This window comes from Scomber japonicus, chromosome 5 (genome assembly GCF_027409825.1).
Source record: "Scomber japonicus isolate fScoJap1 chromosome 5, fScoJap1.pri, whole genome shotgun sequence".
Classification (NCBI taxonomy): domain Eukaryota; kingdom Metazoa; phylum Chordata; class Actinopteri; order Scombriformes; family Scombridae; genus Scomber; species Scomber japonicus.
Window position 1 is genome coordinate 33,639,009 of NC_070582.1, and position 72,089 is coordinate 33,711,097.

A 72,089-nucleotide genomic window follows, 5' to 3' on the forward strand; every position below is an offset into this window, starting at 1 on the left:
TCAGTCCTCCTTCATCCATTGCATGATCAACTCTGCAGGCAATGCAAACATCCAGCTGTAGGAAGTGGAAGTGGTGGTGGGGGGGGGGGGGGGGGGGGGGGGTTTGGGAGTGTGCCGGGTAGAAATGTGTCCGCAGCTGGAGCAGGATCTTGCAGCAGCTCCAGCAGCTCCAGCAATCGCTGCCTCCTTTTCCCCCGCCTCCTCTTCCTACTCTTCCTCCTCCTCCTCGTCACGGATTCCTTAACGGAGCTCTAACGCGTCTATAAAAAGCGTGTTGGAGGAGACAGCGGTGATTCGGGGACCACCGTCCTGTTGACAGGTCTGTAATGTGAGTGAACGGGAGGAGAGAGAGCAGAGAGAGAGCACCGCCTCTGTGTCTGTGTCTGTCTGCTGCTGGCCGTCCTTCCATACGGATCATCCAGTCCAGCCTTAAAGGGACCGTCTCACTGCCAGGACCTCCAGCTACTGTAATTCACTATTCTACCCCCCCCCCCCCCCCCCCCCCCCCTCCCCCCAGCAGTCCTCTGGGGCATATTGTAGGACAAGACTATAAAGTATCATACCTGTGCTTTTATGTGTTCTACTACATTTCCTACACATCATTGTCACTGTGCACTGAACACCACGATTTTGCAAAGCATGCATTTTATCTACTATAACTGCCACAAGCACAATGTATAAGCTGCAACTGATAACTATAATGACTCTGTTGGTTCTATTTTTGATTCATTGAATAATCATTTTTAACTATAATTTTCAAGCGCTCAAATGTCAATAGTCTAAATAGATTCAGTTTGCTATAATATGATAAAGACAGGAAATCTTCACGTTTTAGAAGCTGCATCTGTGCAATTTTTAGTATTTTTAGCAGCTTGAAAAATTACTGTAATTAATAATCAGTTATCAAACATTTTTAAACAGAGAACCTGTTTTTCCTTGGGGCAGTGGACTGCCTTCTGAAGCTCTAAGCTCTTAGGAAATATAATATGCAGAATGCAACCCGTGCAATATTCTCTATTTTATTTTTTATAACTGAATTATTGAAAACTTGACTATTTTGACAATTACTATTTATCATTACTATTTCAAGGCAATTATTTATTTTAGGACACCTGGTGATTTTAAGACATTATTTATTATTATTATTAAGACAATTAGGAAGCTGTTATAGAATGCTGCTGAACTAAGTTTTGTTATATTGTTTTATCAATGCAATGACAATAAAGTATCTATTCTATCTCTGTTCTATTCTACTTTTAGTTAATCAAGTAATTCATTTGACTAATCAGTGAGGTTCTAAAAGAAAGACAATAAATGGTTTACATACTACTATACACCACAAAATGCATTAAACAACTGCTGTAGGCTACTATATATACACACAACTGGTTACAAACAATAAAATGAAAGGACATACAGGCTACAGAGAAGAAGCTTTTTATAGAGAAGCATGTTTTATTGTTATACAAGTCAGACATGAGGTTTTCAGTTCAAAGTAGCAGAACAACAGTCAGTGATGAATTAATAACATCAAACATTTGACCCGCATGGCAAGCAGTGCAGACTATGAGTAGATCTATGCTTTGAGGAGAAGCCGACCTTCCATCACCTGTGTGTGTGTTCCACTGCAAACCAACAGTTAAAATGTACATGCAACCCAGTGTAGAGGGAGAGTGACCTGAACAGCCACACAAACACACACCTGCAGGAGCTACATTTATTAAAGGGATGAAAAAGGGTTTAAAACAAGTTTGTATTTAATGCTCAATATTTCTACACTAAGCATAAATGATCTGGCACAAACTGCATGGAAGAAATAATCTCCAGAGGACTACAGGACCTTGCTCCTATAGAGCATTCCCAAAAACACTAATAAAGGCAATGATTATAAAACACCAAAATCAGCACAAAACTAGAATTACAACAGAAGCTACCTTACAACCTGTACTACCTGCACACTCAGCTTAACGAACTGTCCTTATACTATGGTTGGATTGTGTTGCTTGTGTAACCATGGTAATAGTCATTATGTGGTGGTTTATTGAGGTCATGTGTTACCTGTCACACTTACAATATGACTTTACATTCCATTACAGTGAGCATTAAGCATTAACTTCATTTATCATGATATGTAAAACACTCAACATAAGCATACATATTATTAGTATGCCCACAATAGCATCTATAGTAAATGTGTCAATAGTGTCATTTCCTATATTCAAAGCTACAACACAGAGTGAGTATGTGTGTGTGTTCTCAGCTTTCCTTTATGTGAGGCTGTGTAGGAACAATCACAAGTTTCTCGGTTGCATTTTTCTGATTATTTTAAGAATGTAGCCCAGCTTTAATCACTTTTAAACACTGACAGTGACAAAAAGTAAAAGCTTTGTTATTCATAACCACACCCAACAGAACAGAGAGCTGCTTGAAATCACTGGGTCATTATAATGATTGGAATAGAAGGATTGTCAAGATGGTGTGTGGTATTAATAGCTGTGCTCCTGTTGAGCTCTCTGGCTTTGTTTCTGACTGGTGTGTGTGTGTGTGTGTGTGTGTGTGTGTGTGTGTGTGTGTGTGTGTGTGTGTGTGTGTGTGTGTGTTCTTTGCTGGAACACAATCAGGCTCCCTACTGTGGTCTAAATATCTGCAGCTATTTCCACTCAAACACACATGCACACACAGCCAGTCACACAGTAATATGTTAGACTGGAGCAATGTGTGTGTGTGTTTCTCTTCAGATTAAAAAAGAAGGGCAAAAAAGTGCAGTCTGAAAATCTCAATCAAACTGTGTGCAAGATGCTTTTTAAGAAAATAGTATACTAACAGTACAATGTATTCTTCTATCAGAGTCAGTTCAGAGACAGACTTTCCTTTTAAGGACACCACCCTGCTCATAGACCTCAGATATTAACTTGGGTAAAATATGCACATATGTATATACACTGTCTGGCCAAAAAAAAAAGTTGCCGCCAAAAAAAAAGGTCACACACTCTAATATTTCGTTGGACCGCCTTTAGTTTGATTACGGCAAGCATTCGCTGTGGCATTGTTTCAATAGGCTTCTGCAATGTTACAAGATTTATTTCCGTCCAGTGTTGCATTAATTTTTCACCAAGATCTTGTATTGATGATGGGTCATTCAGTATATTCAGGTATTCAGGTGACCTCATTCTTGGGGCACATAATGTTGCTGAACCTAGACCTGACCTATGTACATACAAGGGGGTAAAAATGTTTTATTTTTTCATATGTAGGCCACTGTAAACCATGCAGGAGTAGATGGAAACAACCTTAACCCTAACCCCAACCCCAACCCTAACCCTAACCCTAAACCCTAACCCTAAACTCTAACCCTAACCGATGCTGTGCAGTAAAAAAATATATATATATATATATATTTTTTTAAATGTGGGTCCCCCTGTCCCTAGTGGAAATTACACACCAGTGTACATACAGTATGTACATATGTGCATATTTTACACACCAAATTCTTGGAATGACCTTCAACACAAACTAAAAATCAATAGTGTACCAGCCTATGGCCAGTTTAAACCCATCATCACTAACCTCTCTGTTTCATGTTCTGTCTGTTTTAACTGACTTTTATTTTGTTGTTTTTTTGTCTTCATTTTTTATGTGTTTATAACTTGATGTCATAGTAAATGAAACATCAATGATTCTTCAAGTTTAAATGAAGGTTTGAAAGGTCTTAAAATATACAGCTCCTACATTATCCACTACATACATAACACACTGAGCCTGTGATGGAATTTGTGATAATGTAGGCACCAAAGATTTTTTAAAAACTGTCCAATAACATTTTAAGAGTGCAGTGTTAAATCTGTGAAGTACATGCTTGTTTGTTAGTCAGGTGGTTGGTGGTTCCAAAGAGTCCCTTTAAGACCCTGTGTGTAATGACACAACATAGATAATGAGATGCATTCTTTACACTAATCAAGGAAATGAAAAAATATATGCAGAATAACAACAATTCTCCTGATTGACAGCCTTAATGAGACTCACATCCAGTCACACTGCAACAAGAGCGCTCACTCTGAAAGATTTAGTGATGGCTAAGATATCACGATTCTATTAATAATTAGGAGCAGCTTCATGTTAAAATGATCAGCCCTCCAGCAATGAAATCAAACATGAGAAGACACGCAACACGCTGGTATCCTCTCAGTAAATTCTGATCATGTGGACAGGATGCAGCTGATGGATGGATTCCATCATCATTAGAGAATACCTACTTCCACATGCGCATGTCCTGTCTATGGGACACCATTGAAGTGCCTCTGCTGAGACATTTTGATTGGAGTGGATTCTCAGCATCCCGTGATATGTAAATGCTGTTTGTGAGAAGACTCCATCCTGTCCTGACAAGAATAGAATTATACCAAAGCACTCATCACACCCATAGACACCTTCAGCCATGATAAGCTGAGCGAACATGTGTGAGGATAATCTCCTGTCAGCCCTATGCTATAAAATATCCTTCTCTCCGCCTCTGTGTGTGTGTGTGTGTGTGTGTGTGTGTGTGTGTGTGTGTGTGTGTGTAGGGACAGCTTTAGTGAATAACAAGCAGAGCTCTCAGGAATCCACACCTGTATAGAGCTGCTTTACTCAATACCTGCAGGTTTTACCTTCTTCTTCAGTCACCACAGGATGCTGATGAGAAGGTTTTACTGCTGGCACTCTAGATTACAACTAAACAAAGACTGTATGAACGCAAAATATGCAGTAACTATTTACTGCATATTTACTCAAGTACAATTTTGAGGTACTTGTACTTAGAGCTGGGCCACATGGACAAAATCAAATATCACGATATTTTAGACAAATACCTCGATATCGATATTACAACAATATTGTAGAGATGGCTGTTTTTGCTTTCACTGAATATTTACACTATGAAATCTTTGATAAATAATCATCAGTAATGTGGATATAATGACCAAGTGGGTAAAAAGTAAATAACTAGCTACAGTAACAGATTAGCTAGAACAGTCTGGTAAATTCAGAAAATTACATATTTTACTGTAATGCAGCATTTAAAATCTAAGGCGATATCTTTTCTCATATCACAATATCAATATAACTTCAATATATTGCCCAGCCATAACTTTACTTTACTGTAGTATTTCCATGTGATGCTACTGTCTACATCTCAGAGGGAAATATTGTACTTTCTACTCCACTCCATTTATTTGACAGCTTTAGTTACTTTTCAGATGAAGATTTGACGCAATGGATAATATAATAAGCTTTTAAAATACAACACATTGTTAAAGCTGAAACTAAAAAGCAGTGTGTAGTCAGGCTCACATTTCAGATGTCTATGAGTTGTTAACAGCTCCAACAAATAGTGATTTTTCCCTCTAAACTTCTCACATGCTTTCATTTCAATAAATGTTCAAATGATCCAATATTTCAGAAAAGTCTAGTCATGTCTGGAGGATTAAGGTTAATGATGTGGTTGGTATTGAAGTTACTCATGTAGCTGCTAAGGGATTTAAAGGAGTTGGTCCGATGTGATGTTTATCCTCCTCTTCAAGTCTGCACCTGTTTTTGAGGTATTGAGTAAGAGCTTGTTGTCCCTTCACAAATATACAGTCCAGTAAGTGCAGCAGGATAAAAGCAAAGGAGATCATATACAGACTTGTTCACCAGGAATCTTTTTAGATTTGTCTTTTCAAGTTTGAAGCCAGAGCTTTGGTGTTCGATCTCATTGATCTGAAAAATCAAAAGTAACATTGAGCATGAAAGTTCAGTCCTGCCCATGTGCTTTCAATCACACCTCTCTGCAAACTGAAGTTGGCTCAGTTGTTATAATATTATAGAACCTGAGTCCTCTCCATCAGCCAAATGCAATTTACTGATTGATGAAGGCTGGGAGATGCCGTAGAAAGCTCTAGAAAAACCCAGTAATTAGACTTTTGAGTTTGTTGTTATTTCAAAACAGATGTTTCCCATTTGCTATTGATTTTTAAAAAAGGATTCTACACACATACATATTACATTAACAGGGTTGTGAAGGTTACTTTATAAATGTAATAGGTTACAGATTACTAGTTACTCTATTTCAAATGTAACTATTTCAATGACTTCATCAAAGTAATGTAACTTATTACATTTGTTTCCAGTTGTTAGGGTAAGTGTTCCCATTAAGCACCAAAATCTAAGTCATTTAAAAATGTAGTTCATGTAGATTTTAGAATATAAAATAAAGATAATTGATTAATAAAGTGGGATTAATTGGTACTGTAACACCATTTAAACCCATGTGTGCTCCAAATAAACCCACATCATGATTTATTTACTAAATATAAAACATATTGATTTCAAAAGTAAAATACAGGATGCAATAATGTGATATGCAAAGGACAAGACCCCTCCTGCAATCCAACAACATAAAGCAGATGACGAGTGCAGTCATGAAATGATGAATATGAAACAAACAATAAATCAATAAGCAGACATGAAATGATCTGTTTATGTTTATTGAATATTTATATTTACATGAACAGAGAACTGCATCAAGACTCCAGACAAATCATAAAATCAAATCTCTTTCTCAAGCCCAATTTCCACTGAGTCCGGCAGCGGCGCGTTACAGCTGCGCCGCGGTCACCGGAGCTGATAGGTAACACTATAATCAATGAGAGTATCTCCACCGGGAACGTTTCAGCAGCGTGTCAGCAACGGCTCAGCAGCGGCTCCCGCGCCGCAGCGCTATCGATAGGTAGCATTTCTATTTTTGACGGAGCCGTTGCCAACTCGCGACAAGCTCAACAGAGCAGATTGCACCAGACAGGAAGTCCGACACTGAATCAGCAAAATAAAACAACCCGTGCAGCCTCCCGATCGTATTTCAGCAACAAACATGAATAAAACAGTCAGATAAAGACTCCATCTAGCTACGTAGCCTACTGACAGATGGGATAAGTACATAAATCTTAGAAAATTACCAAATCAACCAAAATTGAGCAAGTTAACAAAACCGGGCCATTTAGTTGTGCTGCTACTACAGTAATTACTGTAGACTAAAGGCTCTCGTTCGGGTTTGATTGTGCTGCCGTAATTACTGTATTAACAGTGCAACGTCATTTTAAAAGGCAGCCTTCTCTCCCAGAGCATGCTCCGGTCCGCTGCTGTAACGCTCCCGGTGTGAGTTGACGCCGGGCAGAGGACGGAGCTAAACCGTAGCACAGCCGTTCCGCGCCGCTGACGGACCCAGTGGAAATCCCCAGTCAGTTTCTCTCCTTCTTTCACATCAATCCATCTCTCCACACTCTTCTTCTCAAACACCCGAAGGAGCCACTCCTCTCACTGCGCTTCTCCTCTGATGTGATGCAGTTTGATTGATTACACTTCTACAGTGCTATTGATCATCATGACAGTGTACACACATATTCTCACCTGAATTAACAGAAACTGTCCAATTTAAACACGCTGTATTAAACATCGTGAACAGTCTCATATTGGTTAAACATTAAAAACAGTCAAATATCTATCAGACAATGGCATGAATCAGAGCTAACTACACATTAACCACAGGAGGAAGATACTCCAATCCCATCACTCATTCACTGTCTCCTGATTACCCTTAGCAAAAAGTAGTATACTTGAAGTTCATTTTATTAAGAATGCTTGAGTGTAAGTATAAGTATAGCAAGTATACTACGGACCATGTACTTGTAGTGTACTAGAAAGTATACTAATTTAATACCTTCGTTTAGAAAAGTACTTTCAAGTATACAACAAGTACACTCATCTATATAATACTAGTGTACTAGGTATATACTTCTACTCCACATTTTAGTTTATTGAAGTATACTTAAAGTATAACACAAGTACACTCTATATAGTGCCATTGTACTAGTTCTATACTATATAAGTTTATAACAGGGGTAATACCTCAAAGCAAAGTATTAGTACTTTATGGCAGAAAGAAGTAAAAAGCATACTAAAGTACAAGTATAAGCTTTAGTATTAAAGTATAAGTCTAAGTCTTAGTATTAATGTACTTAGTCTTAGACTTTTCTTTATACTTTTCAGTATAAGCCAAGTATACTTCACTATACTATTCTTAAGTAGGCCTATATAAAATATAGTACATAAAAAGTAAACTTCAAGTATACTGCCTCAGTTTTAGTGTAAAATAAGTATACTCATAGTACACTTGAATAAACTACTTTTTGCTAAGGGTAGAGTCTCTGAGTATAGGTTTGAATGATTTTAACATCTTTCAAATGATCCTGATAGCTTCATTGTGAGGAAACATAGATGAACCTGGTGAATAAGTTGATGTGGTTTCTTTTAACCATACATCCAGTTGTTGGTGGCTTGGATTTTTTTTAGATGAGAGCACAGAGATGAAAACTTGTGCTTAAAAGCTAAACACCATCACAGCTACATCATGTTGTATACACTGTTGACAGTTCTAAAGATGTTTCCATATCTGGTGGAGCATTTCCAAAATGTTGTTAAATATGAAACTCTCCATATACCAAAACACTAAAAACCAAATAATTAGTACAAATAGTTATAAACAAGTTTTCATTTTATTGAGGTAACAAAAAACACTAAAACATCCAGTCAAAAAAACTTAAATGTTGTTGCCATACAGCCAATAGTGGGAGGAATATTTCAATAAGTGCTCTCTCAGATTTTGGATCATTCCTGGATCAAAACATGATTTCAAGATAAAAAGTAGAATATTTTTTTAGGACATAATCCTCACAGTATTTCTTTTATTGAGTCTTCTTCTGTGTGAAAGAACATCAAAGTTATGGAAACCCTGCAAATGTGCACCTGGTATTAAATGTGATCGGTATATGGATCCATGAGTCTTTACATTTACAAGCTGCTATTAATATGGAACATAGCATGTTGATGTACTTGAGCACTTACTGGTACAACATACAGCAGTAACAGCTCATCAATATCCATTTTGGGTGCTCACATTGTAATGATTACAAATATTGTTCTTGGTGTGGACCGCCCTCTAGACTCATGGGTATTGTAGTACTATTTTGAGCTCTCTGCATGTTTCTTCCTCTTAAAAAGGGAGTTTTTCTTTGCTGCTGTCACCAAGTGCTGCTCATGTGAGAATGTTGGGTCTCTATAAATTAAATTAAACAGTAAGGTCTAGACCTGCTCTACGTGTAAAGTACCTTTGGATGACTTTTGTTGGAATTCAATTGATTGATGATTGTAATCAAAAACTGCTGATCATAACATAAATCTATAGGCTCATAATCCAGGAGAGTCATGAGTTTCTATGTTAAAGACCGTGTAAAGTGAATTCAGACATTTTCTTCTAAACACATTAAATAGGTCATAAATGTATTTCTAAAAAAGGTGTAAAAAGCATTTCAACCATTTAGATTTGAATTGTGGAGCTAGGCTTCAGAAACTGTGTTTCAACATTTCTGTGTTCAGGACTTAGTGGGCGGGTCTGAAAATCAAATACATTCAGCACATACTACTACTAGCTACTACAGTCTACAGTTAGCCAGTTAGCAGCCGAGTTAGCCGCCGAGCTAGCGGAAGAAAGCTCTTACACGTAGCGTCCATGTTTCTGGTAGAGGTGCTGACTTTGATTGACAGGTGACACTTGGTAGGGGGCGGGGTTTCAGTGAACTCTGCGCATTTGGGAGCAGAGAAAGAGGCTGACTTTTACACAACTTTGAAGCCTAATTTCATATATTTGGTGATTTTTTTAATCATTCAAATTTGGCAGGGTGGTTAACAACCATCTTTTCTGTGATATGTCAAACTCAGAACACATATTTATTTTTACTTTACATGGACTTTAAATATCATCATTTATTGAGAATTTTGAAAAAGAGATACAGAATGGTGAGGGGGGGGTTGGGGGGCAGTTTTTTCCCACTTTGCACCTTTATTTGACAGAAAAACTGCATGCACACAACTACAGTAAATACAGTAAATATTGAGAGGGAAGCATGTCTGTGATCATTTGACTATTCACCAATGTCTCTTGTGTTTCCAGACGTCAGCGATGAGCACACACTTATTAACACTGATAGGAATGACCAACAAAAAGGATGAAAACGAGAGTCACGTTGAAATAAATTAGATCCTGTACCTCCTAAAACCAAAATAGTCCTAAATCAACCACCCCCAGAGGTAGCACCACTGGCAAAAATGACCTCACTTCCCAAAAACATGAAGGTTGGAGACTCTAATTGGTTGTCACAAAGATGGAGGCTCAGGAAGACGAAGTGGTACACTCAACAAGCCTCCGTTACACCAACTGTGACTATTAATATCTCCGTCCTGAAATAGACCTCCAGCCACTGCTCCAGTCACTGCTCACAGGGAATACCAACTCTGTCATTAGAGAGAGAGAGCGAAAGCAAGATACACGTCTAAACATCTGTTCCGGTCTCTGTATGTATGTGTGTGTGTGTGTGTGTGTGTGTGTGTGTGTGTGTGTGTGTGTTGTCGGTCCGTGTCATTGTTTCATGTTGCTCAGTCGCACTGCTTTTTCTAATTCGAACTGTCGGTGGTCGACGCGTTCCAAGAAGTTCTTCCGCTCCACATACCTAAACACACACACACACACACACACACACACACACAGAGCGAGAGAGGGAGGGGGACAAAGAGAGAGATTCATGTTAGACTTGCTTGAAAATACAACAGATTTTCCCACCACTAAACTACCTCTCTCCACTTCAGCACAGGAAGTAGTTACACAACTTTTCCTGTGGTGTGTGTGTGTGTGTGTGCAGAGAATGATTTAAGTCCCTGTTGTGTCTGACTGTTTTCAAATTAGCCCAATCCTTCTGCTTGGCTGGAAGTTATTGCATGTTAAGTTGTGTGATTGTGTATATATATATGTGTGTGTATGTGTGTGTGTGTGTGTGGGGGGGGGGGGGGGGGCACAGAATGACAATGAAGAAGCTCACAGTGTGCAAACAGCACAGCAGACTCATGTTATTTCCCTGGGGTCACTCGTCTTCCTCACTCACTCCATCCAGACTGAAGGATTCCTGCTCATATGGAACTATGTTTCCCTCCATTTCCACTCACTGCGTCCCAGCTGGTGCTTCATGACTAAAACCTGTGTGTGTGTGTGTGTGTGTGTGTGTGTGTGTGTGTGTTCTCCATTGGGCCTCACTCGCTGCGGCTGATTGATGTCAGCATCTTCTACATTGTGATTATTGACATGTAATGTGGGGGGAATTATCTCAATTTGCAGAATAAATGAACAGGCCATATGAAAAAAAAAAACAAAAAAAAAACCCTAACAGCTGTGGTTTAATAATACAATCCACTGTAGGAAATGCTGACAACCTGCTGTGGTTTTGTACAAACAGATAATGAAGAAGTGAATGTGATCACATATTTATGCTCCAGATACAACGGCCTGTTTCAGACGGAGGCTTGAACTGAGGGGCTGCATAAAGAGCCAGTAGAAGATAAATGATCATGCAAAGATATTCCAGTAGAAGCCCAGAATATAAATATGAACCTGGAAGTGTGCATAATATGTTCCGTTTAAGGGCAACAGTGCAATTACTTATCTTTACAAGAGTAAAGAATACAGATCATCTGCTGATGCTGAACCTCCAGTGCTGCCCATTACACACTCACTACAACTACAACCTCGAAATAAGACATCATCACTACATTTATCCTGAAAATATTTTTATGACAAAGATGCTCAGAATCCAAAGTTAAAATAAATATGTGCAGAGCAGCAGAAGATGTGCAGTGTTGATTAAATATGTATCTGGCACAGTTAAATAACAGATGGAGCTACTAAATCTGACAAACCTAAGTTTTTATCAACCATTTGATCCAAATACCAAAAGTCCTGGTTCAATACTGTTCAATCCATCAGCTTAAATGATAAATTATAGATACAGTATGAATTGAAGTTTAAGTGGAGAAGTGCTGATATTGTGATAGGATCCATTAGAGAGATGTATCACTCTGCTGGAGTTGTTTGAACTACAGAAATACAGAGTGGAGCTTCTTCCCTCACATATAATCCAACACATTCTGACATGTCATCAAGTTACTCAAAGAATGAATGTTAATTATTAACAACTGATATGATCTAGTGTCTATTATGTTGATCAGATCAGTGCTGCTAGAACAGAGAGGCTTCCAGCTGTTTGATGGTTACTGAATACTGAGAGAAAGAGAGAGAGACTTCATCCAAAACTGTCTTTTTACCAAATGATCAGAAAACAGGATTTCAGAATTAAATACTCTGCACTGCAAAGATTACATATGTGTTTGGAGTAAGCAATCAATCTTTTACAACATCTGGGCCCCTCAGGGATTTTCTAGAACAGGGATGTCAGCAGGGGCCCACTGGATAACTTTGCAAAGTATAAATATTACAGGAAAATAATCCACATTTTCACCACAGATGACTTTTAGTCGGAAATTTGATGACTTTTCCTCAAATAAAATGTGACTACAACCCATAAACAAAAGTGTCACAACTAGTAATATTTTCAACAAAATAATATATGATGTTATACTTTTGTATACTGTAGGTGCTACAAATGTTTGTCTTTTTGTTAAATGAATAGTTAGTAGTTTTAATAAGATTATGTTATAAATGAGGAATTCTTATTATGGTTTCATATAGTAAAGTGTGATAGTAGTGGTGTAAAACCTAAAACATTCTCTGCTCTCTGAATGTTTTCAATCAGCAGCTTCTGTGCTAAATCATCTAAAAAAAGAAATATAGTGGAAACTGTTCATTTTTCACAGTAAATATGATATGATGTATATTCATTTGTAGGTTATTATGTCATGGTTTTTCTAACACACTTGACATATTGGGCTGTATAGTATGTGGCCCTTGAACTAAAATGACTTTGACACTCCTGTTCTAGAAAATAAAGACCATATACCATATAGAACATATAATGGAAGCACCTGGTGATGATCTATAAATGGTCCTCAACCAACTTATATCAAGTGTATTCATGTCAGTATGTATGTAATTTATATTTAAACAATTATATATATGCATATACAAATATATATTTTTCTCTTTTTCCTTATTGTGTATTTAAGTCTTTGTTATTTATTTTATCCATCTGGGGTTTTTTGTACTTTGTATAATCTTTATGTCTTGTCTATAGGAGGTGTGTGGGTGGGTTGTGGGTGGGGGACAGGTATGTTTTGCATGGTTGGGTGGGTTATATTCTGGTGGTTATGTGTGTTCTACAATAAATGAAGATATATCTTCACCCTCAGCACACTATTCAACAACCAAATAAACAAAAACAACAATTATTCTCCTGCTCTGTTTACTTTCAAATAAAAAGGCTTCCGTTTAATTTGGCGTGAAGGTCTGCTGTATATAAACTATTAGAGAAACCTCAGACATCATTAACTCAATGTACACAAACAACAACAACTGCACTGTCCAGACCGCCCCACACACACACACACACACACACACACACACACACACACACCTTTCTCTAAAGCCGGTGGCTCAGACATGGAAGTAGCTTGAGTGTGACCCTCTTCCAGCAGCAGACACACATACACACTGGAGCCAAACGGCTGAGGATACACAATGTTTTTAATGTCTTCATGATATTATGTGTATTGTTTGTACAATTGTACTGAAGACATATTTTCACTAACTTGGACATTAAAGTCAATTCAACTAAACTAAACTCAGTGTTTCTCTTCCTGAGCTGAGTCTTAACAATAAACATAACCAAGACAAACATTATGATAGATACCACTGTTCTAGAATAGGGCTGGGCAGTAAATATAATATTGATATTACATTGATATTAATATGGTGATATGGAATAAGTGTCTTTTCCTTGCTTTTAAAGGCTGCATTACAGTAAAAATATAATTTCCTGAGCTTAACAGACTGTTCTATTATCAGCTATTATCCACTTAGTCATTATATTCACATTAAACACTGGTCATAACCCTACAGTATTGTAAAATATGCATATTGAGGTATTTGGTCAAAGTGATGGTGACATTTGATTCTGTCCATATTGCCTAGTCCTACTGTAGAACATACAAATAACTACTTTGGCTTAACATTAACATCATTAAAGCAACAAGTGATTTTTTTCCCGCCATCAAAAGGAACAACCCAATTCAAACATGGATTAAAATATTGGTCTGGGTAATAAAATGTATCTTCCTTCATGGTTGTGAGGTCTGGAGTTCACTCACCTACACAGGACAAACACCAAATAGAGCATGCTACATTCATTCTGCTAAAGTCTTCTCTGTGTTGAACAGAAAAAGAATGCATAAAGAGCAGAAATAGAATGATAGAGCAAACTGGACTGCTGCTCTTGACCGTGCACAGCCTCACTGTGGAGAGAGAGGTGGACACACACAGACCTGATTGCACACAGCAGGAGGTAGAAACCCTGCTGCACTCTTTAACCACTGTACACAAACATCAGACACATCAGAGACATCAACTACCTGCACAAAGAGCCTAAACACATGATGGCTAATAACAAAAAAACTGACTGATCTGCTGAGTGAAATACAGAAATGTCTTCTTGCTTTAGCTCTATCTCAACCCTTACATACTGTTCATATTCTGACTAATAATTGGTCCCTGCAAAAATTCACATTCATAGATTCTCTATCAGTCATTAACAAATGTTTGATTCATCTTATGGGAAAAAAGACATTCACAATCATTGTTTCATGGCCCAGGAGAACATTTTATAAATATGATTAATGTTTGAGTGTTGATTTTTGAATTTTCTTCAATAAACACAGGTCAAACATGTGCATTTGCATGTATAAAAATGTGTACCATTTTGAATATTGTGGGAAAAGCCAGGCTTAAAGAAATGTGTACAGGGTGTTATAGCTGTGAAATGTAAAAATGTATGTAAAGGTTGCTTTTGTCTTGCTTTTCTGTTTAGCTTTCACTGTAGGACAGCCTCAGTTCAGAAGTGTTCATTTTACTGAGCGGCCCTTTAAGAGGAGCAGAAGTATCCGGAGTGTCTGCTGAGATGCTGTGTGGAGCTGTGTGGGTTTCTCCTGTTTGGGAAGTGTAACTGACTAATGTGAGTATTTATGTTTAAACTGCTTGATGTAAGTGCCACAGCTTAATGTAGATGTTAATCTGTATCTGCTGGAGTTTCAGTAACAGTAAATTAGTTACAGTGAATTTGTAACATTAGCTATGTAAGCTACTAGCTAGACTAGACATGTGCTCCTCATTTTACATTGTTTACGCAATTGATATTTCTCCTTTGTTGATAATCTGGTTTATGATGGAAAGGAGATTTCTACTTACCGTAATTTACGGACTATTAAGCACACCTAAATATAAGCCGCACCTACTGAATTAATTTTTTTTTTAAATTTTGAACATAAATACGCTGCACATGTCTATAAGTCGCAGGTGCCTACATTGAAACAAAGGAACTTTACACAGGCTTTAAAGCAATGGTGCGGCATAATTTCGACCTAGCGTCATATGCACCATGAAGTCTATCTAATATAAAATAGTGGAGTTAGAGCCAGCAGCCAAATGTCTTAGTACAGGCGCTAACAGGACCACCAGTGTATCTGCTAAATGACCCCACTAATAATGCCTGGATTGTTATCAAATAGGGTCTTTACTCATAAATCGATGCATTGGAAAGTTTGTAAGTACACCAGGAGTTTATCAAAATAAACACTTACCTGATGGCTTTTACTCTGCTGCTACTGCTAAAGCTCTAAACATCGTCGAAATATCGCGCAATCTCTGAAATACCATATGGTTGCGCGATATTTCGACGATATTTACAACTTTAGCAGCAAGCATGAAGCTTGTGAAACCGGGAAAATCCATAAATGAGCCGCGTCATTGTTTAAGCCACGAGGTTCAAAGCGCGGGAACAAAGTAACGGCTTATAGTCTGGAAATTACGGTAATTGAAATGCATTCTCATTTAAATGCCTTGCATGTAACCCTAGTGTAACCACGTGTGTTTTCATTTGGTAAATAATATATATTGTATTTTTATATTGTGTTTCACAGAACAACACTTTTACCACAATTAAAGCCACATAAACCTGAAGCTCTGCTTTTCTAACCGAAGTCACACGGCCATAGTGTTGGCCTGCTCTATCCAGCACATCTGTTGAGGCTCTAGACAACTTTTATAGTACATACACATAAATATCTTTAAATACGTTCATTTAAATTAGAAGACAGCAGCTTGATCCCAGACTCCTCCAGTCTACATGTTGATGTGTCCTTAGGCAAGTTACTCAACCCCAAATGACTCCCTTAGGCTGTGCAATCAGTGTGTGTGTGTATGTGTGTGAATTATTAGAAACTCTTCCTGATGAGCAGGTTGGTACCTCACATAGCAGCCTCTATCATCAGTGTATGAATGTGTGTGAATAGTGCATGGAGTGGTTGGAGGACTAGAAAGGTTTACCATTTACATTTACATACCAAGTCTATACTTCACTATTCTTCTATTTTTATACATTTTTATGTATATTGTGTTTTTCACACTAGCCTTGGCTCTGTAATCAGCTGTCTCTCATGATAATAAAGCCCCTATGAACTGAACTGAAGTGATAAGAAGAAGGGAAGAAGGATGAAGATGAGATTAAGAGGAGGAGAAAAATGTCACCCTGTCCTGAAGTTAATTAACCATGGCACTGCTTCGTTGTCATGGACATCCTGCAGCCTTACATTAACATTGTTAACCCACACACGCTTTTACTCAATAATCTAACAAGTAAATAAATAAATAAATATATATAGAGCATTATATTAAATATTCTCTATGTTAAAGAAAAAATAAATCAAATAAAAAAAATCAAAGTCGCCCTCACAGCAACTATCACCCTCCAGCAGCATCTTACCCCTCTTTGCCTCTGTTGTGGATAGCCAGCTCCTCGGAGATGCCCTCTTCTGATTTAAAAGCGTCCCAGTCCATCTTTGACTTCTCCAGCGTGCTCATCTTCTGTTTCTTCCCTCCGATACGGTTCAGGATGGAGGACATGCCCACCGGCCGCTTGGCACTGAGAAGACACAAGAAGAAGAACCTGCATCAACATGATGAAGGACGATGCTGCTGCTGATAATTCAACATCATCCTGCTCCACATTGCATTACTGTACATGAACTAAAGCATTACATTATCTCACACTGGCTTTACTTTTTATCCACAAACTGACTTTTACACCTCACACAAGAGTAAAAACCTATTTGTGATATTTCAGTGTGTTTCTTTTCCAGCTCTTCCACTTTAGGTTTTGAAAGTAGTGTCATTAAAAACTGACTGGTGGATGGAAACACACTCAGTGATTGGAGAGATGTCACAGTGCAGAGAGCTAAGAGACAGGCAACTTCAGGCTGAGGTGGATTTATGCTGAGTTGAGGCTCCCAGCTTAGACTTGAATTTTTTTTTGTTTTTTGTTTTAGAAAATATGATTTCTGAAGCTACGTGAAGTTTTTAGTTACTACACAGGTTTAAAATAATCTTAATGAGCTCAACAGACAGAAAAGTTCATAAGAAGGTGATTTTGTGTCAACATCTGCTGAGCCACACTGGAACACACTCAGACTCATGGTGGTCTAACCTGCTCTGATCAGCTGTCATATACAGTAAACAATGCCAGCAGCACTACAATTCTACTTAAATCTGGCTTTAAGTACCTCTGAACACCCAAGTTACAAAAAAAATGTTTAAATGATAAATTCCACTATGTGACAACTGTAATCCACAGTGTTATATGTTAGGATTGCTTTGTTTAAGACAATAACACTTAGCCATTTAGTATTGGTTTAACGTAGAGTGGCAATATTAAGTTTTAGTTGTTAAGTTATTTAGTTGATTGACAGAAAATGAAAAATATAATTTTACATTTACACATTTCTCATTTCATGCTTCTACTTTCTCACGTGATAATGCGCTGATTTACCTTGTTTAAAAAACAAACAAACATATCATTATCATACAAAAATACAAACATACTGTCCTCTTTTGAATGAAAACATATAGAGTAAAAATGCCTTCCATCTATAATTTACATTTGACCTCTGCTTTGACCAATCAGTTGCATCTATTACATCATGTGCCACTTATTTAATCAGTCATCCCTGCTACCGATGTCAAAAATGACCCCTAACCCTCCATTACCCTGTAAGTGACCCATTCTTGTCATTAGTTGGATCCCTTCCCTAAAACAACATAGACTAGACGACTTCCACTGCCTTAATATTATTCTACACTCTGCTGTAATTACCAAACGTATCTATAACCTCTGTCTTCCAGTCACTATGGTGTCTAGGTGTGGTGTCACTATTGTCTGGTAACAGACCCACAACCCTTAGCAAAAAGTAGTATACTTGAAGTTCATTTTATTAAGTATGCTTTAATATAAGTATAGCAAGTATACTATGGACCATGTACTTGTAGTGTACTAGAAAGTATACTAATTTAATACCTCTTTGGACTAGATTGGAACATTTTTAAGTTTATAAAAGTATACTTCAAGTATACTCCCTCAGTTTTAGTATAAAATAAGTATACTCGTAGTACACTTGAATCAACTACTTTTTGCTAAGGGAATACATCAAGCTGGGGAACTTTACCTTGTTTTAATATCATAATAAACTCAATTTACTATGATTTTTTATGATTTGATGATATGATTTTTTTAAATATAGATTTTTCTAAATATTTGTATCATTCTTATTTTCTGCATGCATTGGTCTCAGTTTTTCTTTTTGTTTTTCTTTGTAATTTGTTCTTTGTTTTTGTTCCCTCATCATTTTTCTTTATGTTGTCACTTGTTCTGTCTTATTATCAGCATGTTAGTCAACTATGAAGCACTTTGAACTACATTCACCTGTATGAAAGCTGCTATATTAATAAAGTTGGATTGATTGTTGGATATCTTTGGGTTGTGGATGTTAGTCAGACAAAACACGACACATGATGACATCATCTCGGGCTCAACTTGTGATGACATATTTTCACTTTCAATCTACTGATGTTTTACAGGCGGAACCACTAACCAAGAAAATGATCGTGTACTGCAGTCCTGGTTAAAAAGTGAGGTCGACACTGGTTCACACACACACACACACACACACACACACACACACACACACAGCCAGTGACTGTACAGTACACAAAGCATTAAAAGACATGCTGAGGTACAGTCTATCCATCTACTGAAGCATGTGATGAATGATTGTTTATATGTCGTTCCACTCCATAGAGAGGCTGCTATGACAAGCTGCTAATGTAATGTCCCATTCACATTCACACACACACACACACACACACACACACACACACACACACACACACACGCACACGCACACACAAGGTTCATCCATTCAGAGTGGAACTGAGTGAATGCAATGTGTCAGGTGGGCTAATTTAAAAGCCTCACTGGCCTTTAACATATTGGATTGATTTAATGAGATGTGTTTAAAATGTCACAACTATAAGAAATTGATCTGTGTAACTCTCCAGTTGTTTTCTATTTAAACAAACAGAGTTCAGCCTTGTTCATTCTATTTGTGCTGCTTATTAGTCTGGTCTCATGTCTAGTCTCAGACATTACTAGTTCTGTTTTGGTAGATATTATATGTTGCACATGAGTTAGTAAAAAGTCAAGTGAGTGCTGTATGATAAAGAAAAAGCTATTAATCATTGTGTGAAAGCATAATGATGTACGACTGGAGACCACAGCAGAGCCAGCTTTTCATTTACTGCTGCATGACTGGACGCAGACGTTAATTACTGTGAACCGTTTAAACACCCGTCATTTTGGTATTTCACAATTACATACAGGCCATGAGAACCTCGCATTAATGCACCGGGATTGTAATGTGTTGATGTCTGGTTGGCTTGGATTATTCTGTGCCACCGAAGGCCAGAATTGAAAGTATTTTATATGTGGGAATACTGCAGTGTAGTAGTGAGTCTTGCTGTTTCATGATCCAACAGGAAGTCCAGGCCTGAGTCTGAACTCTCCCTCCACTCCTCTAAATATCATGGTTCTTTGTCTTGTTGTGTATCTATCACACACACAGCCAGGCCAGCTGCTGGAGGACTCCTGCTGCAGGCTCACACTTCCTTCCTGTCCATGAATAGAGAAATCACTTCTATCATTATATTACAATATTCATACATTATAATTTATTCCTCTTATCAGTTAAGAAGCACATGTGGCTCTTTTATTTTGTGACTTCTTTGTAATTTTTACCAATCTGTTTGTGTTAGGCTTTCTCAGACATGCAAAAGCCACTTAGCAACTAACAGCAAAGACTCCATCACCCCTAATTATCAATCTGGGAACAGCCAGGAGGTCTTTACCAGAGGACCTCAGATGGTGATTATTTTTAGATTTAGATTTTTTTAGATTTTTATGAGTTTACACATACAAAAATAATACAGATTATATACATATAAACATTGTGAGATGAAGGGTTAATCTAGGCAGTCTCCAGTGCAAGGATTACACTAAACAAAGGAAAAAAAGAATTCACAAACTAGCACATTTACATATATTTTGTACAATTGCACGGAAACTTAAATTAGGAGTAGTGGGTTGTTTACATAGATAATCCATAAGGATAACATTGCAGCGATTGAGACAAATTTTTTATAGTTTTTGGTTCATAAGGGGTGAACAGATCAGAAATGTATTCTCGAGCAAGACCCTGTTTAGTCTTCAATGTAATTAGTACAATTTAAAAAAAATAGAAAAACAATTCTAAAGTGAACGGGCAAACAGTGAAGAACATGTCGGACCTCTCTGAACAAGAAGAAAGTCTGCTTCATATTTATCTAAAGCAGAGGCTTTAAGAGCTGTTATCTAATATAATTGAGTTCAAGACATTTAAAAGTTTATAAAGACCTCCTGATATCCTAATTAAAGAGAGGTTTAGAATAATTGCATGGCATATGTACACTATGTTCAGAGTTATCTGTTACTATAATTATTCCTCCTGACTGACTGTGAGCTGATCTCTTCTAAACATGCCTACAGTAAAAGAGACAGTCCTCTTTATGGAGCTTCAGCAGTGTGAGTAAAGCATCTATAGACTGAAGGTGTAAGATGAGTCTAATAAAATCTTGTTGCAATGTAGGGCAGTGTTCAGTCAGATAGTGGTGAATCACAGCGTTACAATGGAAGTGCAAGTAGAGACATGACATCAGCTTGCGCCATCCATTTGTACCGCTGTCATATTTAGAAGATGTAGTAAAACAATGAACAGTGTTTGGCCACGGAGGAGCTCTATGCTACAGAAACAGCTCAAAGTGGAGGAGCTGCAGCTGGCTATGTAGTCAGGGAAAAAACGGACAACATGGAACATGGTTTTTGTAAAGTGAGCTGGCTTCATATCATGTTGTGGTGAGACTGGTTGGTTAGTAATGTTGGTGATAGCAGTGACCTGTTGTTGGAGCAGCGTCACAGTGTGATCTATGGGTGTGTAGCTGAATCATGTTTAATAAGACTCTGGTTGCTTTTCCTCCTCATTATGATGAGTTTGGGCAGATCTGAAAACAGCAACCATATTTACAAAAACAACTGCACAGAGAGCTTTTAGAGGAAGTGCTCTCAGTCCTATCACTAATGAATTCTTAACCCTTACATACATATACAATGTTTCCTCATGTGGCCCAGAATATACAAAACATTTAAATATTTCAACATTTTCGTGCAGCCGATATACATTTTTGTCTCATAATTACTGAAAAATACTGTTTTGTTCACATTTAATATGATGAATTGAAATCGTCTCCTATGTTATGTATGTATATAGTGTGAGTGTAAATGATTTTTCTCCGTCAACAAAAAGCATAAATGCTGAATAAACTCTTTAAGGACGAATCACCAATTTATCAAAGACTGATGAGGTATTCATGAATGATTTGTGCTTCAGAAATGATGTATAGAGACTAATAATGAGGGGAAATTGTGAACAGTGTGTGAGGGTTAAGCAGTTGGTTTGTGGTAGAAAAGTGATCCGACTTCCATCTGACCAATTACTACATGACACTGACAACTGTAATCAACAGTATTATATGATAAGATTGCTATGTTAAAGACAATAACACTGATACATTTTGTATTGGTTTAATGTAGAGTGGCAATGTTCGATTGACAGGAAATAAATCATTTTTCAAACTAAAATATCATTTTGGATTAACTACTAATTACTAAGACTGCAGGTTGGAGCTAAACGGATGCTGGTATGTGGATGAGGGAACTCAACAGCTGCTGGCAGCTAATTGGAGAGTGAATTGAGGTCCGACCTCGACAAGCACAACAAAGTAGGTTTCCTTCTTGAAGCAGATAGCAGCTTCTTCTTGTGTTCTCTCTCCCATTCCTAACAACACTAATGAGAGGAGAGAATGTTCTCAACTGGCTTTTACTGATACATTTTGCTTCACTTGGATTAGTTGAAGAAAGTAACAGGTAAATACATTAAAGTCTGTGTAAAGTAAGAATAAATATGTGTTCTGAGTTTGACATACCACAGAAAAGTGTGTTGTTAACCACCCTGCCAAATTTGAATGATTAAAATAATCGCCAAATATATGAAATTAGGCTTCAAAGTTGTGTAAAAATCAGCCTCTGTCTCTGCTCCCAAATGCTGTGGGCGTGGCTGCCGAGTTAACTGAAACCCCGCCCCCTACCAAGTGTCACCTGTCAATCAAAGTCACCACCTCTACCAGAAACATGGACCCTACGTCTGAGAGCTTTCTGCTTCTAACTCAGCGGCTAGCTCGGCGGCTAATTCGGCACTAAATCCTGAACACAGAAATCTTGAAACACAGTTTGTTAAGCCTAGCTCCACAATTCAAATCTAAATGGTTGAAATGCTTTTTACACCTTTTTTAGAAATACATTCATGACCTATTTAATGTGTTTAGAAGAAAATGTCTGAATTCACTTCACATAGTCTTTAAGTTTACTAACTCATATACTGACTTAGACCAGACTAAGACCACAGTTATTAGTTGATCATCAAATATTTCCCCATGTATCTCTCATTTGAGAGAGTCAGGCTGCTACTGTGAGTTACATAACTGATGTTACTATCTCAATCTGAAACAAACAAACACTAACTTCACAGGCTTCATCTGTGTGTGTGTGTGTGTGTGTGTGTGTGTGTCATAAGATACTTTAAGTGACAAATTTCAGACTAAAGAGCAGTTCATTATGGACAAAAGCTGCCTCCACAATAGGGAAAAAGGTGATCTTTGGGTCAGTGGTTAGGGTTAGTGTTAGGTAAGTAGTGGTGATGGTTAGGGTAAGTCTTCAGGAAATGAATGTAGGTCCATGCAGTGTGTGTGTGGGTGTGTGTGTGTGTGTGTGTGTGTGTGTGTGTGTGTGTGTGTGTGTGTGTGTGTGTGTGTGGATGGCACAAGGTTAATAAGGGAGTGGTGCTGATGGTTCTTTCCTGTTGTGCTGGGTGTCCCACACACACACACACACACACACACACACACACACACACACACACACACACACACACACACACACACACACACACACACACACACACACACACACACACACACACACACACACACACGACTGCGATAAATAGGAAATAGTTTGTGGACACGCTGTACTTCCTGTCTGTTGGGAGATGATTTTCTGTTTCCTGTCTGGGCTTTTTGGAGGGAAGATGTGCATATCCCCAAACAATTTATTGCCACAACACAAGGTATTAAAATAGGATGGGGGGGGGGGGGGGGGGGGGGTACACGCACACAAACACGCAGTACATAAAAAAGGGAAATTCAATTCCTTTTTGAATAATGTCCATATTCTCAACAAGACCCTGCAGTGTAATATATCAACAAACAAATATATTGGCCTGATCTTGATTTCTAGATACTGGTGTGGGGTGTGCGTGTGTGTGTGTGTGTGTGTGCGTGTGTGCGTGTGTACCTGGGACCAGGAAGAGCTCTTTGGCTGGGAAATGGCACATCATCTTCATCTATCTCCTCCTCCTGGTTTGTGTTCTGCTGCTTCAGGAAACTCTTGGCTTCTTTGGAGTCTGCTGATACTTCTTTATTCACCCTGACAGAAAGAGAAACAGACACACACACAGACACACACAGACACACACACACACACAGTATTAGTAGTTTACAGCTAGTACACAGTACGATACAAACAACTGGACACACCTTCCACTTCCCAAAGAGTAAGTGTGTCCAAACTTTCAGAAACTCTCATTGTTGAACTTACAGGCTTGGAACAAGGTCAACTTTAAGTATGATGACTGATTGATTTCAAGTTATCTGCTCCTGCCATTGATTATGTGATGATTGATTAGTTAGACTTCTGTCCTCTCTTTTTGACCTGTGTTGACTTCAGAAACAGAATGAATATAAGCTAAAGGACGCTGATCTGGGCTTAGTTTTAAGGATTGGCATTCACTAAAACGAAGGTGATACTTTCTTTACATTCTACTGTGCTTCTCTCCTTTACCACAGCCAAAATAGGTGACTCTGAATGTCATGGTCCTGCTTGGCAACATGAATGGATTCACTAAACTCACTGATTACCACCTTGGTTCTACTGGGTCCAGCTGTTCTGTCCTCTCCATGACTTCATACTCCACAGGGAGCGTTTCAGTGCAGTACTTTCACTGAAGTCACGCCAGCCACATTTTAAATTGTTTAAACAGTTGCACTCCTACTACAATAATTGCAGTAGCCTCAAGCAAAGCTGAATAAGTGCCTTTAGGCTACCGTAATTACTGTAGTAGCATGATGACCTGCTTAGATGTTGTTGATTTGGTCATTTTTTCTTGATTTTTTCGTTGACCATATGCTCTATGTTGCTTCTGTGTCTGACTTCCTGCCTGGCTCAATCTTTTCTGTGCAGCTTCTGTCAAAAATAGAGCAGGGGAGTATTTTTTTTTAGAAGGACAGAGCAGAGAGACACTTCTGGGTTTGCTTCTTAACATGCTGCGGTGCATCTGGTGCAATCAGGTGCACTGACTAAAGTGGTCATGATGAGCTCCAGCAGCTGGAACGTGACGCAGCTTCACCCAGTGGGATCAAACTATGAGACTGAAAACGTGGGAAGGCTGTGGCTCAGGAGGTAGAGCGGGTCGTCTACCAATCAGAAGATCGGCGGTTTGATTCCCGGGCTCCTCCAGTCCACGTGTCGAAGTGTCCTTGGGCGAGATACTTAACCCCAAATTGCTCCCAATGACTGCTGTGAATGTGTGTGAATGGTTAGTCTCGCTCCTGATGAGCAGGTTGGCACCCTCTCATCAGTGTGTGAATGGGTAAATGTGACTTCAAGTGGTCAAAAAGACAAGAAAAGTGCTGTGTGAATCCATAGACTTCAAGTTACATAAGATTTCACATACCACCTATAAATTCTTAGGCTCACTACAGCATGAAACAAGAAGAGAAAGGTAACACTTTCAGTTCTTCTCTGCTCAAACGATGATGCTGAGAAGTTCAATCAAACTCGAGCTGAAATTTGTCTCCTCTTCATTCAGACAGCAATTCTTCCATCGTTCAAAAGGTCTCACATTGCATCATCCTCATCTTTTTTTTCTTTGCAGTAAGAACAGCAGTATATACTCTAGTAGTTGTAGTTATGGAAATGCACTGATTAGTTTTACTAGCCTAGGCTAAGTTTCTAGCCTAGGCTTGCAAGAAGCATTTTTGGGGCTGTACATATATAATCTTGGTCAATTCTGGCACATTTAAATTAAACTGTTGATTTATTGGCACTGTTCCTGGTAAATACATTTATAAAAATATAAAAAATGTAATACATTTTAATCCAAAAGTCAAGGCAAGACTACGGTCCATCAAAATATATCTAATCTAAACAGCTGCTGAGCCCATTCTGCATCTAAACCTATGTGTTATAAAGTAAATAACACACACACACACACACACACACACACTCACACACACACACACTCTGTCCGTCTCTCACAGTGGGGTAAGACCATAGACTGTATAAAACAAATGGACGTAACATCCGTGACGTCACCCATTGGTTTGTGGACTGCTGCTCGGAAGCCAATAGTATCGAATCTAGGCAGCGCCATCTTGAAAATTTCAGGTGCATGCCGGGAAAAAAAGAACACGGATTCTACTTATATGGGCATGAGGCGGAGTCATGGACGGAAGTATGGGCGGGACCAACGGCGGAGCGGGGAGGCTGCGATTGGTTGCGAGGGCTGGATCTCAAGGACATTGGTCAATCAACCTGTCAATCACAACATAGCCACATAGCCTGCTTTATCGTCAAATATAAAATCAGAGAGGTCAAAATTTCACAAATGAACACCAGACTGCATTGAAGAAGGCTTTAAACTAGCGATTGAGACCATAAACACATTTTGAAAACGTTTACTGAGGTTAGAAATCAAGTGAGAAGTTGGTGAATTCTCCATTGACTTGTATAGAGCCGGAAGTCTTTTTGAACACAAAACGATCGCCCCCTGGTGGCCTTTTGATAGAATGCAGCTCTAAGTTACTTCTGCATTGGCTTCTTTTCAGAGGACAGGAACTCCCCGCCTGGGTAAGACAAGTAGGCTATATAAGGCACAACCGCTGCATCCTCTGGGAACATCAGCCCAAGCACAGACTCCACAACCACTTGCATCCATCATGGTGGCACTGAAAGGCCTCCTCTTTTATGTATGCTAATTATATGCAGTCATAATTACACAGAGCGCACAGCTCCGGAGATGATGAGGAAAAAGCACTTTGAAATGGGCGAGTCTCATATCAGACGACACAAAGATATCCGAGTGGCCACGGAGACTAGAGAGCTAACAGCAGGATAAGGTGATTTTCTGCTTCTGGTGATTATTTGGGTCATGTTGCTGAATTTACTGAAAATACAACCTTGTGATGAGTATTGTCTACAATGATCACGTCACACATTAGAGCCAGCAGCATTTATGGTGGCTCTGGGGATACTTTACTGGCATACACGTGCTTATCTTATGCTTCTGTAATTACAGTTCATGCAGCCTCATGCATAATCAATCTGATGAATTACAGCCACGATCATATTTGGTTTTGTGAGTGGAGCCTACTCAGATGTAAACATTTAAGGAGGGCCGTGACTCACTCCACATAACTAAGCATGCTTTATGGCTGCAGGGGTGTGGCTGTCGGTGTGATATACACCGTGTTCATCTTACACAGTGGTAATTAGACTGTGTTCATGGGAAGCAGTCATCTGTTTATGTGACTTTTAGTGAAGAAATGTTATGAGATATGATAATTACCCCAAACTCTGTCCCAGGGGTTCCCTACATTGTTCCCATTTAAAGCTCTATATAATTAAGGCGTGGCACAACTGCTGATAATGTAGAATATATTTTTAAAGGTCTATACTGAGTGGTGTGATAAGAGGTCTTGGGGGCTTTAAAATCTAAAGGATTCATCCTGAGGGGAGCAGGAATGTGTTTGGTAAATATCATGACAATCTGGCTGTTCTTGATGTTGACATGTGGTTTACAAGAGATCATTTTGAGTTGTTGAGGTCAGGGAAGGATATTGATGTCAAATTCCATGGATGACAATAAACATACTCAGCAAAGGATTCTGGGGCAGTTACAATATGTAGTCATAGTCACCGTATCACTTAAAGAATTACACTTGTATCTCACCACAACGAGCCGACAGTGTTCTGTCAATAAACTGTACTTGAAACCGTCTGCTTCATCCACACTGCATCTGTGTGTGTGGCACCACCTACTGGCTGATGTGAAAATGGCAGGATGACTAACCTGAGATCAGCATCAGCATCAGCAGCTTCAGCATCAACTTCACTCACTCAATAACCTCACAATATGTCAAATCCTTTCTGTTGTGGGATACTATGGGATTGTACTGGATGGGAAAGCAGTTGCAAATTATCATTAGCTTGATTTGATTTTTTTTTTTTTTGAAAATTTTATTTTGAACATGAAATATACTTGGAGAAATTTGAAAGGAGAAAAAAACCCCACAACAAACAACCAACAACAGCAGATAAATAAAGCATAACACAATACATGTTCAAAAAGGAGTGGGAAGAAGTCAAGACTTATCAAATCCCATCCATTCGCCCTATTCGAAGAACTTGCATGTCTAGCCCGCTTCCTTAAGAATACTACTACTAATAATGGTAATCATAGTAATAATGATAATACTAATAATAATGATAATAATAATAAAAATGTTTTATATAACATTTACACCTATACGTATATATATCTACACTCATAGAAAAAGACAAAGACTATCACCAAACGATAACAAAACACAACATAGACAGAAACACCCTCCTTTTAACACCTCGTGACTGCCCCCCTCTGCATTTCATCCCTGTAACCCGTGAAAACATAATCTTTGTATTTGGTTTTAAACAGTTTTATGTTTGGACTCCTCACCTATACCGTTCCACAGTCCCACCCCACTTGATTGTTTTAATCAAAGTCACTTACTTTGAAATTCTTCGGAAAAACATTTTGTGATGTTGAAAAAAATGAATCTGCTGCTTACATGTTTCAGAAGATGTTATATCATTCTAAAATGTTACTCTCATGTTGCTTGATTGTTATGTTATCAGTTGGTACATTATATCATGAATAGGCAGATAGGTAGTGAAACTGTCTCAGAATATGAGGATGATTCAGAGTCATACCTGACTTCTTCTCCAGCGAAGTCAAAAATTTTAGTGATGGTGACTTTAGCAGGTTGTGGTTCTTTTGTTTCTGTTCTCGAAGGAGCAACCTTTGTCGCTGAAGAATCAGCCTGAGGATTTAAAAAAAAAATCAACTTGAGAAAAAGATGGAATTAAGAGAGACACAGAGAACTGGGCTGGGCTGTATTCTTAATCATATTTGACATCAGTGGTGTCTAAAGTCAGGGGCCCATGGACTTGGTTCCTTCAGAGGACTTGAAGGCGCCCTCTAAAGATACTGTGCTGTAAAAACTGTTCTGTATTTTGTGTATGTTTGGGTTTGGGACCCTGTGTGTTTAAATTTAGAACATGGTACCCTCTGTATGATTGGGTTTAGAACATAGTACCCTCTGTATATTTAGGTTTAGAACATGGTACCCTCTGTATGATTGGGTTTAGAACATAGTACCCTCTGTATATTTAGGTTTAGAACATGCCACCTTCTGTATATTTAGATTTAGAACATGGTACCCTCTGTATGTTTAGGTTTAGAACATGGTACTCTCTGTATGTTTAGGTTTACAACATTGTACCCTCTGTATGCTTAGGTTTAGAACATGGTACCCTCTGTATATTTAGGTTTTGAACATGGTACCTTCTGTATATTTAGGTTTGAAACATGCCATCCACTGTATATTTAGGTTTAGAACATGGTACCCTCGGTACATTTAGGTTTAGAACATGGTACCCTCTGTATATTTAGGTTTAAAACATGCCATCCTCTATATGTAGGTTTAGAAAATGGTACCCTCAGTATATTTAGGTTAAGAACATGGTACCCTCTGTATGATTGGGTTTAGAACACTGCTTCCTCTGTATATGTAGGTTTAGAACATGTCACCCTCTATATGATTGGGTTTAGAACATGGTACCCTCTGTATGTTTAGGTTTAGAACATGCCACCCTCTGTATATTTAGGTTTAGAACATGGTACCCTCTGTATGATTGGGTTTAGAAAATGGTACCCTCTGTATGATTGGGTTTAGAACATGGTACCCTCTGTATGTTTAAGTTTAGAACATGGTACCCTCTGTATATTTAGGTTTAGAACATGCCACCCTCTGTATATTTAGGTTTAGAACATGCCACCCTCTGTACATTTAGGTTTAGAACATGGTACTCTCTGTATGTTTAGGTTTAGAACATTGTACCCTCTGTATGCTTAGGTTTAGAACATGGTACCCTCTGTATGATTGGGTTTAGAACATGGTACCCTCTGTATGTTTAAGTTTAGAACATGCCACCCTCTGTATATTTAGGTTTAGAACATGCCACCCTCTGTATATTTAGGTTTAGAACATGCCACCCTCTGTACATTTAGGTTTAGAACATGGTACCCTCTGTATATTTAGGTTTAGAACATGCCACCTTCTGTATATTTAGATTTAGAACATGGTACCCTCTGTATGTTTAGGTTTAGAACATGGTACTCTCTGTATGTTTAGGTTTAGAACATTGTACCCTCTGTATGCTTAGGTTTAGAACATGGTACCCTCTGTATATTTAGGTTTTGAACATGGTACCTTCTGTATATTTAGGTTTGAAACATGCCATCCGCTGTATATTTAGGTTTAGAACATGGTACCCTCGGTACATTTAGGTTTAGAACATGGTACCCTCTGTATATTTAGGTTTAAAACATGCCATCCTCTGTATATTTAGGTTTAGAAAATGGTACCCTCTGTATATTTAGGTTAAGAACATGGTACCCTCTGTATGATTGGGTTTAGAACACTGCTTCCTCTGTATATGTAGGTTTAGAACATGTCACCCTCTATATGATTGGGTTTAGAACATGGTACCCTCTGTATGTTTAGGTTTAGAACATGCCACCCTCTGTATATTTAGGTTTAGAACATGGTACCCTCTGTATGATTGGGTTTAGAACATGGTACCCTCTGTATGTTTGGATGTAGAACACTGCATCATCTGTATATTTAGGTGTAGAACATGGTATCCTCTGTATGTTTGGATGTAGAACATTGCATCATCTGTATATTTAGGTGTAGAACATGATGCCCTCTGTATGTTTGGATGTAGAACACTGCATCATCTATATATTTAGGTGTAGAACATGGTGCCCTCTGTATATTTGGGTCTCAGTTAAATATTGAATTTACAACATAGTTACCGTCTGTGTGGTGCTGGACTGTGAAGCCGGTGTGGACTCTTTGGGTCTGGATCCAACGTCAGACAAGAAACTGGCCCAGAGGTCATCTGACTTTTTCTTCTGTTTTTCATCATCATCCTTCTTTGTGGGTTTTTCCACCTCTTCTTGTGGTGGTGGCGCATCTTCTGCTTCCTCTCCATCCTCTTTATCCTCTTTGTCTACTTTCAGGACTCCTTGCTTCCTCTTTCTGTAGATTTTTTTTTTCAAGGATAGCAGAGAATAAAAGGATATCATCCCTGGTGTCACTTCCTCTTTTCAACAAAAAGCTTCAGGTATTTGTTTTATTTATTTGTTTTTTATATTTTATTATATGTATGCAAGCTTGATTAAAAATAAAACATGGTGTACAAGAAGCAAAATTAGTACAGAATGTTATAACTTTAATGATGTGACATGAAATTTCAACTATGATCTGATGAAGAATTTATGAAAAGCTGCTGCTAGTGCCTGCTGATAAAATGCTCCTTTTATCCAGGATGTTGGAGAGAAGTCCTGTTCATGCCTTTGTCCCTTTTCTGTGATTAAAAGTGTTCATTAATATGGTTAGACTAATTTCTGATCTATATTGGCCAAAAGCCAAATATAATAACTAAGGATCATATTACATATTATCATTATACAGTATATTATACCCTTTATGAATTCATTCAAATGTGAAATTATGAGAACTATACATCAGGGTTTCACTATCTTGTCCCTTTATATCCAAACTGTAATAAAAAAAAAAAAAGATCAGCTGTCATTGCATGTAGGATGCAAATCCACAAGTTGAGAAACTGGTTGATGTTCTGTGTGAGGGGCTTTTCTATAATGTCAAAAACAAACAAAAAAAGCCAAAAAACACATGTCTCACACGACAACAGGGAAATCCAGATTTTTGAGAATGCTGTCCCCCTTTCAAAAGCCCCCTCACCTCATACCGATGTCCTTTTTCTTCTTCTTCTTCTTGGTGACATTGTCAGGATGTGGGACGTCATCACCCTCATGCAGGGGGTCTTCCTTTTCACACTCATTAATGTCATCCTCACTGAGGTTATCATCTGAGGAGACAGAGACAAGAAAGCAGAGACAATAAGAAGAATAGAATGTGAACACAAAGCAGATACAGACAGACTAAGCAATAATGTAACATTATCATTACAATATTAAATATTAATATAATATCTTTATAATTATTTGATTGAAGGGCAATTTGGTTTGCAACGAAGTACCAACATGCATATCTCACATGCCAACAACACAATAATATAACAATAGAAATAATACAAATAAATACATACACATCACAGTTTAACCGGTGTAACGTTCCCAACAAGCTCGCCTACAGCTTGTTTAAAAACCTAATGGCAGATGGAACAAATGATTTAAGATACCTGTTTGATTTGGCTATACAGGGGAAAGTATACACTGAAAAAAACAACTCATAAGATTTACTTTAAAAATATATCGTAAGTATTTGCTTATGATTTAAGTAAAATTTAATGCTGCAATATCAAGTAACACTCACTTGCCAGTATCAAGTACATTTTACTTAATAACAGTTTTGAAGATATTAAGTAACATTTACTTAATTACATCCACGTTTGAAGTTATATTTATTTAAACAAATTAAGTAAAGTCTACTTGTTTTTCAACATCATTTTACTCAATTTTAAGTAAATATTATATATCTGTAGTATTTGCTGTTATGAAGTAATTTAGTAGATTTTAATTATTTTCTTGTGCTTGACATTTTAATTTAATTGGTTGCATTACGTTACATTACTCACTCGTTTTCTTTTGATAAATGTTACCAAATAAATGTAACCAATACTCTAATGCATTTAATATATATTTATCACATATCACACAACTATATTACAATGCAATTAAACTGTTTATTTTTCATTTTAAACAGTTTAACAAACAAGAACCGTCAAAGTAAATCCACTACTATTGTGGATTGAATTGCCCAATCTTTTAATGGGGCAGCCATAAATGTAACATTGGCATGACTGACATAAAAAGAACAAACAGACAGTATTACACAGTATACACATCCAATATACACTATTGGGGCAAAATATTAGGAAAACTGCCAATATAATGCACTATAATGGTAGACCAGCACCATCCATCACAACTTCAGTAATAAACATAAAGTCGAATGATCACCTTACTGACAATGTAAATAAAAACTGAGCATGTAGAAGCTTAACAAAAGTAGAAGCTGGCAGAGCTGTTGTACTGGAAATAAATATTGCATTAGATTGTGCAGGTGTCCCAATACTTTTGTACATGCAGTACAGATTTGGAATAGTGCTTTTCAAATATGCAGTGAAAAACGTACAACCCTCTGAAACAGAGTTTCAACATTCATTACAGAAATATAATACTCAGATATTCAATAACGTTTAACTTCACTTTCAATCAAACTACTATCCTCTGTTACCTCACTTGCCTGACTTGAATGTGTCTGGAATACAGTATTTTTAAAATCTTCAATGCAGTGAGGATTGTGCTTCCTACTTTTACGTGAAGCAAAAGTTGAATATATATTCGTACTGTAGTCACAATCTTTAAAAACAGAATTAACAGTTTCGTGCTTTTTCAGATGAGTCCCGAGGTGTTCAAAATATTGCTTCTGTGTTATAACTACATGAATTACATACAAGACACGAAAATGAAACTATCTGCCCTGACTGTTGAGTCTGTGTATGATGAATTTCTCCTCGACCTCCTCTCCCTAGACCTCAACTCCAACTGTCCACAAAGTCCACTGGCTCCTCCAAAGGGCACCCTGAAAATGAAGAGACACAATTTGTGGTATTAAAACAATGGTCTAAAATACTCAGTCACAATTTTAATATTACGTTATAATGGATGAATAAGGGAAAATAACAAAACAATATCATATCATGCATACATTATTTTGTACTTGCCTGAATGATGAGAATAATGTTCTGTTCTGATTTGCTTCCTGTTGATAGATAGAAAAATATTTTAATAAGACTTCATAAGAAATAAACTGTATCATGAACAAACACAAATGAACATTTTGTTTTGTCTAGCTAAATAAAACAATTAACACATGACAGATTTATAGAACTTGTAATGAACAACTGATTCTACAAAAACATGAATTCTGAGTAAAATAATAAACAGACCCTGAAGATTCATAAAAACAGGGTCTGTAGGATAATCTAGTCCAGATTTGAGAAATCAAGGGTCAGTGGTTTTTAATCTGGACCTGGTCTAATGAGGTATACAGTCCAAAAAAACAAACAGTGAAATGTGCCTTTATAGCATTTTCACAAATAGACATATCTTGCGTCAAACTACATGCAGACTTATATATTATCACAAATTTAAAACAGAACGGTAATATCTTACCTGCGAAATGACCGTTGTACATGCTACACCTTGCTCTGTGATCCTGTCACGTCCGGAGCAGAGCCATTCCTGTTGTACTGTGCGCATGCGTCGTGCATGCGTTTCAAGGTTTCAAAACGCTACACTTTCAGAGTAAAGTGTTATGTCACTATACATTAATAGACAGTCTCAGAATCACTCGGACGCTTTCAGCTCAGTCGGACATTTGTTTATTTTCCAGCAGGCCCTACAGGAAATTACGTCATTCTAAAGGAACATTACACCTGAACTCTCACTGCACATAAAGTTGATGTAGTATTTCTAGGTCTATGTACATACAACTATTAAACATTTAAATAGTATGAGGAAACCGAAGTAAAACTTACCCTTCCCCCATAATTCATGTATTACGTTAATAAAATGTTTAATTTTACTTAAGAAACTCTAGTTCTTACTGAATCTTAAAAATACAAGGTAGAAATTATGACAGTTACTCTAATAGAGTTTACTGCACCAAAAAGTCATTTTTTTCAGTGTACCTTCTCTTAGATGGGAGAAGCTGAAACTCTGCATGAAGAGGATGGAGACGGGTTTGTGAAAATGGCCTTTGCCCTCTTAGTGGCTCTAGCTTGATACAGATATTCCATCATTCAGGCTAATGCCAATTGTTTTTTGGCAGAGTTTGACCACATTCCTCAGCTTGTTCTTATTTGAAATGCTGAGGTTACCAAACCAACAGATCAAAGCAAAAGTTAAAATGGACTCAATAAAAGATGAATAAAACCTTTTAAGAAGCTTTTTGTCAACATTAAAACACCTCAGTGTACTCAGATAAAACAACGTCTGATTTGCTTTTCTACAGATGGCATCTGAGTTGGTCTCAAAAGACAGTTTATCATGCAGGATGGAGCCTAAATACTTATACTTAATATGCTATACCTTTGAAAACGGTTTGGGCTGTGTCAGGTGGATTCTTACGGAAACCAAGAAATATGTATTTCGTTTTCGACACATTGAGTTGCAGGTAAGAGTCATCACACCTTCTACCAAAATAGTCAAGGACAGGTCCATGGCCCACCTCATGGTCCTGCAAGAGGCTGACAACCACGGAGTAATCAGCAAATTTAATTGTAAACCTTGACTCGAACATGCTCTTACAGTCATTAGTGTAAAGCATGAACAGTAGAGGTGACAAGACGCACCCCTGGGGTGAGCCTGTGGAACACAACAGGGTCTCAGACAGGGTTTCATTAACACTATTATTATGTTGAGATGGTATGCTCTTATGATCATTCTAAAAAACGTTGTTATCCATATTTTGAGTAACCTGTAATTAAAAACTAACACAGTTCACATTACTGTTTCACAAAGACTGATTTCATATAATGTGTGTCAAACAAATAGAAAACGTATTCAAAGAAAAGTAACTTAACAGATCAACTGTAAGACAAATTTCCCAACAGACCTAAGTTCATTTTCATTTCTTCCCTCTGACTGATATTATATATGACATCATTAGATTATTAATAGTGAAGCATCAGTGTTAGAGCAGCATGTTACTGTTGTAGCTGCTGGAGGTGGAGCTAGTTTACACTACTTTATATACTGTTAGCTAGTTTATACTACTTTATATACAGTTAGCTAGTTTACACTACTTTATATACTGTTAGCTAGTTTATACTACTTTATATACAGTTAGCTAGTTTACACTACTTTATATACAGTTAGTTAGCTAGTTTAGTCCAGTGGTTCCCAACCTAGGGGTCGGGCCCCTCCAAAGGGTCAGCAGATAAATGTGAGGGCTGGTGAGATGATTAATGGGAGAGGAAAGAAGAAAAAACTTCTGATACACAAATGTGTGATTATTGCTGAAATATTGGATCATTTGAACATTTATTGAAATGAAAGCATGTGAGAAGTTTAGAGGGAAAAATCACTATTTGTTGGAGCTGTTAACAACTCATAGACATCTGAAATGTGAGCCTGACTACACACTGCTTTTTGGTTTCAGCTTTAACAATGTGTTGTATTTTAAAAGCTTATTATATTATCCATTGTGTCAAATCTTCATCTGAAAAGTAACTAAAGCTGTCAAATAAATGGAGTGGAGTAGAAAGTACAATATTTCCCTCTGAGATGCAGACAGTAGCATCACATGGAAATACTACTGGACATTACCTCTTGTAAGCAACATATATCTTATTAACAAGTAGAACATGACTTTCACACATCACTGTCCAACACTGATCAAGTGTATGGACTGAATATTAAGTGGTTAAAATAACTAAAAAAACAACATAGGAAGTTACAACTAAACAATCATATTTTATGAGTGCATAGGTCCAATATTTTCTCACAGTGGACATATATCACCTTGTTGTTAAACATAGTATAAATGCAGCTTGTTTCAGTTGATTTAGAGGTAAATGAAATGAGTGACCAAAGAAAAGTTAACCTGACCGTGGTGGGAAGACACTTAGTAACAATTAATTAACAAAAGTGGGCAAGTAACATAATAACGGTCATTAATAAAGTACATAACACATAAGAGTGACCAGAGTGAAGCATGTAGCATGTAGACATACAGCTCACAACATTAATACACTACCATGAAATATTCACACACTGTGGTTAGTTTATCATGTTTAATGCGTGCTATAAATGTGTGAGCTTCACCGTATGTGATAACAACAACAGTAAACTCACTTGTAGAGGTTTATAATGTGCTACAACGTTACACTGTTTACATTATACGAGCTGCTTCCGGTCCTCACCTGACGGGACGTAGTCTTCATCTTCATGAGATGAATATCCATCAGAGTCATAGTCAGAGTAGTTCATTGTTATGGAGGAACAGCTTCACACTGATAGTGAAGTCAATGAAAGGCGCCACTATGTTCCCTACTAACGCTTTCACAACGTTACACACGCTGCCGCACTGTCGAGAAAAGCCTCTTCTCTAACAAAAGGAAGTTAAAATGATGTTGTATCACTTCAGTGATGAATAAGAACACATTTACTGACTGCTTCTCTCTGGAGCTGTTTAATGTGGAATACAATGTGACTTCCTTTACCGACTACGGCAAGCTCAACTGTTCAAAAGTGTTCGCTATTGCGCAGCTCTTCTTTATTTTTGTAAGGTTGTGAGTATGCGCACATGTCAAGGCGCACTACCGCCACCTATTGGAATGGAGTGTGTATGGGTTTTGACTCATCAGTGCCATCCAGGCGAGCAGACAGAAAGCTTCAGTCAGCAAATAGGCAATTTTATTGATCTAAATTGCCTCAATATATAATATTTCATGACTGCAGCTATTAGTCAATTAGTTGCAAACTGTTAAATTATTCAGCAATTATTGTGATTATCTATGATGAATAGTTGGAGTTATTTTTTAGTTAAAAAAAAAAAGTCCAAATTCTCTGGTTCCAACTTCTACAATGTGAATATTTTCTGGTTTCTTTAGTCTATGACAGTAAACTGAACATCTTTGGCTTGTGGAAAGTTAGTTGGGACAAAACAAGACATTTGAGGATGTCACTTTGGACTCTGAGAAACAGTGATTGACATTTTTCACCATTTCCTGACATTTTTATAAATCTAACAACCAATATAATCTACAGATGAATTGAAATGGATTAGTCGCAGTATTTGAAATTGAAATATAAAATATTATTTATTGAAATGGTAAAGAAAAGAGGAAGCAGAAAAAATACTGAAAATCAATATTTTTATTGTTAAAGTAGTTATGTGCATATGGTGAACAGAGTTAATGGTTAGTTACATAAAAAGGCTAATTTTCCAGTCATTAACTTAACTAGTTCTAGTGTGGATGTCACATAGAATCATTCACCATCACTGTACAGACTGGAGTTCCAATATGTCATCTGACCAGCAGAGGGTGCTGTTTGCTTAAATGAACTATGAGGCTTTGGAGAAGCATCAAAGAGACTTGATAGAGACTCAAAGCACACTAAAAACAGACCATCATCTACATATCTGCTTTAATGGATATTATCTCACACAAATGTTGTGATGGTGTTGAAACTGTATTCACCAGTATTAAAACTACAACTGACAGATAAGACCTTCTGAATGTGTGTCACCTGCTGGAGCAGTGAATGAATCCACACAGACAAACTTTGTCAGTGAGGTTATTTGAGTTGGTTCATCATTCACTCATTTGATATAAACAAGCATCTCATGCTGCAGGGCTCCAATGTCCACTTATGATTAGCAGTTTTAGCACCGAGCTGCAATGAATCTGTCGTCAACTGATGGCACTGACAACAGAAAGGAACGAGTACTGTTGTGATCGTCATAACCGGTGTGACCACTTATCCCCCACCTACACCACTCCCCCTACCTACAATACTGTCCTTTCATCACTTCCCAGGAGACTTAACCAGGTTACTTCAAAGACAGCCAAGAGCACTGAAAAACCAAGTGGTATCAATGACTCCACAGAGGTTAAACACCTGAGACTCCCTGCCAGTCAGCTAGAACTGAAGAAGCCCCCTAATGAGAGGTGAAAACATCTTTAAGTATCTTCAACCAAGAAGTGCAGTTGCCTCTATTCAACTGTCCTTGGATATAGATTGAGTATCCTCAGAGACGATGATGAGATAAAGCGTTTTGTAGAACAATTATAAAGAGCCCGTTGAATGACGGCTGACCACATATAGTAATCACTCTTACTTAAGTGTGTGTGTGTGTGTGTGTGTGTGTGTGTTTGCATATGAGTCATCAAATGAACGCTGTTGGTTGTTATACAGGGCTAAATTAATGGTCGTGACTCATGCTGATCAGTTCGGGGTCCAGGACAAAAAATTACTATCAGAGATGAAAAAAAAGAGATGGGGTTAAAAGGCGAATACCACTTAATGATTCGTCTATAATACTACAAATTCAAGCTGCAGCAGCTCCAGAGACACTGATGGAGATGTCTTGTGTACCAGCAAGGTAGCTGCTTGTATTGTCATGACTCCAAAAACATGTTTTCTTTTCTCTCAATTTGCCTTGACTAAGGCTTGAGGATTAGATTTTACCTTCTATTCAAGCATTACAAAAGTAGGCTTCATGTAGGTTTACTAAGTTTGTCTCCCAAACAAAAGTCTTGGAAGTCACAGTCACCCATTTGTGTTTAAAGGAAGAACACAGACGGTGTATTAGTAAAGATCATAAGAAGCAAAGAGAGATGCTACCACAAAGAGAGGGAGCCATTATACCTTCTCTTCCCAAATAACACATAATTGCAGTGTCACGATGTAATGTGTTTAGATGGCTGGCGTGCAGCTCCATTTGAAGATGACCTGAATGACGAGTGATTAAGTGTAATTTGCACATATTATTCATAGCAAGAGGTGACAGAGTGGTGCTATAGTCATCTGCTGGGTTTAGTGAGGAGGATAGTCGATTAGCTCTGTGATCAAATATACAAACCCAGTGAAATTACCTGATGGTTAGTTCTGTTTGATTATGATGCCCATTAGTTAAAAGACAACTTATTGATCACACTCATCTCTTAACATTTTTAATCTTGATAATATGACATTTTATACAACAATGTTACCAATAGTAATAGTTGTTGTTTTTTTTTTACAACAATCATAGCAAAAAATACACTTTATTTACTATAGCACCTTTCATACACAGAATACATCTCAAGGGGCATTGGGTTATGAGTAATGACTTTGAATGCTATACAAGAGACAACCATTAAAGCTTATCTAAAAACTACACTAAAATAACAGTAAGTGTAATAAAATAAAATAAAAATAATAATGGATAATTCCTGAAATGTATATATATGTTTAAAGTCCCCTGCCATTTAAAATGTGTTTTTCTTATTTGCTCCTCCTGTTGGATGTTGTTCTCTTTTCTGTGCAGAATGATCTACAGTATGTGCAGAGTTTAATTTCAGATTCTGCTGAAGGGGGAAAGTTTCTCTGTGCTCACCTGAAATCTCACTTTTATACATGATTCATGCAGCTTAATTTGTTTGTAACCAGTCATGAACCAGTATGCAATTTATACAATTTATAGTGTGATGTGGAAACACAGTCCATCAAACTGATGATGGACTGTACAAGGAAGTAGGAGACATCTTGTGTCCAGCTATTCAACTTTTGTATTTGTATATTCATAGATACTGGATTCTGGTAGGAGAGAGAGAGTAATATGCAATTTTAAGTTTTAACAAAGTTATTGAACTGTGAGATGATCGTTTTTATGTGTCTTAAAATATGTTTGGTGGGATCTATAACTAGTAGTATTCATGGAAATATCTAATGTCAGTTAACATTGTTAATTTGGTAATTTAGTCCAAACTTATTGTCATCAATTTGTTTCTATTCTATTCTACTCTATTCTATTCTATTATACTTTACTCTACTCTATTCTACTCTACTCTACTCTATTCTATTCTATTCTATTCTATTATATTCTACTCTACTCAACTCTATTCTACTCTACTCTATTCTATTCTACTATACTCTACTCTATTCTACTCTATTCCACTCTATTCTACTCTATTCTATTCTACTCTACTCTATTCTATTCTATTCTATTCTACTCTACTCTACTCTACTCTATTCTATTCTACTCTACTCTATTCTATTCTACTCTATTCTATTCTATTCTATTGTACTCTAGAGAGAGAGAGAGAGTTTAAACCATGCTGTTGTCCTCGAGTCAAGGAAGGAACGGAGGAAGAAGGAAGGATGGAAGGGAGGAAGGAAAGATGGAGGGGAGGAAGGAAGGATGGAACGGAGGAAGAAGGAAGGAAAGGAGGGAGGGAGGGAGGAAGGAAAGAAGGGAGGAAGGAAAGGAGGGAGGAAGGAAGGGAGGAAAGGAAAAAAGGAAGGAAGGTAGGAGAGAGGAAGGGAGGGAGGGAGGGAGGGAGGGAGGGAGGGAGAAAGGGAGAAAGGGAAGGAAGAAGGGAGGAAGGAAGGAAAGAAGGAAGGGAGGAATGACAGAGGAAAGATCGAAGGGAGGAAGGTAGGGGGAGGAAAGAAAGAGAGAAGGAGGGAGGGAGGAAAGGAAGGAAGGAAGGAGGGAAGGAAAGAAGGGGGAGGAAGGAAGGAAGGACAGACAGAAGGAAGGAAGGGAGGAAAGAAGGAACAGACAAAACAGACGGGGTCAATTTGACCCGGGAGGACGACACAAAGGTTAAACCATGCTGTTCTCTTGTTTCTTTGACCGGCAAAAAGCTACTAATCACTCAATTGATCATGTGACTATTAATAATATGACTTTAAACAAGCAACATCTAAAATAACAAGAATAGACTGCATTCTACTTAATGGCCTATAGAAGGCGCAAGAACGGAATGAACACATGTAAGATAACAATAAGCAGTCCTGATGTGGCCTCGTGTCACACTGAGGATGATATCCTGCTCAGTGGTGAATGCTCGTCATGAAACAGAATTAGACTCCTAATCTGAATTTTCTGCTTTGTATTTCGTTTCTTAGCTTTTGTATTTGAGTCTTAAGACCTCTGGTGGATCTGGAGTATTTGTGCGTTGGTGTGGATCATGGGCTGATCCCAGCCTCTCTAAATGCTAATGATATGTGTTGGTGAGTGATAGAGTTTCTAAGGAGGGCCAGCAGGGAGGCACATGCAACATAATTGACCTACCCATCATCTCATTGCTAAGTCACCCTGACCGAGCACTCATTTTAATTTTAGCTTCACATTTAGAAGGTGTGCTACCTCAGAAGACCTTTGGTTTAATACAACTTGGATCTTTCTTTTTGCAGTTTTGATTCTTATTCATCACTAAAAGGGAAGTCAAGAAAAACAAGTAGCCATAGAATGGAGAACTTTGGTAGTGAAGTGGCTAAGGCGCATGCCACATATTGGCAGCGTCCCTGGTTTGATCCCAGGAGGGGCCGATACTGCAGGTCATTCCCCTCTGTCGCTCCCTGTTTCCTGTCAGCCTCTATGCCATCCACTGTTAAATAAAGGCCAAAAAACAGTAGTCAGAGAGTTAAACAAACCTTCAATCTGGCCAATTTTTATTTTTATTTTATTTATTTTTGGGCTTTTTTATGCCTTTTATTCAAATGGTAACTGGCAGAGAGGCTGACAGGAACCAGGGACTCTGCAATTATATGGCATGCGCTCTGACCAGTCGACCACCAGGGCGCTCCCAGTCTGGCGAATTTAATTTGAAAATGAAACTAAGAAAGATAAACCCAAACTGTCACTCATGGTACTCAAGCAAAAAAATGATCCCCTGTGGCCCAAAAGCATTTTCCCCATAGACCATCATTATAAAAGAGACGTCTGTAAAACTGTGGACTGGTTAAATAAGGTAAGTTGTTACCGTTTGTATTATGATTATTTTTAATTCATGAAGGTTTTTATATTTGTTGAACTTTCCTTGAACATAAAGAAGCTATTTTAACATTTCTGATATCATCTTAATGTAAAGTCTATGTGGGAACTTGTGGGCAGGGCCAATAGGAGAGACACTACACAGAGGCAAACCTAGAAGCAAGCAGCTTTTTTGGCTCATTTCCCAGGTGAGCAATTTTCATTTGATTGAGCAATGATCATTGAGTTGGGCATCCAGTTCCTGTAATACACCCACTTCTGGATTCACTTCTTTGCTAGTTATATAGCTTCTGTGATACAATGCAAAATATTTGATTGAGGGATGAAGCATTTCCCTGGGATATTTATCCATATTCTATAAGGATTATTTTGATAATCTGGATAAACTGTTGGCTCTTTTAAAACCAATGAGAATACTTTCCAAGTTATAATAAATCAGAATTATCCTTTAATGGTTTGACAGTTTGACAGATATGATTCCTAGTTTCAATAAAGTTATTTTATTCCAGTCATTAGCTTTGAAATATAATCCTCTAGTTTGAACTGCTTTAGGACAGTTTTATTTAAAAATGGTTGAGTGAGAACTGCAGCAGCCATTACAACAGTGTGAAATAAAAATACAAGATGGAAACTCATTCTAAGGCTGATATGTTCTTGTATGTCTTACCCTGTGTCCTGCTGAGGCTGTGCTATTGTAGCTCTCATCTACCTTTTCTGGGACTTGTCAATGATACTGTAATAGCTTACTAGTCACATCCTTTTCTCTTTCTTCTCAGCAAGACCTCTGTTCCTGCTCAAAGAACAGAGGTCTGTTCGGCTCCACTGCTGCTGTGTCTCCTTTGATGCTGAGGACAGCAGAGGTGGATATGAAAGCAGATGAAACTGGAGCCCTGATGCCCCCCTACCCTCAAACTGTCACCACTTGGTAATTGTGAATTCGCAGAAAGAAAAAAAATGGCTTTTCCTCATTTTCCTCCTTCCAGCACTTCAACAAGGGGATGTATGTGATACTACATGCCCACAAGATGCTCTTCATCATTAAGACCTAACACTTATTCCATACCATCATACATGTGCCATGAGTATTACGATGTAGTGGTGTGCTTGTATACATTTAGCTTCTTTCTATATAAATATCTGTCAGCATTAAAGGCCGTGTAAAGAGAATTCAGAGGTTTGAAAATGCTGCTGTAGACATATAAATACATTCAGTGCACATTACTACTACTACTACAGTCTACAGTTAGCCACTTAGCTGAGTTAGCCGCCGAGCTAGCAGCTGAGTTAGCAGCAGCTCTCAGACGTAGCGTCCATGTTTCTGGTAGAGGTGGTGACTTTGATTGACAGGTGACACTTCTTAGGGGGCAGAGTTTCAGTGGAATCGGCGGGCACACCCACAGCATTTGGGAGCAGAGAAAGAGGCACACACTCAGAACACATATTTATTCTTACTTTACATGGACTTTAACTAAGGTAGCAGTCAAAAACCTAAAGATAGGCAGTTTAGAATGTAAAGTAAACATAAAACAAAGAAAAGTAGTAAATCCTCACACTGGAGAAGCTGGGATTTGGCATGTTTTGTAATTTTGCTTTAATTTAAAAAATGCTTGAACAATTAATCAAAGCTACTGACTCATGTTCTGGTGATTGATTCAATTCATCAAACGAATCACTGCAGCTCCTATTTGGTCATAAATCCAAGTATTGGACAAATTAAAAGACACAGTTATTACAATTCATCCTCTTGGGACTATGTCTAATAGTCTAATAGTGGTTCATGTATTGACCAAAGTGGTGGACTAACCAACATTGACATTCTTAGTGCCACACTCTACTATGACTAAATATCTACAAGAGTAAGATGAGGCTGAAACAGTAGAAAGACTGCCTCGAGCCTGGACTCCAGTCCCTGAGTCCTGTGTGAGGTGTTCACATGGTGAGATGTGTGATAGCTTACAGGAACATCTGACAGCTGGTTGTCACAAAGCTTCAACAGACCTCCACTGATGTTATCAGTGGAGGTCTGTTGTGTGATGTGATCCTTTAGGGGAAACTCCTCCTCACATTGAAGATTGATTTTCTTACACACTAAGTTATACCAAACCTTATTTCAAAACATGTATCCAGATAGGTCAATAGTTTACAGTGCAGAAGATCTATTCATAACGGTCACTTTAACCCAATTCAAACCTCCACAGTGGTCTCTATTGACAGCAGAGAGACAAGATTGAGGCAAACCAGAGCAGGAAGATGAGGTTCAGAGCACTATCACAACACTCCAACCGATTCTAACTTAATCAATCCAGCTCCACACCAATGTAGCATCCAGGCTGATAGGGATGCGGTGGCTTTGTTTGTCTTTAATTGTCTCATTGACCAACATCACATTAGCTATAAGTCAGATCTCAGTATGGCTGAGCAAGAAATGAAAGGCCAGAGCAGTCATCAAACAATGTAAAACAAATGCTTATATCAAAGTGAGACTATGGAACTTTTAAGATAATTGTATTACAAGAAGCGCACAGTATTACGACATTTCCTGCTCTTCACTCAGTTGCCACTTCACAACCAACTCCTCCAAACTGTGAATCATATGGCTGCAAACTCATGATAAATCATATGGACAGAGTCAAGAGGGTCACTCAGTGTTTTACCAAACATTAGAACTGGCAAGAGACACAGTGTAAGTGATGTTAAGTTTAGTGTGATAGCTGACATTGTAGTTGAAATCATTCCTCTGATTTATGTACAAAATAGAAAATATGTTGAAAATGAAAATGAGTTTATACGTGACTGTTCCAAATGTGGTTAATATAACTATTTTGACACTGATACTCCGTTCAGAGCAACACAGAGACAGTTGTATTGGCAGTCGTCAACTGATCCTCCTTCACAAACAGGGTTGGGCGAAAAGATTACTATCACGGCTTGAGGCTAAAGCCAGAGCCAGCATCAGGCCACTATCAGCAAGGGGGCACAGGGTTATTGTGGGTGAACACTCGTTCGAACATGGTCACAGATCCAACTTTTCTTTTGGCAGTATTAAATAAATGAGCCAGTAAGATAAATGGCTATCTATACTGTACATAAAAGAGGAAAAAACACAATGATAAAAAATCCAACACTGCATACCACTCATTACACAAATTGAACAACGAATATTACAATTTAGAACTGCAATCATAACATGCCATTGCTGGCCAGGATAAAAAAACAACCACACTGGTGTACCTGTTGCTACTACAGAAGGCACAAATGATTATGTCATTGTATGCTGAAGTGTTGGTTAGTTCTCTTCAAAAGTCAGAAGGGTCAGGTTGTTCAGGCATCCAATCAACATAGATGATGTCAGGTGCATCTGGATACCATATTTGGTGACCCACCAAACAAATGTTTCACGACCTTCTCTTTTGGTCAAAACATGTTTTTTTTTTTGGCTCAAAGATAGCTGTTTAGCCATAGATTGCAACCTTCGTCTAGCTGCTGGCTACACGAAACCACCGACAGGGCACGCACAATGTAGCGTAACATCAGTCACGTACAGTAAGAGCAAAAGTTTTGATTAATGTGATAGGGTGGGCAAGCTGTTAATCTGTCTGTCAGCAGATCGGTCAATTAGACTAATGATAACTTCCTCTTACGTGACTGAGTTTTCATGAACCTGATAGAGTAGAAGAACTATCGATCTGAATGTTTGGGGCACATAAGCCCAATTGGACAGGGATTTCCCTCAATGCCAATGCACCATTCGGTGTTCCTTATAAACTAGTGTTAACTTGGCTTTGAGGTAGTGGGACATGTTGCCAAAGCATAAAAAATAACACCTGCAAATGATCACTGGGTTGCTAGCAGTGATGAAGCTTCAGTAGACAACCACCGAAACCAGGCGACTGAATGGAGAAGATAAATTGTCAGTTCTCTTGTGACATGCAATCTGTGGCTCACAATCTGGTGTACACAGCCTGAATCCTGGGACTTAGTCTTGAGTCAGAGGTCTGAGCAGGTGACATTAATGGTGTGGGGAGTAGTTAGTTGGCACACATTGAGCACTTCAACTGAGCATCAGTCAAATGACCACAGTGTACCTTGGTACTGTTGCAAAACAGGTGCAGGCCTCTATCCACACTCCAAATGGATGTGTAATGTCGAAGAGTACTTGATGTCTCAAGATGGTTCCAGGAACATGATTGAGAATTTTGGTTACCTGCACAATCTCAAACAAACAGAATAATTGTGGCTCTCGAGCTCAGATGGGGATTTATCCTGTGAAAGCACTGAGTCAGTTACTTGTTTTTTGTAAGTCTTTTGTAGGTAAAGCAGATTCATTTATCTGTATTTACCACAATGGTGGTAAAGCATGTCCATAGTCAATTAGCGCTTTTTCTGTAGGTGCTGTATTAAACATAGCGAGAATTCAATTGATTTATGGCCTATTAACTTTCCAAAGAGCCATGTTGCAAAAATTAGCTGTGGGACCCAATCGAGCCATTTTACACATATTACCCCAACTCTAAAGAAAAACCCCACTAGCATTCTGAAATACTGCAATATTATCCTACCTCTGGTTTGCTTTTACTTATTCAGTATGTGATTATTTGATTAAACACAAATCAACTGAATACTGCATTCCCTGTTTTTTTTCGGTTACTTGGCTCAGTTAAACAAGCTGAAAACACTACAGTGAAACATCATCAACTAATAAAGTTATCCTGGTTCCCAGCCAGCATGTCCATGTGGGCCACCATAAGGTTTAAATTTGGGCTGCAAATATGGGTCCCAATAAGTCCGCAGCTTACATGGTGGCCCTTAAATGGACCTTTCCAAGTGGGGCCCATGTTTATGAAACAATATGGGGCCCATAAAATTTGCCCTGTTTATGCCCATGCCTGCTTAGCCTACTTACATCCCTTATGGGATTCATACAGTCAGCCCACATAGGCTTCACATGTGAGGCCTATGTTACTGAAACCATGTGGGACCTGCAAAGTTTGCCCAGTTTAAGCCCATGTACACTCAGTACCTACATAGCCCTCAGTTAACCCATGTGGGGCCCTGAGTTATTTACACATCCATTAATTTAGATTCATGTCTGCATCCACCTGATGAATATAAGTCTATTATTCATTATCCTTTTAGCTCTGTTTTGGTCTCCACCACCTCTGGAAAAAATACCTGGCTCTTTATCTGCTAAATGCTCCACTATGTTCACCAGCTTACTTCTAACTGTGTCTGTCCAAAAAAAAAGAAGAACTAAAAGAGGTTAAGAAGCTCTGTAGAGGCGAGGGGAACTGCAGAGTTGGTGATAGTTCACTACCAGAGAAAGACTTAAAACCTGATCAATTTTGCACATAATACTTACTATAGCAGCTTTAATATGAACTTTCACTATGGTGTAATGTGCTCCTGTCCTCTCCTTCTCGTTCTTCTTTCCTTCCCCTCTTTCTGTGTTGCTTCCTCTCATATCTGACACTTTCCACTCTCTGATATCCCTCCTTGTATTATGTCTCACTATTCCCACCAGGTGCCCTGACTCTGTGGTAAAGACCGTCATCATGTCTGATTCCAGTTCATTCATTACTGCCAGTGACAGTAACTCCTCAGTGGGAGCTGGTCGGATCATTGGCAGGAAAGCCTCAGCGCAGGTCATTGTGTGATCTGTGAATCCGTGTTATCACAGAATGAGGGTGAAGAGTTGAATAGAGAGAGAGAGAGTAATTGGTTGCGCTTTCCACCTGGCTATTAAACTGTCAGTGTTTATTTTGACCACCACGGGGAAGGTGTAAAATATCTGTAATATATTTTGTATTTTCCTCCTCCACATTTGTGGATGAATTTAATTAGTGTGTTTTCTTGCTCTGGGCTTCTGAATGGCTTCTAATAACCTTCAAATTCTGATAATAAAAAAACAAATCAATATTACTGTTACTGAGGGCTGTTGTGTGCTCTCAGAGGCTTCAATCCACTATCCCTGCCTGAACCCTGATACATGTGCTAAACAAAAGCCTGGATAAATACAGTACTACTTAAAACAGTTTATCTTTTTGCTACTGTTAAAGACAAAAGTAGTATGTGATTAATAGTACAGTCATCCTTTTTTATTGGCACCATTGTTCTATAGAGTTTAAAGACCGTGTAAAGTGAATTCAGACATTTTCTTCTTAACACATTAAATAGGTCATGAATGTATTTCTAAAAAAGGTGTAAAAAGCATTTCAAGCATTGTGGAGCTAGGCTTCACAAAATGTGTTTCAAGATTTCTGTGTTCAGAATTTGGCATCAACCCGCCCCTGCTGCTGTAGAGGTATAAATACATTCAGCGCACACTACTACTACTACAGTCTACCGTTAGCCAGTTAGCTGCTGAGTTAGCCGCCAAGCTAGCCACCGGTCTAGCAGCTGAGTTAGCAGCAGAAAGCTCTCAGAAGTAGCGTCCGTGTTTTGGGTAGAGGTAGTGACTTTGATTGACAAGTGACACTTGGTATGGGGCGGGGTTTCAGCGAACTCGGCGGGCACGCCCACCGCGTTTGGGAGCAGAGAAAGAGGCTGAATTTTACATAACTTTGAAGCCTAATTTCATATATTTGGGGATTTTTTAATCATTCAAATTTGGCAGGGTGGTTAACAACACACTTTTCTGTGGTATGTCAAACTCAGAACACATATTTATTCTTACTTTACATAGACTTTAAATGCACTTTTGGTGAGCCACTTTGCACAAAATGTCAATTAAATATATATTGTTATATAATGTGACATTACAAACATATGTTGTGCATCCTGGTGACATATTGTAATATCAAGAGACATTTTTCCACATGCCCATTCTGTCTCCCCATGTTTGTTATGTAAGTATGCAAACAAATAAATACAGTAAATGAAATATTACGCAGTGTGTAATTTCAAACGTCCTCATGAGAAAAACTTTTCCCCATAGTTACATTAACGTTTCCTTCAATAAACAGTTACTGCATTGAGCCTCTGCAAGGATCAAGTGAAGCTCTTGTTTCAAGCACCTCATAATTGTGTGTGCAGATGTTTTATTTATTTATTTGCTTGAGATGTGCCCAAGGACCAAAATAAATGAACATTTCTTAGAACTGATTATTAGTATAACGTCAGTCTAATCAAAAAGTTCCACTGGGTTGTCAGCGAAATGATATATTGTTTAATTTCACAGTTTTGTCACAATATAATCATGCTGCTGTTGTATGTTTCTCTTATTAGATTATAATAATACAGAAATCTTCTCACAGGTATTTAAGACATAATTGAACTAAGAGGTAGTTACAGATTTGATCTACAAGCGCTATAATTATGTAAATGTCACCAAAAAGAAGAACAAATAAATACAATTATGAGATCACCTGATAAATAGCCATCATCCTAAAATGATGTACTATGTACATAAAAACAAATAGACTGTAGTCTGTACATGGTATATGTAATACAAAGTTTTACAATACACTGTCAAATTAGAAAAAAACACACAGTTCTGTGATTATACATACAAATCCACATATGCCTTGACAGTTAATTTGATGTACAGATAATTTGATGTATTTGCAGACAGTCGCGTCTTCTGTACTTAAGGAAACATTTTGGGATGATGGTATTTTGTCTGTATATATATAACCTGTTTTTTGTTTGCCTGATGGTGAAGTTTGTTGTAGAACTACTGTACCTCCTTTTCTTACTAAATAAGATGTTCAATTTGAACATAAAATAAACCTTATGAATTTCAGGTGATAGGTTGGTAAACTGCTTCTGCTTTCCCTTAGAACTACTGTCACCATGTTAAAGATACAACCTGAAGTGAAGATATTTAAAAGCATCATTTTCACATTAAAAGACGTGAATGGTCATGACATTAAAATAGGACTGACATAAGTTTAAAAAAATATATATATATATAAATATATATATATATATATTCTTAATCTGAAAAAAAGTTTCTGATATAGGCCAGTGTTTCATCTGCCTTGTGTATATTATTTGCTTGCAAAAAATGTACACAGAATGAGATAAATGTACTAAAGGACAGTCTCAAACTGTATTTCCTGACATGCAGTGTTAGTGCAGGGTTTGCCTGAAATGATCATGTATGATCTTGTAAACTGAACTGACTAAATGTCAAAGAAATGTCTAAATGTTTGAATATTTCATGGCTACCATTAGTATTGCTTGTTTTGTTTTTTGTTGTTGTTGTTTTTTAAGAAGTTGTGCTTTGTCATTTTTATAATAAACTGTCATATCCAGAATAAACATGCCCTTATAGATGGAATTAGACATGTACATTTAGGTATTTATTTCAGTCTTTTTCTACATGATTAGCAGTGAGTGGTTTGATGACTGTAACAGGGGTTGCTTACCCTCTGTAATCCTGGTTTATATTTATAGTTCAACATATAATAATCATTTACAGATGTTGTATTGAAAGATTTGGAATATCATGATGTCTTGTTTTCACTGAATTTGAATGGATAGATTATTTGTGACCGCAAGGCTGAACTCATTCTCATTCATTCTCATGGGAAATCAAGATGGAGTGTAAAAGAAACAAGTAGCTGTCCAAGGTGCTGAAAACTGCTCTAAAATGTCCCAGTTCCATAAACGTACTATAAATGCTATCACTGAATCTTTATGTACTGTGTATTATTGTCTGTGTGACTGTGATTGCACAAGCAGACACAGCAAAGCAAAGCTGCATCTCAAGTGTGTGTGTGCGTGTGTGTGTAGTAATTGTCTAAAGCAATTTCTTATTCATTCAGGATGATTTTACTTTCAGTACATTCTGTCCTGAATTAGAAGTCATACACAAACATGGCCTCTTACGTCTCTGTGTAAACACTCAGCCTGTACTTTCTCCATGTGAGTGCAGCTTTGCAACATTTATATTCATTTGGAAGATGCTTTTGTCCAAAGTGAATGAGGCACAATTCAAACTACAGTAGAACATAAAGAAGCCTTTTGCATGAAATTACAAGTGCTCAACAAAAGTGCCCCCCCCCCAACTTGCATGAGACAATAAAAGTAAATATGACTTCATAATTCTTTGGCATTTCTGCACCTCTTGTCCTGTGAATACCAAAGGCATAACTTGGGTCTATTAATGTATTAATGGATATAGGCTACTATAAGAAATTCAATATTAGGCTGGTGCACATGTATAATTATAGGCCTGTTCTACACTCTGTTAAAAACAGTATCAGCACAAATGGTCAGCCATAGTCACCAATGTTTTTAACCAAATAAAATATAGAAACTTGATGAAATAATGCAAAATGAAGCAAAAGGAAATATAAAAACAAAAAAAGCCCAAAATTATAGAATATAAAACGTTGGTGATCACCTACATTCACGTGCAGCAACATGAAGATGTGTATTGACCTGCTCCTCTAGAGACTCAGGAAGCTCCTAGAATAAACATGATAAAGTCAAATATCAGGTTAGGACAGAGAAAACAGCGCAGACGCATTTTTTACCCCCCTTTTTAAATCCAATCCCATGTCTCCGAGGGCGACAAAGAAAAATCTTGGTGCTGACATTATATGATATTATTGAATTTCATTATGCGCTCTCTTCGTGACCTCCCCTATTGTCTGCAGGAGGGGCTGCTGACGCGGGCGGGCAGCAGCAGGGTTGGGTTGCAGTGACAATAAAAGGTGGATGGAGACCTCATTTCATCCGAACCACTGACTGCTGCACACACACACACACACACACACACATAGCAACTTCTGCTGCTGATTTCAGAGAGGAACAGGCGCTGTGTAAAAGTCATATCAAAGGTAACCTATACTGCGTTTATGGAGTTGATGTTTTTTAGAGTTGAAAAGTGCTCCTGAATTTCATCTTAATCAGAAATGTTTCCAATTACTTTACAGGTGATGTTATTGTTTTTCTTCTTCTCTCTGTTTCTGTTTCTTAGATGCAGAAGTGCTTTGGGATTGTTTGCGTATCGCTCATCTTTTGCGCAACTCTCTCTGAGACCATCGGGTTGGTGATTGCGGTAAGTTGTTAACTCATGAAGTCTAAATGAAAGTGCTAAATTTTTCATTTAGTTGCAGCTTTGTTGTCATTCTTAACAACTAAATAACAGCTGGATATCCGACCAGGTGCCAAAATGTTCATTTAACCGCTCATCATGTAGATTAATAAGACAGACCATTAAAGTTTATAGTAGTTTATATAGGTTTATAATGTGGGCTGTAAGCAGGCATAAGGTATGTAAGATTCAAGATTGTTAACGTTGATATCATAGTTGACACAAAAGTCACTCAAAGGCGGGTTTGAAACTGGTTATAAATAAATAATATAATATTATAATAATATTCAAACCTGTTGAGCCTGATGGTTCATTTCTATGTTTCAAAATAGTAAAAAAAAAGTTTTAAAGCATGATTTTAAATACTTCAAGTGTCTTAAAACAGCAGTCAGGAGGTCAAATGAACACGTAAAGCTGTTTTCTTACTGTAATGATACCTCCTGTTCATACTGAGCATTAGAAGACCCCTTCATAATACACTTACAATGGAAGTGATGGAGGACTAAATCCACAGTCCTCCTTCTGTGTAAACATGGATTTAAAAGTTGATGTGAAGCTAATATGAAGCTTCAGCGTCCAAATGAGTCAAATCTTCATCTTCTATGTTTCAACGTTACAGTGTTTTTAGTACCAAAGTCTTTTTGTTACTATACTTCCACCACAGCTGGTTAAAAGTTGTCTGTGTGTGTGTGTAAAATAAACATTTGAATAGACAGAGTCAGAATGTGAATTCATGATCTGATCATTTTGTGTGGTGGTCCTGCAGGCGAAGGATAAGCGTGGCTGGACTCTGAACAGTGCTGGCTACCTGTTAGGGCCCCGTAAGTACTGAGCACACACACACACACACACACAGACCAGCCCACTGTTACACTGCATCACTAATCAGCTCCAGTGTGTCAAATGGAAGCATAATTTATTTATTCTGTGTCATTATTTGTGCTTGGAACATGTTTAAAACAGTTCTGTATCCTGTGTAAAGTCATTTTTCATACATTGCAAACTTCAAATTTCAAATAACAGAATTGGTAACATACTGTACCTACTAGCGCTGGGTATTGTTATCACTTCCAATCCAAGTACCTTTTAAGTGATACCAACTGAGTACTTCATTCTATGCCCATCATGTGAATGGAAGCATTCAATTGCGTAAAAATGCCACCAGTCCTCCACATCTAAATAAGAATAATATGTATTAAATTAAAATTCATTAAATAGTCATATTTTCGAGCTCTGAGTGCAAAAAGGAACACATTACAGGTATCATTTGACAGGAGATGTTTCAATACTACTTGGTATCCATTTATTTTTGGCGATACCTTAAAGGTATTGAGAACCGATACCCAGCTCTAGTACCTACATAGTTAAATGATCAAATACATGGTGACAAAAAGATGATTTGTATGCAAATAAGTTTAAATCATCTGTTTGTTGACTTACATCATTATACAAAATATTTAATTATACAATTGTCCTGACTGTCAGTGTTTATAATACATTGATGGCATGTCGGCATCAAAAATAAAAACAAAAGACTTTGATTTGTAGCTTTAATTCTAAAATATCAGCATCCACCTTAAAATGTCCTACGTAACACCTTCAGCACAGGAGACAACTTTGGTATCAACAACTACTTCCATCCCCATGTTGCTGATGAGCCTGTTTAGCTTTCTATCTTCCAGTCATCCTGCCTCTGTGTGCTCACACAGCAGCTGGTTTGTCTTGTTGTGTCTTTGAGCCTCATGTAAACAAACTGAAGCTAGGTTATGTTGAAGTAGATTATCTCATTAACATCAAAATGTCCAAAACCTGCTGATGTCCACTGAGTTTATGCATTGTAGCAGATGGAAAGGGATTTGTTTGATATGTTATAACAAGTAGTGCTTAGAGGGTTATACAGTACATCTGTGCTTTAAGGCTGAAAAACCTAGAAGTGATGATACATTGGCAACATTCTGGGCAATATTGACTTCAGCAGAGTCACAAGCACAGCAACAGAGGATAACACTGCAGTGGCTGAAAGGAGGAAATGTGAAGTGATGAGAGATAAATGTAGATATGATGATGTTGGAGAACTGTAAAACTTCAAATTACAACATGTTTTTATCAGTGTTCCAAAACTGCAAGAGATAGAGATGTAGCTGAGTTTCCGACCAAATATATCAGAATTATGTCTCAATATTCATAAAACATGGAGTAAATTTTGATACATGTTCAAGTCTTTCCCTAAAGCTCACATGGAAATAATAATCACAGTCTTCTCTCACAGTTTAAGCTGCAGTAGTTGATATTTTTGGGCACACAATCTGAACAGCACAGTATAATTCACTGTGTGTTTGTCACCAAAATAAAAATATTGATTACTGCAGCTACTGTATAACTGAAAGTGGGGAACTGATAAGACTCCATGTAGCCATTTCCTGTTTATTGTTGGTAGGTTGAAAATCTCAGGCTGTTATAAAACTCAAGGTGTATCACTCTGGCTCAACAGCTCACATGTATTGCTAGAAAATGTTGCCTATGTAACGTGACTTACAAAAGAGATGATCATCTTTTGTGAATCAGTGCTGTTATCTCTCTTTGTCCTTCACACTGTCTCTCCACTGTGTCAGCTAATTGAGTATAATTTAAAGATGCCCTCATTACCTATAGAGGACATATTAAGTGAACACTGAGTGTCCAGATGTGTAAGTGTGTGTGTGTGTGTGTGTGTGTGTGTGTGTGTGTGTGTGTGTGTGTGTGTGTGTGTGTGTGTGTGTGTGTGTGTGTATGTTCTTACCAATGTGTAGGGGTCCAAATTATTCCCGAACAAAAGAACCCTGGAAATGTTGTCCCTTTGTGTATGTGTGCGTGCGTGCTTGTGCATGTGCGTGTGTGTGAAGCCCCGGTAAAGGTTGCTCCTGCCTCATCCTGTGTTTCAGGTCGTATTGATCACCTAATTCAGATAAAGGATTCTCCCAGTGCCAGAGGCAGAGACGAGCTGGTCACTCAATGTAAGATAGAAACATATACGGTCGCTGCAGGGCCTTGGTGTCAAGCCAGGAATTGCTCTGTCCAAACATCTCACCTTCTAGTCTGTCATCCTGCTGCTGTCTGCGCTTACGCATCCAAACACTGCATCTATCTATGTGTGCTTTCAGCTAAGAACCTCATATTGAATTGGACTATAATGCTGCATTCACGCAATCTACGTAAGCAGAGTGGGTAAAACTGAAAAAATGTCCAACTACTTTCAACTGGAAGTACTATTTCTAAATTCCCAGATGTTTACCACTGTTGCTAACCAGTCACACCAGATGAAGTAGTTTCATTTAGCTGTGATAGTTAGTTACCAAGTAAAACACATGTGAAGAGTGTGTGGCTTCTTTTAAATGAGTAGAAATATTCACATCTGTCACAGTTCTAGAGTTATAGATTATAGATTATCGTCTATATTATTATTAGGTTGCTATGTATGATATGCAGTGGTGGACTGGACTCACATCTTTTACTTAAGTGGAAGTAATTAATTTAGCAATATTAGAGTTTGCTCATTTAATCCAGTGGTTCCCAACCTAGGGGTGGAGCCCCTCCAAAGGGTCATTAGATGAATCTGAGGGATCATGAGATGATTAACAGGAGAGGGAAAAAAACAAGGTTCTGATTTTCAGTTTTTGGACTTTTTCTGTAATCTTAGATTTTTGCTGAAATATTGGATCATTAGAACATAATGACATACATAAAAAACACTATTTCCCTCTGAAATGTAGTAGAGTGGAAGTATAAAGTAGCATCATATGGATATACAGTAAGTACATTAGTTGAGTAAATATACTGACAGAATATGACAGAAACACTGTATAAATCAGATCTTGATGGATTTAGAAAACTTCACAAAACATACCACAAATGATTTTAAACAGCTCTTCTAAAATGAACAGCACATCATTTCTAAACATGAGCTACCTCTCAGTAAGCCTAGTTTAATAAGATGTGAAAAACAAGCCTTCCACTAACTCTGAGGATATCTTATAATATAGTATTTTATAATATCTTAACTAGTAACCTTGCAACTTAAACCACCAGGACATGCCTTCACATGGCTGTGCATGTGTTAAATATGACATATAAGATAATAATAATAATAATAAGATATGATGTGTGTGAGTTGTTGTTGCAACATTTCTGGCTGTTAATGGAGCTAAGCTAGCAGTTTTGCTAAGCTGTGTTGGAACACTGGCAAACATTCATTTAGGAAAAATGGCAATCTAATGCTGTAGTGAGTGAAATAAAAATTTTAAACACATTACATACATAATAAGGCTAGCATTGATCTTTTAAATCGAAAACATATGCAAAATAGGCATCAAACTGTTCATTTGCACAGGATAGTTACACTTTTAGTAGGATATGAATTTAGTGTATACAGTCTATGTACAGTTAGGATGTAGTAGGACAGCGGTGCTTTCAATTAGAAAAGAAACAGAGTCTATGAAGTTAATGTTGACTCCATATCAAAGAACAGTATAGCTACAAAGCACAGTAATCTGACTCTAGCAAGACAGTGTGAGTGTTCCTCTGTGGAAGCATTTATGGATCTCTAAGCTGATAGCACACTAATATACTGTATGTCTGATTTCATAACATTCACAAAAATAACAAAAAACACCATCCTGTGTTATATTTGGACAACGGAATATTTTCACTGTAAATTGTTACAGCAAATCACAAATGAACATAGTAATAACACATTTTTCCACTGCACACAAGTTTCACATTTTGAAGAAAATATTATTGCTGTTACAGCCATAACAGCACTTAGCTTAACTGTCCCCCCTCCCAACACATTTCCTTTATTACTAATGTTTAAGAATATTAAATATAAAGACTGAATCACCAAGCGCATATAGACATACAGACAAGAGGAGAAGTTTATACCTGAAAGAGGAAACCTAACCTAAGGAAACATATTTTACTTTCGGGTCACTCCAATGTCATGTATTCTAATTGGACTCTTAAATGTTAAGTTTTACACACACGCACACACACATACACACACTAATGCTGAGGGTACCAGCTCAAGCACTACTTTAACTAATGAGGAAGCTGCTGAGATGACTCAAACCATCTCGGCCACTTCATGTTCTTCCTCTTAAATCACAGGTCATGACCTCTCATACAGTCAAGTGGTGAACTGATGAGTGAACTTAAAGACACAAACCTGAGAAACACTGCTATACTGTATATACATATATATATATATATATATATATATTGGCACTGAATAATGCAATGTGAAAGAAAGCAGTTTGAGGAAGATATTTTCTTTAGTGAATGTTTCATTAACTTATATCCTCCTACATACATACCTACATACTGTACATACATACATACTGTAAATCTTCACCTTTCCCATAGCTCTGTGACTTGATTGTGAGAAACTTGAGCTGGTAGTAAAAACGATATCATGGTTTTAGAATCAGTTAACCTTGTAGCTACCGTATTTCCAGATGTAGCAAAAATATAGAGGTCTCTTAGTATTTCTAGAGGGCATATTTTTCCTGTTTTGGGTTAGCTAGGCTAAACACATAACTATCACACTGTAACTGCACACTAGTTCTACACAGGTCAAAAACTGAGACCTCAATCCATGAACACCAGACTGCTACTGCAAAATCTGAGACATGGTCCAACCTGAGAGCTATGATTGTATGTGATTGTAAAATGTATGCAGCTAAATGGCTCACGCCTCAGATCTTTCAACTGAGTAAAGAAATAAATCAATCAAAATCATTCTTTTTAATTCATAAAAAATATTTAGCTTCAAGCTAAGAGTTCTCATATTGGTTTACCGTGTCTATTTCAACTAATATGTTCTGGTCAGTTATACAGCAGAGCTATCCACAGAAAGTACCACACACACACACACACACACACACACACACACACACACACACACACACAATGTAGTTAAAAAGCTACTATTATTTGTAATCTTAATACACACACCACATATAGCTACTCATTGTTATGGCTAAGCAAAATCACTTTGCTTTTCTATTTCTTTTCATTTTTATCATTAATATTATTTGAATGCCTTTCCTTGTGGGTAAAATCATCCTACTTTAAATATGTGCTTTTTTTCATTTCTTCTGTTGGTCAAATCTCTGTTTTTATTGCAATTCCATGAGCCAAGCCCTGCAGGTGGTCTGTACAAGTTTGGAAATTGAACCAAACAATTACAAACAAAATACCATGCTGAAATAACCACCTGAATATACAACTATGTCCTTTAGCTCTTCTTATGAGAACTACTGTAGGTAGAGGTGTGCCATGTGTGCACTGTGTATGTATGTGTGATGTTTCTGATACGGTGAGATAATTCTGACATGTATGTGTTCCCTGTTCCCAACCCTAGTTACTATGTTTTTGTTCACTTAGTAGTTAAAGCTTGTTTCTTTTGTAAAGAGACATTTTCAATTCAAACAAAGAATTGCATACAAGGCTAATATGAAGGAAAACCTGAAGCTGCAGCAAATGATTCTTCTGAAATGAAACACACTAATTGCTGTCTTACTTTTATCACATTAAAGACGGTGTAAAGTGAGTTCAGACATTTTATTCTAGCATTTCAACCATTTAGATTTGAATTGTGGAGCTAGGCTTCACACATTCTGTGTTCAGGATTTAGTGGGCGGGTCTGAAAATCACCTCTGCGTTAGCATAAACTCGCCCCTGCTACTGTAGAGGTATAAATACATTAAGTGCACACTACTACTACTACAGTCTACAGTTACTTGGTAGGGGGCGGGGTTTCGCAACGCCCACAGCGTTTGGTAGCAGAGAAAAGGCTGAGTTTTACACAACATTGAAGCCTAATTTCATGTATTTGGTGATTTTTTTAAACATTCAAATTTGGCAGGGTGGTTAACAACACACTTTTCTGTGGTATGTCAAACTTAGAACACATATTTATTCTTACTTTACACAGACTTTAAAATGTAGTTTAACTTTGAATACATCATAAAATGGCTGAATTGGAAGTGAATGGAGCTCAGGGCTGCACCCAGTGGAATGAAATACTCTGCTGTTTGTATGACCGTGTCGACTGTGATCACTCCTCATTGTCCAGATGGCATAGATGGACACAGGACACTAGGAGACAAGCCCGGTCTGGCTGGCAAGAGAGACATGGGCAAGGAGGAGGACTTCAGACCAGGTCTGTGTGTTTGTCTCTTACATATGGAAACAGGACTCCTGCTATCAACTGTTAACAGATATACACTCTTTGATTTTGTTACAGTATACAGTATAACTCCTAAACAGTACAGCTAAATCCAAAGCTCACCACTAAGAATCACCAAAGCAACCACCTAGCAACACTCCCAAAAACCCTTATAACAACCTAATGGCACCCTAGAATTCAAACATGTTGTATTCACCATATTCTATAAAATAGTGATTGTCTTTTTTCATCATAAATACATAGAACACACTCTGTCTGCTCTCTGACAGATACATTAAGGAGTAATCAAACATTTATTAATGACTGACAGGTCATTTATAAATGTGAATTGGTGCAGAGACTAGTCATTATCTCAGAATATGAACAGAATGTAAGAGTTCAAATGTTTTAAATAATTCTTCAACATATCTTGGTTTCTTACCAGAGTTTCAAACACAACTCCAACTGTACATTTTGACATTTAATACAGACTTGAGTACTCTGTCGCTCTGCCTCCACAGGTGCCCTGAGAATAGCAGATGAAGACATCATCCACACCATCATTGACTTCCTGTCGTACCTCAAACTTAAAGGTAAGCTTATCATTTGTGTCATTACATCTGGATTCTTCTTTAATTCCTATCTGCTCCCATGCTGTATCTATGTATATGTTTCACAATATATTCATTTATTCAACACAAAGAGGGCATGCTGGTTCTGATTATTAGGCTAATGTAGTTGTAAGAGGTTTGATTGATCTTAAAATTGTGTATTTCCCAGTGCATTCTAATCTACTACAGTGACTTTAGAAGGCTTTAGATTATGAGATAAATCATGCACAGGTAAAACATTTTTCCTCATGGTGGCACTGAATTTAAAGGGGACCTATTGCTCATGTGCTCATTTCCACCTCTAAATTGTTATTTTTACACTCTCCAAAATATGTCATCACACATTTAGACTGGCCCTTTGTGCAGCCCCTCAGTCCAGCCTGTCTTAGGTTGTGGTATCAGAGTTGTTAAGTTACAAACTGCCTGTCTGTCTGCCTGTCTACACAAATCATTTTAAATGTGCTCTGACTCTTAAAACCATGTTTGTGTGTGTGGTTGCAGAGATGGGAGCCTTGGACAGCCTGCCTTCCTCTGTGACATCAGATGAACTGGCCAATCCCTAATGTGTCTGCCTCTCTGCTGTTCACCTCCCTTTATCCCAGTCTATGTTTCTGCCGTGTGGCTACGGCTGCCCTAAATGTTACCTTACTATAGCTCCATTCACATTCTGAGATGTGTCCTGGTACCAAAGATCTGATTCTTCAACTTGTTGTGACACTGATTGATTAACCCCCCTCCCCCCCAATACCTATATCAGATCTTTCTGCTCCTGTGTAAATAAAACTTATCGTCCACTGAAAGTCACTGGGACTCGGGGTGGATGTCTACTGACTGTAGGTGGTTCTAATAGGGAGCTCTGTTCAGAATCCCACACACTGCATTATCATTCTAATAAATGATCACCTGATTTAAGAGAATGGAGTGAAATAAACAAACAAATGGCACTGGATTCACATCTTGATTTTATTTCTTCTCTTGAGAAGTTTTTACACTGAATAACTTTACTGTGTATATTTATGGTAAAATGTTAACATTCTTTGGGAACAGTGAAGTTGTACCAACTTTAATTCATCTATTAATTGCTTTGTATACTGAATGTAAGAATTTAGTGACAATTTCTCACACCTCAAAATGTATTTAAACTGCTCATTTTATTCAACTAGCTGGCCACAATCCCAAAGATTTTGATAGGGCTTTAATGGGTCATGTACTTAAGGTGCAAATGAAAGTTTGATGTGTTTCCCTCTTTCGTCATAACTTTCTTGTAGCAAATAATGCTCACAGATTTATCTTTGCCAACTGCCTCACCAATATCATTGGATCTGAATCCCAAATAATCCCACAGGCACATCAAAGCCTGTATGCCTGCCTGCTCCACCAGCCTATATGACTATATGACTAATGACTGACCTCTGGTGGCGCATGTTATGCACTACAATACATCACGTTAACAGAATATCTCTTGAGTTTAAAAGAGAAAAGAGCATATGTTTGTGGCGATATTGAAAATCATACCTTCATGACTTCAGAATAGCACATTCTACCTTAATACTGCCCAAGCGTTGTATTTAAATGTTAAAGATGTTTTGGAAAAAATGAAGTCAGACCATTCATAAAGACTTTTACAATATTGAGATTCCAGTGCAAATGTCAACATCTTGCTCTGCTCTGGGCCAACATCTGAAATCTTGCAGTTTTCTTAATCAAACTAAACTTTCTATGATTGAGACATCAGTCAGAATCCACTCATGACCAGCTTATCATTTATCTCTAAATATTCAGTTTCATGATGGGGGTGTTGTGTAGTTGGAGCTTCTTTCAATGAGGAAAACGTACAAACATTTAAAGTCAGCGTTTATTTGCGTATTTGCTGCTTCTCACAAACATTAACAGAGGAAGACAAACAGCAGACCTCCAGCCGACATCTTGGCACGTTAACTTTTTTTCCTGCTTCCAGTTTTTCACTATCAAAATAAAAGCATTTTAAGTAGTTCAACTCAAAGCTTTCAAAGGAAATTAAATCTCTGGTTAAACACAACAATAACCATTTCTTGTTCCTTACTAATATTGTTAATAACAACATTTCCAACTGTAAATACTTTGCCCTTTTAACTGACCATTAATTAACTTATTTATTTATCTATTTAACTTAACATTTCTTAACAGGGGGTAAGAGAAACAGCAACTACATCTACTTTTCAATTTCAAGCTGTTTACAATAAGCTTGGACACACTGCTTTAAATATTTCCTAAACAGTACAGACTATTAATTACAATGTTACACCCAGTGTTTGATTTTACCATGGTATGATATTTCCACGGTAGTCCTTGAATCCTCCGTGGTCATTTTCTGTGAGATTGGAGAGGACAGTCAGCAGCCCAGAGACACTGTCTTCTACTGTCAATTCAGCCTGAAACACACAGGAACATGCACCCAGCAAGACTTCAGTAACTTTAACACATTAACAACTTCAAGCCTGAAATTCACCCCAAAGAGCCAGATTATTACCATTTTATTAATCAGTCTGAGTTGAAAATTTCAGTAATGCAAAATAAATGTAACTTCCATTAAATACAATTTAAGTATCACTGTTTTGTATGGAGGCCCAATTCTGCCAAAATAAGAAAAAAATCAGCTGAGCTGGCTTACTTGCAGTAGCTACTTCTATGATGAACACGAGGTCAAGATCAAGAGCTCTGATGCTAAACGTGATGCACAATAATGCAGGTTATTATGCAGGTTATGTTATTATCATATACTTGCATTCTTCACAGGTGATCACTAACCACTTTAATTTTTTTTGTCACCAATCAGATTTATCAGCATAAACTACAAGTATGTAATATAACATATACATCATTGATAATATCATTTGGAATAATTAGCTTGTCATACAATAATATGCCCATGCTATGAATAAGTGGACAGTGTGTAACAGTGTAGCTAACCTAATGAGTCTCCACTTTACTTTGTGTTTTGCACATATTTCAAATGGCCAAACAATCTACTAATGCAGCTTCATGTTAACCCACAGCAAATAAATAAATAATAATAAAATACTTACGAGAGGGCCTCCCATGTCAGTCTTGACCCAGCCGGGGTGGAGAGCCATACAAAGGATTCCATGTGACCCCAGGTCTGCAGCCAAACACCTAGTCACCATGTTCAAAGCTGCCTATGAAAATTAGAAAGCAATGCTTTGTTGAGCAAAAGACAAGCATTACTTCTTTAGCTGTTGTTTTCAAGTGAATACTGAAATAAAAAACACATACAACACATAATTCTCGAAATTGCACTCTTTATGATAATTTCATACATTGCTTCTGTGTAAAATAAAGAGAGGAAGACCTTAGAGGTGCGGTAGGGATAGCTCTTAAAGCTGGCACCTTCACCCCAGGTGTATGTGATGGAGCCCAGGATGGAGGAGATGTTGATAACCGCTGCTCTGTGCATTCCCATCCCTGTGGACTGACCTGCAGCAGTCTGCAGCAGAGGCAGGAAGGCCTGGACCACAAGAGAGCAACAATACAAGTGATCAGCAGAAGATCAACAGGTTTGATGTCAATAGATGTACTTAATGTATGGGTCACAAAGCAAGGCTTGAAAGAACATAAGTCTAGCTGGTCTAGATAGATGACATACACACAAATCAAAAAATCACAGTTGAAGTGAGTTCCTCAGTTCAATGCAGAAGTTCAAGTAAGTAATAGACTGAAATCATTGACAAAAATATATCAAGATGTAAATATTTAAAAACTACTAATGATTTAAAAACGGATGAATCCACTTTTGATGTTCCACTGAGTATTTCTGGCAGCAGAATGGTGTGTGTAGGATTGAGTAAAAATAAACTATAGTGTGTGTTCATGATAATGAAGGAACATGCCACTCAGTGCAACAGTGTGGTTCATTACTTTAATAGTTTTTGGACTACAATAGTGTAGGAATAAGGAATAAGATCTATATTAGATGATACTCAGTAGATCAATTCATTGTACTGTAGGTTTGGGTTTGCACACGGAATTTGTTGAAAGTTGGAAAAAATGCAGAATATAGACACATAGACTGTCTTTTGAACCATGGACCGTATTATTATCGCCTCAGATGTTGTGGAGGATAGATACAGAATGAAAGTACAAATGATCTTCTTCTGAAAAAGATAATGCCATCACATTTAATTCATGATGATGTTGAATTCTTTATTTGCATTTATTTCATACATTTATTTTTCTTTTTATACAGTTATTATCTGCTGATTATTGAGCACTTCTGTACATTTTGTGTTGTCATTTATTTTCTTTATAGTGTACCACATTATATTGTGTTTTATTCATTTGTACACACCAGGAAAACAGAAAGATACCTTAACTTGACTTCTTGGTCTGTATTTTATTGGTCACTGGAACAACACACTCCCACCATTATAGCACCCTGTGCCATAGTGCCAGATTGCTGAATGAATTTGATGTGAATCAGCCTGAGCTGGGTTTCCACACTGTGTACAGAGTAGGGTTGAGTACCGATGTCGGTACTTTTAGTGGTCCTGACCGAACGATGTCAGTATTACGGAGTATTGATTCAGGTCAAATCAAGTGGTGCCAAATTTCGGTAGGTTCAGCTGGACATTGGGCGCATGCCAGAGTGAAATGTGAAATTGACAATACACATTTAAAATTTGTTTGTTGCTGAAAGACTCACTGTATATAATGTTATCCATAAAAAAAGTTTGTGAGTAAAATAAAGGAAAAATGTTTCTAATTAAAGAAAGTAAAAAGTTGTTCATGGTTCTTCTGTTGATCAAACACTTGGCATACCTCCCAAACCATCACAACTGTTACCTTCAACATGTAGACAGCACAGTAGTTGAACTTTCACCTCCTTCTTCAGATGGCTTAGCTTCACAACAGTTCCAAAGTTCGTCAGATAAGCCAATGGAATAAACAACATTCTTGCCTTGAGGGCTTGTCCGGGATATCTTGCACCCAAAGTGAGAATCATACCCCTAGACCAACAAGCCACAGAACACCATTGGAGCACCAACCATTTGGCCAAGTGTACCTTACAGACTGGACATACCTCCCAAACATCTCAACTGATAACTTCATGGTGTAATGGCCTGACTGTACAAATGAATTGCCCTTTTGGGACTAATAAAGTATTCTGATTCTGATTGTTTCTCACCTCCCTTTTTATATGTCATAGCTTCCTCCAAGTGTTCAAGGTTTCAAACTTGCAAAATTAACAGACAAACAGGAGGTACATGCCTGCCATTGGGGCTCATCTTGGATTTGAACCCGGGACTTCTCACACCCTAAGCAAGAATCATACCCCTAGAGCAACTAGGCAACAGAATTTGGTCATGTGTACCTTCCAGGCAGGACAACTCCCAAACATTTCAGCTGATCACTTCAACGTGTAGGTGCAGCGGTTTGTTTCTCACCTCCTTTTTAATATGTCATAGCTTCCAAGTGTTCCTCAAGGTTTCAAACTTGAAAAATGACTAGAAAAGGGAGAGGAGGGCTCATCCAGGATTTGAACCCGGGACCTCGCGCACCCTAAATGAGATTCATACCCGCCTAGAACAACGAGCCACAAGAAAAATGCCAACTGGGATTTCCCCCTCCAGTGAATGCTGTCCAAGTCTGCATCTGATTTGACTGCATTCTTCAACCAGTGGGTTTTCCCTTGACTCTTTCCATGTCTTCAGTGTTGGATACAGCTTTGTAATACTTGTCTGGAACACAGACAAATGTAGCAGTGTTTGAACAGGCTACGTTCAACCCCTCCTTCTGGATTTGTCCAAGCGTAGTGATTGATCCTTCTTGGTCAATGGCACACACTGCACTTGATTGAATTTTACCAGCCTTATCAATATTACAAGACTATTTATCTTACAACTGCCAAGTAGCTTCCACGGGAAAAAGTTACTGTCTTAGAGTAACAGGTCAAAAACTGCACACCTCTCTAATTTAATCAAATCCTTTATTCATAGCTATCCTCATTTGGAACAGCTTTTACTTACTCTCTGCCAAATTCACCTTTCTCCACTGAGCAATGTGGAGAAATGACTATACGTATTGGCTGTAAATGACAGGTATTTGCATAAGTTGGCTGAGGTACGATGGTACAGAGAATAAAAACCTACATCTATAAAAGCAAGCAACAAATTTTCAGTTTTCAACAAAAGTTTCCATCAAGATTCTAACTTGGACCACTGGATTCATAGTCCAGAGTGCTGTGCAATACACCATTGAACCCTGTTCAAGAACTCACAGTGTTCACATCCAGTGTTGTGCAAGTTCACACTTTTCATGAACCAGTTCAAAGTTCAGTTCACACATGTTCAAAGTGAACTGTTCATGTTCATCCATCCATCCATCCATCTTCTTGCCGCTTATCCGAGGTTGGGTCGCGGGGGCAGCAGCCTAAGCAGGGAAGCCCAGACTTCCCTCTCCCCAGCCACTTCGTCCAGCTCTTCCCGGGGGATCCCGAGGCGTTCCCAGGCCAGCCGAGAGACACAGTCTCTCCAGCGTGTCCTGGGTCTTCCTCGGGGTCTCCTACCGGTGGGACGTGCCCTGAACACCTCACCAGGGAGGCGTCCGGGAGGCATCCTGACTAGATGCCCGAGCCACCTCATCTGGCTCCTCTCGACGCGGAGAAGCAGCGGGTCTACTCCGAGCTCCCTCCGGATAACTGAGCTTCTCACCCTATCTCTAAGGGAGAGCCCAGCCACCCTACGGAGGAAGCTCATTTCGGCCGCTTGTACCCGCGATCTTGTTCTTTCGGTCACTACCCAAAGCTCATGACCATAGGTGAGGGTAAGAACGAAGATCGACTGGTAAATCGAGAGCTTCGCCTTACGGCTCAGCTCTCTCTTCACCACGACGGATCTGTGCAGAGTCCGCATAACTGCAGACGCCGCACCGATCCGCCTGTCGATCTCCCGTTCCATCCTTCCCTCACTCGTGAACAAGACCCCGAGGCACTTGAACTCCTCCACTTGAGGCAGAATCTCATCCCCGACCCGAAGAGTGCACTCCACCCTTTTCCGGTTGAGGACCATGGCCTCGGATTTGGAGGTGCTGATTCTCATCCCGGCCGCTTCACACTCGGCTGCGAACCGATCCAGTGAGAGTTGGAGGTCACGGTCTGATGAAGCCAACAGGACCACATCATCTGCAAAAAGCAGTGACCCAATCCTGAGGTCACCAAACCGGACCCCCTCTACACACTGGCTGCGCCTAGAAATCCTGTCCATAAAAATTATGAACAGGATCGGTGACAAAGGGCAGCCCTGGCGGAGTCCATCCCTCACTGGAAACAAGTCCGACTTATTGCCGGAAATGCGGACCAAGCTCTGACACCGGTCATACAGGGAACGGACGGCCCTTATCAGGGAGTCCGATACCCCATACTCCCGGAGAACCCCCCACAGGATCCCCCGAGGGACACGGTCGAATGCCTTCTCCAAGTCCACAAAACACATGTGGACTGGTTGGGCAAACTCCCATGCACCCTCAAAGATCCTGCAGAGGGTGTAGAGCTGGTCCACTGTTCCACGGCCCGGACGAAAACCACACAGCTCCTCCTGAATCCGAGATTCAACTATCCGACGGACCCTCCTCTCCAGCACCCCCGAATAGACCTTACCAGGGAGGCTGAGGAGTGTGATTCCCCTGTAATTGGAACACACCCTCCGGTCCCCTTTCTTAAAAAGGGGGACCACCACCCCAGTCTGCCAATCCAGAGGCACTGCCCCCGATGTCCACGCGATGCTGCAGAGTCGTGTCAACCATGACAGCCCCACAACATCCAGGGCCTTGAGGAACTCGGGCCGGATCTCATCCACCCCCGGGGCCCTGCCACCGAGGAGCTTTTTAACCACCTCGGCAACCTCAGCCCCAGAGATAGGAGAGCCCACACCCGAGTCCCCCGGCCCTGCTTCCTTACCGGAAGGCGTGTTGGTGGGATTGAGGAGGTCTTCGAAGTATTCCTTCCACCGATCCACAACGTCCTGAGTCGAGGTCAGCAGCGCACCGTCCCCACCGTACACAGTGTTTACGGCGCACTGCTTCCCCCTCCTGAGACGCCGGATGGTGGTCCAGAATCTCTTCGAAGCCGTCCGGAAGTCTTTTTCCATGGCCTCACCGAACTCCTCCCATGTCCGGGTTTTTGCCTCAGCGACCGCCCTAGCTGCGCTCCGCTTGGTCTGCCGGTACCTGTCTGCTGCCTCCGGAGTCCTACAGGCCAAAAAGGACCTATAGGACTCCTTCTTCAGCTTGACGGCATCCCTCACCGCCGGTGTCCACCAGCGGGTTCGGGGATTGCCGCCCCGACAGGCACCGACCACCTTGCGGCCACAGCTCCGGTCAGCCGCCTTAACAATGGAGGCACGGAACATGGCCCACTCGGATTCAATGTCCCCCGCCTCCCCCGGTACATGGTTGAAGCTCTCCCGGAGGTGTGAGTTGAAACTCTCTCTGACAGGAGACTCTGCCAGACGTTCCCAGCAGACCCTCACAATGCGTTTGGGCCTGCCAGGTCTGACCGGCATCCTCCCCCACCATCGGAGCCAACTCACCACCAGGTGGTGATCAGTTGACAGCTCCGCCCCTCTCTTCACCCGAGTGTCCAAGACATGCGGCCGCAAGTCCGACGACACGACTACAAAGTCAATCATCGAACTGCGGCCTAGGGTGTCCTGGTGCCAAGTGCACATATGGACACCCTTATGCTTGAACATGGTGTTCGTTATGGACAATCCGTAACGAGCACAGAAGTCCAATAACAGAACACCGCTCGGGTTCAGATCGGGGGGGCCGTTCCTCCCAATCACACCCTTCCAGGTCTCACTGTTGCTACCAACATGGGCGTTGAAGTCCCCCAGCAGAACGAGGGAATCCCCAGGAGTGTTTTCCAGCACCCCCCCAAGGAGTCCAAAAAGGCTGGATACTCTGAGCTGCTGTTCGGACCATAGGCACAAACAACAGTCAGGATCCGTCCCCCCACCCGAAGGCGGAGGGAGGCCACCCTCTCGTCTACCGGGGTAAACTCCAACATACAGGCACCAAGTCGGGGGGCAATAAGTATTGCCACCCCTGCCCAGCGCCTGACACCAGTGGCAACTCCAGAGTGGACGAGAGTCCAACCCCTCTCCAGGAGACTGGTTCCAGAGCCCTTGCTGTGCGTCGAGGTGAGGCCGACTATATCTAGCCGGAACTTCTCAACCTCACGCACCAGCTCAGGCTCCTTCCCCACCAGAGAAGTGACGTTCCACGTCCCTAGAGCTAGCTTTTGCAGCCGAGGATCGGACCGCCAAGGTCCCCGCCTTCAGCTGCCGCCCAGCTCACTACGCACCCAACCCCTTTGGCCCCTCTCACTGGTGGTGGGTCTGTGGGAGAGGGGTCCCATGTCCCTTTTTCGGGCTGTGCCCGGCCGGGCCCCATGGGTGAAGGCCCGGCCACCAAGCGCTCGCCTCCGAGCCCCACCCCCAGGCCTGGCTCCAGGGGGGGGGCCCCGGTGACCCGCGTCCGGGCGAGGGACACGAAAAACCATCTGTCGTACTCGTCATTGGGGTTTTCTGAGCTACCTTTTGTCTGGCCCCTCCCCCGGGACCTGTTTGCCATGGGAGACCCTACCAGGGGCATAAAGCCCCCGACAACTGAGCTCCTGGGGTCATTGGGACACGCAAACCCCTCCACCACGGTAAGGTAGTAGCTGTTCATGTTCATAGTTCACCATTTTTAATTTTGAACTAGTTCAAAGTTCAGTTCATTTTTGAGGTGAGAAATGAAAATGAAAGTCTGAACTTGTTTTTCAAACTATGACTTCAATCACTATGCCTACCTTCTAGCCTAAAACTGTTCACTGTAGATCTTAAAATAACACAAAATTTGCATATATATTATGGACAATGGACAAAAAAAAAATTTAAGTTTTTGGTTTATTTGTATGTTGCCCCAATACTGTTCCTCTAGAAAAGGACCGGAAATGAAATGTATCGTAAAAAAACATAATAAATAATTTTAGTGTGACAGAAGGGCCTCTTTGTCAAACAGTTTGAGGTACTAACGTTTCAGATTAAAGTGCTGAAATACTGTTTATACAGACAAAAAGGCTATGGTGTTATACTGCATTTGAACAGAAACTCTTTTTTACTTTTTATCAACTAATGCACCCCTGTAAACTAGGAGTCCCTTTGTAGTGGGAGGGTGAATACTCTCGAGTAAACAAATATGAAAAAAAAGTATTCTTATTTTGCTATGTTCCATTAATGTTGTAACGTGGAATTAACAGTTGGGTAGCAAGAACAAGTGTTGCAATAGACAGCTTAACAAATCAGTGTCTTACATGCATTTGAACAGAAAATATCTTTATGGTCTTATTTTTTTCATCATGTACCCTTTTTGAAGCTCTGTGGCACTGTCTCACTGCACTATTTAAAAAAAAACACACACACATAAGGAATCCCAATGTTGCAGTAAGTGATAAGCAGTCCACAGGCTAGGCCTACTGTTTCAGTCCAAACTGTTTTTTGTTCGCATTTAATAGCAGTTGCTTTTCAAAGTTGGCATCTCCCAGTCTGTTTCTCCTGGGCCTAAATATCTGGCCACCAGTGCTGAAGAGCCTCTCCACTGGAGCACTTGATGGGATTGCTGTGTTATATTTGATGAAGAGCTTTTTCAGTTTGGGTAGGAGCATGTACTCAGTAAACTCATCAGTGGTCAGGGCGTCCAGGTAGATGTCCACCTCAGACTTATTGATGGTTGATGGGCTTCGATTGAACTTGAAAAAGGATGAAGCACTGCTTTTCCTCTCAAAATCATCAGAGGTCTGGGCTTGATCAGACTCATTAGCCACATTCACAGATTGTAACTCTTGCTTCAACATCAGTCGGTACTGCATTTGCTTAATCTCATCATCCACCCAGTCCAGCTTGAACACTGGGGGTAGTATAGCTGCCAGTATGTGCTCTTTTTTATCAAGCATGCCTTCCAGTCTTTTAGAGTGTGACTGCAACATATTTTGGATAAGGGGACGGCATGCAGTCAGACCTTCAGTAGCTGTAGGCTTCGAACTCTCATCCAACAGACTATTCAAATTGTTTTTCAGTTGCAGAATGGTAGGAACCAGGTACCCAAGGAATGTGTTTTTCCCCCTGAAGGATGTTCAGTGCATTCGCTAAGGGACCCATCACACTCACAAACTTGTGGATGAAGTCGATTTCTTCTGGAGTGAAATGACGAAGGCCAAACTCATCACAGACGGTGTGCAGAAGGAGTCTGTCATATTCAGGAGTAGGATCCACTGGCACTGACAGATTGCTGGCCTGGGGAGTCAAGGTGGTTATGCGAGCCAGACGTTGCATTGAGAGGAACATAGAGTTCCAAAGTGTATCGTTTGGAGTGACAAAGCCAATCTTAAGCTTTTCCTCAACAAAATCAGAGGCTTTTGAACTCCGTTTCACTCTGTTCCACAGAGCAGATGCCTTGCACCTTCTGTGAGGGGGAAGGCAAGGATCCTCTAACGCTGAGAGAGGTGCAGGCTCAAGCCCATCATCATCTTCATCCGAGCTCTCACTAGCAGGGGTAGATTCTGAGTCATTGTCTTCAGTTGTTTCATCAGCTGCTGCATTAATAGCA

General features: G+C 38.9%; 3 protein-coding genes across 3 annotated transcripts in view; 1 reads left to right on the forward strand and 2 right to left on the reverse strand.

Annotated features, from left to right (window-relative positions):
- Positions 1–9,827: 9,827 nt before the first annotated feature.
- cfdp1 (craniofacial development protein 1) lies at positions 9,828–37,266 on the reverse strand. The gene is made up of 7 exons (XM_053319222.1): positions 37,020–37,266; positions 31,808–31,934; positions 30,856–31,081; positions 28,686–28,795; positions 23,952–24,083; positions 16,884–17,042; positions 9,828–10,577 (listed from the first exon to the last, which is right to left on the reverse strand). Exons 1-7 carry the CDS (start codon positions 37,084–37,086, stop codon positions 10,487–10,489), a joined length of 912 nt encoding a protein of 303 aa, XP_053175197.1. The 5' UTR covers positions 37,087–37,266; the 3' UTR covers positions 9,828–10,486.
- A 15,248-nt stretch (positions 37,267–52,514) lies between these two features.
- On the forward strand, positions 52,515–61,009 carry gal (galanin/GMAP prepropeptide). The gene is made up of 6 exons (XM_053319464.1): positions 52,515–52,595; positions 53,398–53,452; positions 55,553–55,624; positions 59,743–59,829; positions 60,357–60,428; positions 60,948–61,009. The coding sequence occupies exons 1-6, from the start codon at positions 52,515–52,517 to the stop codon at positions 61,007–61,009; spliced, it is 429 nt and encodes a 142-aa protein (XP_053175439.1).
- Positions 61,010–62,618: 1,609 nt separating this feature from the next.
- Positions 62,619–72,089, reverse strand: part of zgc:110339 (uncharacterized protein LOC550490 homolog) — a 13,839-nt gene continuing 4,368 nt past the window's right edge. Inside the window, exons 4-6 of the mRNA XM_053319325.1 lie at positions 63,796–63,951; positions 63,512–63,622; positions 62,619–62,857 (exon numbers count right to left, since the gene is read on the reverse strand). Coding sequence (XP_053175300.1) covers positions 62,744–62,857; positions 63,512–63,622; positions 63,796–63,951 — 381 coding nt within the window. The 3' untranslated portion in view covers positions 62,619–62,743. The remainder of the gene's footprint in view (positions 62,858–63,511; positions 63,623–63,795; positions 63,952–72,089) is intronic.

Bases quoted from the DNA above. Each gene is read 5' to 3' on its own strand.
- cfdp1 (XM_053319222.1), bottom strand. From the start codon at position 37,086: ATGAACTACTCTGACTATGACTCTGATGGATATTCATCTCATGAAGAT. The intron at 28,796-30,855 runs GTAACTATGTTG...TTAAATCCTCAG, and splicing joins AGTCCAGCACCACACAGACG to GCTGATTCTTCAGCGACAAA. The intron at 17,043-23,951 runs GTACACACGCAC...GTGTCTTCTCAG, and splicing joins AGAGCTCTTCCTGGTCCCAG to TGCCAAGCGGCCGGTGGGCA.
- gal (XM_053319464.1), top strand. From the start codon at position 52,515: ATGCAGAAGTGCTTTGGGATTGTTTGCGTATCGCTCATCTTTTGCGCA. The intron at 59,830-60,356 runs GTCTGTGTGTTT...CTGCCTCCACAG, and splicing joins GGAGGAGGACTTCAGACCAG to GTGCCCTGAGAATAGCAGAT. The intron at 60,429-60,947 runs GTAAGCTTATCA...GTGTGGTTGCAG, and splicing joins GTCGTACCTCAAACTTAAAG to AGATGGGAGCCTTGGACAGC.